The sequence below is a fragment of the Strigops habroptila genome, chromosome 4 (genome assembly GCF_004027225.2).
Source record: "Strigops habroptila isolate Jane chromosome 4, bStrHab1.2.pri, whole genome shotgun sequence".
Lineage (NCBI taxonomy): Eukaryota > Metazoa > Chordata > Aves > Psittaciformes > Psittacidae > Strigops > Strigops habroptila.
This window is the reverse complement of record NC_046358.1, coordinates 43,406,553-43,478,641: the sequence shown is the minus strand read 5'-3', so window position 1 is coordinate 43,478,641 and position 72,089 is coordinate 43,406,553. Positions and strand designations below refer to the sequence as shown.

Genomic DNA, 72,089 nt, shown 5'->3' with positions numbered 1-72,089 from the left:
ATCAAGAGTATCACTTAGAAAAAATTAACTGTATTTCAGTATAAAGCCAAATGGTTTCATTTGATATTTGAATTAATCCTTTCTCAAACATGTAAATTTTATAGCTTACCATTTTACTTCAAAGGATTCCACCTTTATGTGACTGACATTTGTCATGTAGATATAGTTTTATGGCCTTACTAAGCAAATCATATACCAGTACAGATTGAACTTAAGTGTCATTCAGAGCCAGTAGAAGTGGTCAGGTAGAATTCAAGTGGAATGACATACAGAAATGCAACTTGGGTCAGGAGGCAGTGTCCCTTTAGCAGCCTGGATCTAATTCATAAAACTAGGCTATATTCCTTCCTAGAGACAGTTTGTAAAGGAACACAGAAATGTTCTGTGGTGCTGTATGTGTTACTGCTGTGCCTGCTGATGGTCAAGAAAGCCTAGCTCGCAGTTAGATAGATACTGTGTGGTCTTCACACCGAATGGTTCAAACAAACAGCAGTTTGTGAACCCAAAAGAGTTGGATCAGGAAGGTGGTTCTATTCTTGAATCTCTGTTAGGATTAGAATCTTTTCCTCACCCAGGACACTTGTGTTGTTCATGGACAGATATGTCAAACCACCTACTTTGTGCAGTCTAATGTATGGTAGTGCTTTGTTTAATCAGGGAGTACTGTGCCTTCTAACTTGTTAGATGATCTTTTGGTATTACCCCAAAAATTCAATGAATCAGTCCAAAACTGCAGGGTAAAATATCCAGAAAGGACAATTGCTTTTAATTCATATATTAGGAGAAATTTTAAACATTTCACCCAGACAATAAATCCCACAGTAGCTTATTTTTCCAGAGAGTGATGCCTTATATACCACCTGTGTGGCCCGGAAAGGGAAAGGAAAGAAACTTTAGATTGCATTGTTTCCATACTTTCCTGATGAAAAATGGCTTTGAGTGAAATAAGGTTTTTAAAGGCCTCTGATGTGACTTAAAGTGGAAGGTATTCAGCTGTATAAAATATGAATAGGTGAACAATCCAACAAGCAATGACTCAGAGCATCAAGACCCTCACAAATCACAATTTCAAAAATATGTTGAAGCCTCCATTTAGCAATCAGAGGCATGTTCAACAACTCTTCTTGAGTAACCACAGCAAACAGAAATTATTTAATTTTATAACTGGAATATGGCAAATAAATAACACTTCTTCATTTTCCTATGCTGCAACAGGTTCAAAAGTTCAGCTTCAGTCAATACATAGACTCATGATAGTGTGCAGATTATTATACTACTGACAGATGATGTTAGATATAAAATACTTTTAATGCATTAGTAAGTACTACATAAAGAATCCTGTAAAGGAGAATCAAAGTGAATCCATATGGTATTGTTTCTTTTATATATGCAGTTAGTATATATAGTTATATATGTACTTGTAAATATATTTTTCAAAGTCCCTCACTGTTCCAATGAAAAAAATAATTTGCAGAGTTTGACTGAACATTGGTCATTTGTAGTTGAAATTAGAAAAGTGTACTTTAATAGCATAAGGCTGACTGTAGTGCTGAAAACAATGGCTAGATCAATTTGTACTATTTTACATAACTCAAACAATCCTCAAATGTGTGATTTGTTAACAGCTATTGTTATATAAAAGAGAAAGACCTCTGGATTAAACACCTGTCCCATGTTTCATTCTGTGTGACTCTATCACTGTGAATAGTAGTTATAAAAGTGTTAAAGTGAGTAGAAAACTTTAATTTGGTAGTATGTTACACTTGCACAGATGTTAACAAGTACAAAAGACGCAAGACATGAGGAGCCAGCCACAGATACTATATATCCAAAAAAATTATCCAATATATCCATTTCCATTACTCTTCATATCTTCTCTTTTTCTCAGTGGCTCACCAGACGGTGATGTTCCCAGATCAAATATTCTCTATAAATTGGGAGAACATTTAGCTGATTTATGAGGCTTTTAGCTATTACATACTTACCTACTCAATAAAAGTACTTACATCATATGATACACAAGCTGCCACCACAATCCAAGAATCATTCTTAAAATGACACATACATCAAATTGTAATGTGATTTCCTGTACCTAATATATCACTTAATGGGAAATAACAGGCATTCCATCGTAGATATTTTTTATTTCTTCATTAATTGTTCTTTGTATTCTCAGACAGCACTTTTTTACACTTGTGGCTTTCTCTTACACATAAATATGCTCTTTAGCATTAAAAAAAAAGAGACCTAGAAGGTGGAAAGGCAGACAGAGATGCGTTGTGGGAGTGAAAGGAACACAGAGAATGTAATTTTCTTAACATTGTATTTTGCTTTCAGGCTTGGAATTAAGTAGCAGTTGATGTGTAGTAAGAAGAAAATGGAGAATTTGAAATGGATTTTTATGAAAATGTGTCTTGCTTGCAGAATAGACTGGTATAACAGGACTACTAACCTTTGATTAACTGAGCATCAGAAGACAACCAGATATATTTGATTTATAATAACATTATTTCTGACCAACATTGTCCATTAAGTGCACATTTCATTGTATTAGAGGAAGATGTATTATTTAGGCTATTATTTTAGGATACAAATCCCGGTATAATTATAAGGTTCTGAAACAAAGAGGAAGTGGAGGGAAAGAAAGTAATGAGGAGAGGGGTAGATAAGATTGTGCTTATTTTTCATGAAAGCTTAGGTCTGAGCCTGAGATAGCAACTTCTGACCAACTTCTGAAAATATTATTAAGAATATAAATAGAGATTTTGACCATCCACTTCCTCAAAAACCATATTCTAGTCTGTAGACAACATTTCAGAAGATGTAATTTCTACCTCAATTCCACTCATAACTGAAATATTTAAATGCTAGCTCGTTCAGTAGATAGAGCTCACCTATTTTGAATATCTTTTCATTATCACATCTTTTTTTCTTTTATGACCACAGAACTTCCTTGTTCCAGGATCTCTCATCCTCACTAATACTCAGCTTGCATGTGACAAGGTCTCAGAAAATTCCTTAAGCAGCAAAAATTACATTATTTTCCAACTTTTACATAATTCATTTTTGTTAGATAGCTGAAAACTGGCCTACCTGTGCCCAAACAATGAAACTCAACATCTAATTGTTGTCCATAAAACAAAGAGAAAGTACTGCAGTATAAATAAACCTCATGCTCCTACACTCTCATAGTTTTCATAAAGTTTCTGAGCTGCTCATGTCCCTTCTTCTGCTTGCCTTCTTACTCACACCTGAAATCAGCAGTCTATTAGCTAACAGAAGTATAGTAGTTTGCAGAGCCAACTATGAATAAGGCACAGCAACTCTATAAATATTTGCAATGGATAAATGCTAGTGAATTTATAATACCAACTTTGGACAGAAAGTGGCTGAGCAGCAGATTCAGGCCTTGATTCAATCAGATCATATAGACACTGTAAGCATGCTGTAGAAAATCTAAGGGTATTTTGTGAATGAATGATGGCCAAAAGGGAAGGATTTCTATTATTAAGGCTTACATTTTAGCCTCTGCTGAAAATGAACAAATAAAGCTTTTGGATAGTAGTTAAATGGTAGTCTAAATTTCCTGTTGCAGCTGTAGATTGTTAATTACAGTATATGCTATAGAACCTCCACCAATGATAAAAACTTGATTTTAGTTCTCAGGGGAAAGTCCTAGAGAATATGAATCTCATATCTGTAAAGATGTATAAAGGCTATATAAAATTAAGTGTAAAAGCCTTCTATAGGAAAAGCTGACTTTTACCAGGTGTTTTATAACCTTTAAAAATGTAGGCTTCTGCATATCACTCTTAGGTTTTCTTTCAGTGTTGCATAGATCCAGTTGGATTTATTCTGAGATCAGAATAATTATATGTTTAACTTTGGTCCATAGCAGCAAGGATGTGTCAAAATTTAGTTTCTCTAGTATTGCACTAAGATATTTCTATGGTTAAGAAACTTGAAAGGCTGGAGAATAAACATACCTGAAATAATGTATTTTCTAGATATTGTAGTTGTAATGCTGGTAAACAAAGACTACACTCACCCATATGATGCAAATGCAGAAACTATGGCAGAGACATCTGCAAAATGTGTGAAAATGAAGGCTCATTAAACTGTGTTAGCATCCATAACCCTGACTTATGTCAGTCTGCCCAAACATGGATTTCAATTATGCATTGAACATCTTGGTTAGTTATTGTTTGCTCCTTTTTGAGAGTGAGTGTTTTCACTCGCTACTACCTAATCAGTCTTCTAACCAAATTCAGGTGGAATAAGCAGGCAAAATTTTCTGGATAATATAAAAGATATTTTCTTGATGTAAAAAAGAGCCCTGCACAAACCTTTTTCCTTTGAGTATGGCCTATTGAGATGGAGAAGGGGAGCTGCTTTTTTTTTCTGTCATTCTTCAGATTCTTCATAGCCTAGCTCCACCTTATCATCTCAAATTACTGTCAGTATGTTAACACCTGCTTCTAGCTAACCTCTTCAGGGCTTCATTTTTTTACTTAGTTAAATTTGAAGTAGAGACCTTATTTCTTTTCTTTTCACTACTCTCCTTGCTTGAGAACAATCTGTGAAACTATTTTTCTGTCTACTATCAACATGTGTTTTAATATCTTTTATTATGGTATCTAAAAATAAAATTAAGAAAGACTGTTGTTGGAATGATTAACTGTTAATCAATCAGTATTACTATTTGCTTGTACTCTACAAACTCTACTTACACTCATCCTTGGAGTGTAAGCTTTATGGGGCAGGAATCTTTTTGTTTGCTATGCTCCCTTACCTTACCTAGTATAGTGTGATACTGCATTTCGACTACAGTTCCCTTATCTTGGAGACAGTAGTCTTATCAACAAGTACTGAGAATCAGCCTGAGTTTGTTAGATGAAATATTGTCTATTGTGGTCTACACAGAAAAATGGCTGATGATAGCCTTATATACCATAGCTGCAAAAGGTCTAAGTAGTTGCACTGAGAGACAAGAAGGACCGACAAGTTTGCCATGACAAGTCTCCTCGCACTGGAGGCATGTATGGTGTTCTTCTTGAAATAGATCAGCAAGCCAAGAAACTAATAATTTTTCAGTAAGCAATTGATGATCTTGAAACTGAGCAAGTGCTTTTGAGCTCGGTAATCTGCCAAACAGATTTCACAAACTGTGACGGAAATGGTATGCACCAATTATTCTATTTTCTATTGAAGGAAAAACATTCTAGCATAATAAATGAATATCACACACTAAGTTTAGTTAAATCAAAAGAAATTAAGTGCATTTTCTTGTAACATGCTTCACTGTATGCAATCTATTTTTAGGAATTCCAACCTCTCTTAGAGATTATTTTACGCATCAGGTGTGTTCTCACTGAAGTTCATGAAAGCTGCATTAGTCTCAGTTGTGTGAAATATTAAGATAATTTTAAAGGTGACTTTCAAGGTCATATATCTTGACAAAATATTGTAGAAGTGACAAAAATATTTGGCAGTCTGTTCTGTAAAGTAGGACTTTATTAAGAACCCAATGGTTAATCATGAAGTTAACACATACAATGATTGCCTGCTCTGCCCTCACCTTGTTTCCTATTAATTCAACATCACACCATGACAGTAGAGCAGATTGTCATCACTTCATGGCATCATACATAAAATGTGTTGTTATAAACATTGCATCAAATCAAGATGTAGGATATAAAGCTAGGGTAACATGTTTGGTGAGAAGTGATACCTTATCTCTCTCTGAATTTTGCTCCTCAATTTAAACATCAGTGAAAAGATTTTTGCGAGATCTGTTTATCATTATTCAGTGCTGGGAAGGCGGCACATCAGAGAAACATAGCATTCTTACAAAATCAGGAAGCTACAGTGAGTGTCTTGGAAAGTCTCTGAATACAGTGAAGCAGAAAAAATAAATAAAATAATAATAATAATAAAAAGACACTACCTTGTAAAGTACAATAATCAAGAATGCTTCTGGAAATTCGAAGAGGAAATGTTTGTTTTTCTTCATGGGAAATTTTACAAGTTCAGGCCTTGTAAATTAGCCAGAATGTAAAGAAAAAAAAAATAAAGTATCTTTAAATCTAATTTCTGAGGAAAAATTGAATTTTAAATTTTCAAGATGAGATGTTCTGTTGAAATCTTCCTTCTCTACTGAGATGTATTGGAGTTTAAACTGGAAAAACTGTCTATAAAATGGAAATAATTTGAAACATGATATCAAATATTCCATTCCAACAAATGCAATCTTATCAAATGGTTCTTATCAAAAATACCTTTGAACTCATTCTTTTTTAAAATTAATAGTAAATACTTCTTATGTCCTTTCATTTTTCCAGAACAGAAATGTTCCAATAGAAAAAGTTGTGAAAAACTAATACCTGCAGGAGAAGTTAAAAACCAGAAAGTAAATAAGAATAAAGAAACTACTACACAAAGCTACTATAAAATAGCTGAATTTGCATGTCCCCATTATAACTTGGACGTCCAAAAGGATGTTTTGTAACACAAAGAAAAAAGGAATTAGAACTAAAAGATGGTCATACCTGCAGCACTCCAGTAAATCTTTCTATGCTTTTCTCAGGTTTGTTCTCAAAAGTCCCAGACTTTCTCCGTTTCCCATGAGAAACTATTTTATAGCCTATGGAAAGCTAAGCAAGTCTTTTCTGATATTCAGCAAAAATTTACCCTTACTAAAATTTGTCATCTTTTTCTCATACAGACTTTCAACCTCACAAAATTTTTCTTTTTCAACCCAAACAATCTTTAGAAATGGAAAGGTAGTTATCATGTTATCACTTCATCCTCACTTGAGGTAGTATATTTTTTCATCCAGCTTTTCTTAAATTGAGGTCACAGCTCTCAATATTACTTTTACTTCTTCAGCATCCACTGCAACTCTCATTTGTCTATGTTTTGGAGCACTGAAGTGATTAGAACAGAACCTAATGCACTAGGGACTGTCTTATCAAAGCTGTTTAGAGATATACTCTCATCTCTTTTCCTGATGATCTGATGCCTCTGCAAAATCTTCTTCCCTTAATCAAAAAAGGATCAATGTACAGCATTATGTTACATGAGCTATTTTTCCTGTTATCATAAAGAGTAAGGGCTGACTCATCATCCCCACTGATTACCAGATGTACATTGACTTCAGTGATTGTACAGGGGTGGATGGATTGAAAAGTGGTCTTACTGTGGGTTGATGCGAGCTATGTTTACCATGGCTATGCGATAGGCTCTGAGCTTCATGTTCTTCTCAGAAAATAGACTGACAGTACTGTGGGTTCAGTTTAATATTTGGAATTTACCAGTGCAAATACAAACTCCTTCAACCTTCAGCCATGAAAAGCAGTGAGTTAAACTGAAACTCTCTTCTAGAAAGATCTTAAAAGAGACAGTTTCATTGTACTCTTTGCAGTATGCACAGGAACAGCAGTTCCCTGTGGTACTTGATTCCCCTGCAGAACTGGCTGAACATGTGGTGGCTACCTAATCAACCAAAAAGTTGCACTGCTGGATATTTTGTTTGAGATTCCCCATAAATCTATCCTAAACCAAAAGATGTTTCTTAGATGGGGATAGGTGAACACTGTCCTAGTTAGTGAGTGCTGATCTTTTCTCAGCTCTCCCACTGCTCTATCCTATTGACCCAGATGCAAATGTTAGCAGCTTTAACAAATCTCATTCTTGCTCTGACCAGCAGCTAGTGCAATGACCTGGAACTTTACATGAGCATTGACTCTTGAATCTGAAATAGCTACAGCAGTTGGGGCAGAAACCCCTGCCACGGCCATTGAATTGTTCCTGGAAAGTAGATAGCTGTTCTGAGATGCAGACCAGCATTTTTCTCTCTCTCTCATGGGTTCTCATCGCTTATCAGGACTATGTCAGAGCTGCAGCAACAATTATTTTTCCTGCCTGATAGATTTTCCAGTTTAATGTGGTAAGTTAATGTTTCTGCTCAAGTGTACAGACAGCACTACCTGTGGCAGTTTTGCTAGGGAACTGGGATGCACAGCTCTTCTAGTTCTTTAGCACAGCATGGGCCTAAACACTTCCTCAGTATTTCTAGTATGCTTAGGAAGAAATCCTCTGCAGAGAATTAATATGGATACAGCAGATAAATCAGAGAAGAATTAATCCTAATGAAAATTATATAATTTTTTTTTTTTCATTTTTTTCATTGCTAAAGTGTTTTTATCATTCAACCTTCTGGGTTACAGAAACTGAAAAGCGAGAATCCAGGTGCAATGAAGACAAGAAGGAGTTCTTTAACTGTGCTGGCCAAATAACAGCTGTGTCTTGCTAAGGAGCACTGTAAATCTTAACTTGGATTAAACAATCTTGCAATATGTTGTTGCCCACATTATAAACAGCCTTGGTAAGGTCAGAGCTGAAATGCATTTTGAAATAAGGCAAGTGACTATAACTTCTGTGCGAAACATAGTTTAAATAACAACTGAAAATCTTAAGCAAAGGAGTTGGAAAAGTGATGTCTTCTATTTTAAGTATGGGCATATTTCATAATCCCGAACAACACAAAAGTATAGGCTACTTTTGTAAAGGTCTCTGCCTGTGAGAACAACTGAGAGATTGAGATTTTAAAAATCAGAGAGGAAATGTTGAGAAAATACCATGCACAAAAGGGGCTGTAGAATGCATCTGCAAAAAGATCTGAAATAGCAAAAAAAAAAAAAAAGAAAAAGCATCTTGGGATATAGTGCTGTAAGGAAAAATGGCTTTCTTGACATTTTTTTCCTCAGGCACTCAGGGAGCCAGAGATGTATATGTTCATTATCAGTAAACAGAATTATATCAAGGGTCTGAGGTTTTTTTCTGTTGATGAAAAAAACCCATGCAACTCTGTTTTTTTGTTGGCTATTCTGTTGCAAAAGCAGTAATGTCACCTAAACCAGCAGCTTGTCTGGAGTCCACACTTTCCCTATGGAGTCTATAAATGGTTACAGTGGGAAATTAAATGTTTCCAAGCTTATCACTTGTTTCTCGAATCTTGTAATTTTCTGGGTGATGTCCAGAAAGGTTATCAAAGAGACTTGGGTTATGTTAACATTCCCCCATGCATTCCTATGAGAAGTGGCCCTTCCAAGGCAGTTCAATAAACAGATAAATCAAGGGAAGACATTCATAGACATATCAACAGTGGGATATTTAATATAAGTTACAACTTCCTCTCTTCACACTAGCAAGCTGTTAATTGCATTCGATTCTTCTGCTGCAAAATTATACATTAATTTTTAAAGGATAGCTCTTCACAAGTGAAAAATTGGCAACATACCATTCCATGAATTTATTTTTAAATTGTTTTCCCAGTTGCAGGGCTGGCTGTTTCATATTTTAATAAATAGAAATTAGCAAAAGTCATATGAAACTAAATTAGGTTTTGAACAGGAGAATTCAAATGACAGAAATTGGCTAGGTTGCTGCTTGTTTTTTGTTCAGCTCACCTTTACAAAGTGACCATATGTTATATCTTCATTTCTTGGCAACTGTAGGAGTTGCATGCAGATACAGTCCTTCTGTTGATACTCTCTTTTCATTGTAGTGCTTCTGTCTAGAGGCGTCATTTTGTGAACAGCTGTAATGTTGTTATTAAAAGCAATACATATATTTTAAAACAAAATAGTAGACATATGTGCCTACTGTCAATGCAAGCAAGTCTATCTAAATGTCATGTCGAGTGTTGTAATGGCTGGAAAACAAAGCTGCTTTCTCCCATTTGCATTTCTAAAATCAATTTTGTGCAGGCTTACAATCTGTCTGCTTAAGAAAAACTATTCTAGGAGATGCTCAGGTATGAACTTGGCACAGACAACTAGAGACACAGAACTTGATTCTTCACTGCCTTGATCCCTTTATAACCATTTACCCCTGTGGAAAATAGGTAGAAAACACAACTGTTCATTTTCAGTAATATGGCACATTTATTTTTCATAAGTGATGACACAAGATACAACTGATTTAAGTAATGAAGAATGTTCTATTTGATATTTTTATTACAAGTGTTTGGCTATTCTAGCACTAGCTGTAAGTAAAACCCTCTGATACTATAACAGCATGATTTCTAGTAGCCAGGGTCAAGTACAATAAGGCTATGATCTTTTGAACTTCTTTTTAAAACCTGCAAAATGCTATTGGTTTTCAGATCAGGTTACAATTTCTCATATTCTTGTTTATGACTGCCTAAAAAATCTTTGATTAGAAGAATATTAATTTTCTAATCGTGTAGTAATATACCTGAATATAATCTTACGCTGCTGGAACAATAAAATATATGAAATTATTATAGATTTATGCTACAATATTTTTTAAATTTTATTTATTTTAAATTTTGTCCTGCCTATCAATCTAATAAATTCAAATGTTGGTTCCACATGCAAGTGCAAATTGTGGCTGTTGAAGTATAGTACAAACATCTGGACTGTAGATTCATAAATGCTGTACAGAAATTAAAATGTCATTTGGTAGACTATCAGATCACTATGAATCTAGTATCTCCAAAAGCAAATGGAAAAGGGAGTTGCACAACTGGTTTCAGAGTAATTCTGTGGTTTTTGCTATCATCAGACATAACTTGAGGATCACTAACAGAAATTTGCGTCCTAACAGAGGACCTGACAAAGCTAGTTTTGTGCATCTCCACAGAAGAGGCTGGTGTGTTCAAATGTGCAGCTGGAAGAGTTTGGCTTCTTTACAGGCAAACCTAAATAAAACCTTATGATGAGTGTTTCTAGACTAAATGGTCTTCCTCTGAGAATCCTCAAGAATACACTGGCTTCTGTGTTACAGTCCTTAGTAGTGGTTCCTTGACTTAAAGAAAACTATGGATAAAGATATTCATAAAAGAGGAAACTGGTGGAAAAAGATCCAAATACTTTTAGATAACATAACTGTTGTAGTTTTGTCCTTTTAAAATTATCAGACTTAAGTTTAATAGCTTTTTTTTTTTCCCTTTAGTGCATGTTAAGTTTATTAGATCACCTCCCATATATAAATCTGGCATATCAATCCACAATTTGCATTGTCAGCTCCTCTGAGTGAAATCTATTCCAGTTACAGAGCTGTCTTGCTTTTGCCTTTGTAGCAACTTTCAAACCACAATAACCATCATCAGTTTAAAGCAGGCAGATCCATTACATTTCCTCTGTTCCTACAACCCCACATTAAGCTAATATTATCTATTTCCCAAGTGAAAAAAAGCCCTTCCAGTCCTATCAATTATTAATTCCTTGCTTGCAGCTAATGTTTTGTTTGAATTATTTAAATGCATCTTCATTTATCAATAAACATAAAATGTTAAACAAAGAATACTGATGAAGGGCATTATTTAAGCCATAACATTTTATGAGATTATTTCAAGCGCCTTTTTTGATTTATTAGCACAATATGTTTTATAATTATTTTTCCATTTCTAAAACCAAAACAAAACAAGAAACACCATGTTTCAGAGTATCGTCAAGAGATTTGGAGGCTTACGGAGTGCTTTCAGGAATGTTACATTTTGGTCTGGTTTCTCAAAAAACTAAGGTAAATTCCCAATCCAATTGCTAAGAAAATTCATGACACAGTTAAGATATAAGATGCCTATGGTTTATTATGAGAATAACAGTTACTGAAGTTCACTTTAGCCTCCATTTCTTTTTTTTCAATTGCAGCCATTGTATCAGAAACAGACTGAAACCCATGCATATTGTTAAAAAACTTAAAATTAAAACAACTTGAGGCAAAAGAACAATAAGTGGTTCATTGTTTTTATTATCTTGATTTGCCTGTTATGGTTTTAAAAGAACAATGGGAATAGTGAGGTAAATGAAATCAAATCAACATCATAATACCGATGAATGAATTCAATCAATTGAATTCTGTCAATTTAAATAACCCCTTCTTAATATGGAACATTTTTAAAAATACTCTTGTCTGGTTTTTTTTTTTTTAATCCTCGTTTGTAATAGCATAAATTAAAATAATTTTAAATTAATATCCCACACATATTAAAGTCATATTTCTTGAACTTAAAAGAATACTGTAGTCTATAGCCACATCCATTCTGTCTCTTTACCTTCAGGTGTATCATTTTCAATGTCGCTACAAAACCATTCAAAAGCTTGGAGAAAATAGCAGTTCAGTCATGATCTTCAGACAAATTCATTTGTGACCACATACCAAAGATTTTTAACAAAAATACCTTCAAAAGACTTCTTTCCTGTAATAGAGAATATTGTGTATTTCTTTGGTGATCCAGATTATACAATGAATAGGTTATATCTATCATTGTGGTTTTACCACAAGTGTTAATCTTTCCAGTTTATAAGAACTCTCATCCACTGAAAAATTCCCTTCAAATAATAGCTTATGACCATTTGATATGATCCCAGTAAAGGTTTCAACAATGATCTAGGTCCTATTATATTATGCACTTATAAGAAGTGTGCTTTCCCTGTGGGTTACAGTCACCTAGTAAGACAGACGAAAAATCAGTCACGATGTGTTAACTACCCCAGTTTTATGATAAGCAGCTAAAGTACAGAAGTTCTGTACACACTGAATAATTTTTCTGATTAAAAGTATGGTATGAAGAACTTCCCATGGTAATAGTCTACAGTATTGGATACAAATATTGTTGCTGCTTGTGGAACTGTTGTTTCCCCCTTGCATTCCCACCATAGGCTAAAGAATTTTTTGATATTCTATATAATTGGATTTTAAAGGATAGAAGAAATCTGGAGGTCTGAAAAATGATCCTGAGGTACAGATGGCAGAGAAAATTTCTAAAAGATTTTTAAAAATGTCATCATTTTTGCTTCCAGCTACCCAAGCAGACCGAACTGCATTGCTGCTGCATTAAATGAAGCAACAATTTGTCAGAAGCAAAGTTTGAAAGTTCGTACTAAATATACTTTATATTAGTTTGCTGTGAAAATATTTCAGATTAAAGTCTACGACTGTCTTTGCTGTAGACAACAAATATTAATATTGATATTGATATTAATATTAATATTGATATTAATATCTTACAGAAAAACAGGTTCAACATTGATGCTCTGTGTATGTAAGGTGTCTACAAATACGAACCAAGAATCCAGAACTGCAGAACCAGTGATACAGTGTATGCTGCTAAACTACAGGTTCATTACCACATTGAAAATTGTTCATTCAAAGGAAGCATAAGTACAGGATATTTAGAAACTAAGTAACTTACTTGTTTTGAGCTTCCAAGTATAGTTACAGAAAAAACTTAATTTCTAATGTTGAAATGCTTTGATAATGTATATCTCTGGAAGATTAAACTTATTAAACCCACTCATTAAAATAAAGATTTTTGGGTTTTTTTTTTTTAGTGAAACTTACAGCATTTTCAGCATAACAGTAGTATTTATTGCTTGGAAAAATACTAACTATACCCTAAATACATTTATTATGTCTGCTTATGTGCAGGTAATACTTCAGGGAAAAAATAAAGTAGATATTATACTAGAAAATTATGTCTTTTTCCTACTGGCAATTTGAATCATATATTCATGGAAATGTTGATTGGAAAAAACTAGTGGAGGTTTATTCCAATTTATTGTACAAAGTGGGATTATCATCATCATTTTAGAGTTTTACAACTTTCTGTGGAATATAAATATTAGGTGAGATTAGGGATGCAGTGGATATACACAGTGCTTTAACCAGAAACGTGGATTACCATTTTTGATTCATTGTTTTTTCTTACACACTCTCATATTTTAATTTTCCTTTTCCTCCGTTTGACTGCTCTCCATTAAGATCTTGTCCTCGGCACTGATGACAGCGTTAGCTGACGGCTGCAATACCTCAAATGCTGTGTTGAGTGGGAAATACATTGTAAGAAGAAGGTCCTTTTCTTTTGTCTAATAATGCAGTTCCCCATTCAATATCATCTGCATTCAAGAACTGGTCACGTAGGATGTGCCTGCTTTGAATTATTGCCCATAACATGAGAATATGGCAGAAGTCAGTTTTGAAGATTCTATGGGAGGCATATCTGTGAAGCAGTCCTCTCCCTCTGTGTGCACGGGTGTTCAGAACACATGTTCTAGTCATTGCACACATGACTAGACACCAGCGAGCATCATCACTGCTTCAATTCCATTCGCAGAACTGCTAATCTCCCACATCAATGTTTCCTGGAACAGAAGTGAAATGTTGAAAAGCTGACTGGCTGTTGCTGTAAGTAGTAACTCATGCATAGTGTTAGCCTACTTGCAAGTGTGGGCATGGGAATGGGATGTGGGCATCCTCCCGTCTCTACCAGGAGGTAGTATGTCAGTAGATTCATGCCTGCTCCTATTTAAAAAGCTTTTCAGTGTTATTTATCAATTTACGTCACACTCTAAAACCATGGTACATTAGTTAATTCCTATATTACAGTGAAATTCCTATGGAAGTACATATTACAGCCACATTAATATCACATTAGCCCATCATGATTAATGTTATTGAAATCAATGAATTAATAATGATTTGCCTCTTTACCAAGTTTTGGTTTTTTTTTTGCACCTTGACATGAAGAGGATCCATGGTATTGATTATCACAAATATAATGGATTGATTCATCATTTATGGGAAAAGAGGCTGCTCTTCCGATAAAGCTTGTTCTTTTATTGCCTTTTTTCTCCCTCCCTCCTTTCCTAGTAGATGTATTATCTTTGGCAGGAATTCAAACCGTCTATAGATCATTCATAGGAGTCAACTCAGCTTCAAGTACTGTGACTTGAATGCTAGCTGTGAGAGAATGAATGGAACTCAGGTGAATGACTTGTCACATGTAAACTCTGTCAGGAAAGGAGACAGTTATGCTGGATGATGAAAGTGAGGCATTAATGGCTGCCCTTTGTACAGTGAGATTAGGTGCTTTGCAGCAAGTGAGTAAAGGTGATCTACCAGCATATGTTGTGACATCTATGTATGCAAAAGCAGCATGATATCAAATGCTGCTGCTTTTGCTCAGCTGAAGGGCAGGGTTTATGTCTTCACTGAAATGGGAAGTTATTGAAATCAATATTTTGATTGGTATTGTGCTATTATGGGTGGTCAGTATATGTACACTGTGTACATGATTATATACTTACAGGTTCCTTTGTTAGTAAGCAGTTGGGCTTACTTTTTGTCACAATATTTTGTGATTATCTTGAAATTGATAGTTTTGCCACAATTTATTTCTGCTGTTAATTTAACACTAAAAAATAGAAGAGATTGAAAAGTACTTTTGTTTTCTTTTCCTGTCTATTTTTTCAGGGACTTGATGGCTAAATCAAAGTTGCAAGAGTACAATGGAGCACAAACCAATGAAGGACTAATTCCTTCTATAAAATAATACACCTTTCCAAGCATTGCCCGTGTGATGCAAATAAGGTCATTCACTCTACCACATATAGTCTTTTCTAAATTGGAAAAGCAACTGCTTTGCTCTCAGAGATCATGCCAACAGATGCAGTTTGGAGCCTCCAGATTTGGAAAAGATAGAAATTTAGGGAAAGTCTTCACAGTGGCATCCAACTGATCACTCCAGTAACACCTGCTGTTATGTCCTACTTTTGCAAGTGTGTATGACAGAGGGGAAAATTTTTAATGCTGATGTCAGTTGTGACATTACAATTTTATCGACAGTATGCTTAAGACACACATTTAGTTGATTAGCATGTTTAAAATTTTTGCTGTTCTCACTTGAGTGATTTACATTTTACTTCTTCCTTTAACTGCTGGTGAAAATGTAATGTTTTAAAAACAGACAACACATTCATTGGAAAAAGATATCTGAAAAAAATATTGTAAATATACCAAGATTTACATATGAAATGTAAATTAAACAAAAATAATACATCCTTCTGAATTATTGCCTTTGGATGATATCATGTTATTTTGCTGTTTCTTAAGATTTTATTTTTGGATGTCTACCACATTCTGATAAAAGTTCTTAATATGATCTATTAGTAGATGCTGTATACCATGATGTTGTACTTTGCATATAAAACCTGATTTTCCCCATCGTTCTTATTCTTCCTGATTTATACAAGGACCCTTTTAAAATACTTTGCAGATACACAAAAAAAAAAAAAAATATATATATATAGGCTGCCTCATAAATTCAAAAGGGGACTGCCTGTGAGATTTCCACATCTCCAAAGTTGAAAAATTAAAATAAAATATGACTAGAGAAAGTTTTGTTTTCCATATTGTTTCCAAAAGTCAGAAAACCATATGTTTCACTGCACTGCAAATGAACAGTTTTCTGGTGGAGAGGGTCATGTAAAGGGCACTTCCACCTCGAACTGAGGGTTTAGGAATTCATTGAAAAACTATATATTAATAGTAAAACAAACCATGTGAATTTTCTTTGAAGGTTCAGTTTGACCTTCAAGCTCTGAATCTAGGGCTTGTTTGAAATTACATTCTCCACTATTCAAAATTAGTCATCTAGTACCTATATATGAAAATTCAATGTGGTTCTTTGATGACTGTTTAAAAATTAATTTCAGAAAAACTTTTCAGTATAAAATCATGCATTATTTCACTCTGCAGGTGAATTCTTTTAATAGTGTTCACACTGTTCCCAAGTGTTTCTTTAAGAAAGTTCTCAAATTTAATCAAGTTCTCAGAAAGGGGATCATATAACACTCTCAGATAATTCCATTAAGTAAATCCAGATTGAAATCTCTGAAGATACTTATTGTTGTGGATGCACATTGATATTAATGAGAAGGCATCAGGGACTTCTCTTCTACTAATTGCTCACCCTCTCTTAACCTCTTCTTGTCCACAATCATTATACAAGTCTCTAGGTTCACTTAATCGTTAATATGTGGACTCTTCAGAAAAAATACCCCAATGGATCAAACACATGTATAGTGGTAGGAAGGAGAAACATTTAAACTTTATAGCTCACCTCCCCCTCAGGTCTTATATTGCACAAATGATTGAAATCCAGTTTCCTCTAATTAAACTTGTAGTTGTTTTCCAAGGTCTTGTATTTAAAAAGGAAGGTAAAATGGTAGAAACATACTAGTCTCTTTGAGTGAGATTTATTGGCCTTATTTCTGATGAAGAGGTTTAGACTAGCCCCATAGAGATCTCAAGGTAGACTCTAAAGCAGTGATCTCCATTCTTCCTTGGCCTCTAAGCAACACTGCTTGAAAAAGAGTATACTGTGAAAACCACTTAGCTTTTACTTGTCAAGCTGAAACAGAGTGGCAGTGACTTAACGGGACTGTTAAGCCCTCAAGGCAGTGAGAAGAGGATGCAGCAAGCTCACTGCCCTGAGCTGCAAGACAGCAGACTTTGGCCTCTTCAGGAACCTGCTCAGTAGGTTCTATGGGATAAAGCCGTAGAGAGCAGGGGAGCCCAAGACTGGTGGGTGATATTCAAGGATCACCTGCTCCAAGCTCAGGAGTGTTGCGTCCCAATTAGAAGGAAGTGCGGCAGGAGGGCCAGGAGACCTCCATGGATGGATGAGCTGCTTCTGAGAAAACTTAGAAGGAAAAAAGAAGCTTATAGAAGGTGGAAGTGAGGACAGGCAGCCTGGGAAGAATACAGGGACGTCGTCCAGGAGGCTAGGCATCAGGTCAGGAAAGCTAAGGCCCAGTTAGAATTGAGTCTGGCCAAGGCTGTCGAAGATAACACGAGAGGCTTCTATAGCTATGTAGCAAATGAAAGACAGACTAGGGGTAATGTGGGCCCCCGCCAGAGGCTAACAGGAGAACTGGCTACTCTGGATTTGGAGAAGGCTGAGGTTCTCAATGACTTCTTTGCCTAGATCTTCACTGGCAAATGCTCTGACCACACCACCCAAGTCTTGGAAGGCAGATGCAGGGCTATGAGAATGAAGACCTTAAGTCCACTGTAGGAGAGGATCAGGTTCAAGATCATCTTAAGAACCTGAACATGCACAGGTCCATGGGACTGATGAAATCCATCCGTGGGTCCTGAAGGAGCTGGCAAATGAAGTTGCTAAGCCACTGTCCATCATATTTGAAAACTCATGGCAGTCAGGTGAAGTTCCTGATGACTGGAAAAGAGAAATATAACCCCCATTTTCAAGAAGGGGAATATGAAAGATCTGGGAATCTACAGACCAGCCAGTCTCACCTCTGTACCTGGCAGGATCATGGAGCAGATTCTCCTGGAAAGCATGCTAAGGCACATGAAAAACAACGAGGTGGTTGGTGACAGCCAACATGGCTTCACTAAGGGCAAACATGTCCATGTTGGTGACATGGACAGTGGGACTGAGTGTGCCCTCAGCAAGTTTGATACTAAGTTAAGTGATCTGGTTGATACACTGGAGGGAAAGGATGCCATCCAGAGGGACCTTGACACTCTTGAGAGTCAGGCCAATGCCAACCTCGTGAAGTTCAACCAAGCCAAGTGCGAGGTCCTACACCTGGATCGGGGCAATCCCAGGCACAGCTACAGGTTGGGCAGAGAAGTGATTCAGAGCAGCCCTGCGGAGAAGGACTTGGGGGTCTTGGGTGATGAGAAACTGAACATGAGCAGGCTTCTGTGTGCACTCGCAGCCCAGAAAGGCAGCTGTATCCTAGGCTGCACCAAAAGAAGTGTGACCAGCAGGTTGAAGGAGGTGATCCCGCCCCTCTACTCTGCTCTTGTGAGATCCCACTTGGAGTATTGTGTGCAGTTCTGGTGTCCTCAACATAAGAAGGACATGGAGCTGTTGGAGTAAGTCCAGAAGAGGGCCACGAGGATGATAAGGGGGCTGGAGCACCTCCTGTATGAAGACAGGCTGAGAAAGTTGGGGCTGTTCAGCCTGGAGAAGAGAAGGCTGCGTGGAGACCTCATAGCAGCCTTCCAATAGCTGAAGGGGGCCTACAAGGGTGCCAGAGAGGGACTCTTCATCAGGGACTGAAGTGATAGGACAACAAGTAATGGGTTTAAAATTAGACAGGGGAAGTTCAAATTAGATATAAGGAGGAAGTTCTTTACTGAGAGGGTGGTGAGGCACCGGAACGGGTTGCCCGAAGAAGTGGAGGACGCTCCATAACTGGCAGTGTTCAAGGCCAGGTAGGACAGATCCTCGGGTGACATGTTCTAGTGTGAGGCGTCCCTGCCCATGGCAGTGGGGTTGGAACTAGATGATCTTAAGGTCCTTTCCAATCCTAACTATTCTATGATTCTAAGATTCTATGACTGTTGGCAACATCAGAGAATGGTGATTTGTTCTTATTTTCTGTATGAACTTTGGGTTTTGAACACCATTTTATTAAAAAGATACTTGTCCATTAACTATGCTTTTTTTTTTTAAGAGCCAAACATTATTTCTCCTTGCCCAAAATGTCATCAAACTTCAGAATCAATTAAACTAACTAAAACATCTTAAGCTTTTCCCTTAATTTGGCATTATTGTAATTACTGCTCTATTCTATAAACAGTTGGATAGTTTAATATCCCTGGCTGAAAGAATGAAGGAAAACCATCTCTTCTGCATCTGTTCTGTCTTACAGCAAACCCAGACAGCAACTAGGCTTTACATTTAGGATTACAGTTAACACTGGCAGATATTCACATTGCTCTTTCAGCACAAATATCTTGGAGCAAATTCTGACCTCTGTTTGGGACAATATAAGGGAAAATAAATGACTGCACAATCCAGGGAAGAACCCACAGCTAAGAAAGAATACATGGCTGGGGTATCCTTGGAGTAGGATATCTGGAGTGCAGCACTGCAACAGAACATAATGTGAAGCTACAAGGACAGTGATATAAAAAGGCCAGTATCTACTGAGGCATGGAATTTGAGCGACTCTTTTGTATATCATCATCTTGTTCTGTTGATACCCTGTAACCTGATTGCTCATGAAATGTAATGTGAGCCCATGATACCTGAATTGTCTGTTTTTTTATGGGAATACTCAAATGAAGACTCCTCTATAGAACAAAAGAAAAATTTACAAGCCATAGCCTAGGACATAACCTTCCTAGGACATAACCTTTCCTGACAGAAGAGTTTATTGAAATACTATGTTGTCTCAAAACTAGGCAAAAATACAAATGCCAAAGGCAAATAGGAATATTCTTATGTTACTTTGTCTTGATTCCTCTAAGACATTATTCAATCTCAATACTTTTTTATGTGATTCTTTTCAGACTTGCTCTTTTATTTTACACACCAGTTCCTTCCTTGAATGTAATAGATATTTTATGTTATATATAAACCATACTTTTCTATTTTTTGATTGAGGGATTTCTTAATTTTTCAGGATGAGAATTTAAAAAAAAAAAAATCCTTTATCTTTGATTTTATCTATTATACAAGCCTGACAACCTATTTTTGAAAATTCCAACAAATCTGGATTTTTGAATCATATTCTTCCACATATGGTATTAATTTATCTTTGTCTTGCCTTCATGCAACACAGCAACAGATGTTGAAAGTTTCTCCTTTTTTAGAGGCCTCTGATCTTATGAAGATCCTTTTCAGGATAGGCAGAAATATGGTTTTAAGCTACAGATCATTTACAAGATTCTCTCTGATGAAGTTTGTTTTGCTAACAAAATGGATTTCATCCCTTTTTTAGATATTTTGATTTCACATGAGCTTTACAGTGGATTTTCACCAGAAAAAAAAATGTAATATTTAAAAGTTGTCCTTTTTTTAAGATCAGATTAAACTAGACATGGGATTAGAGTGCTGACCTATATTCATGAGTTTAATTGCTGCAGTGTACTTTAACTTCTTACAGAGGTACTATTGAAATGGTTAACCTTTACTGGCTATCTTCGCTAATATGACCTTATCTCTTCAGATTCTGATTTTTAAGGTGGATGGTTAAAATATTGTTGAAAGTTTAGATTTTCTTATGCATTTTGGGTAATTTCTGAGGAGGTATTGGCTAAGTCTCATCGATATATGTGGATCAATTTGTGTGGTGTCATCAAGCCAAAATAGCTGTAAATCCATCTGAATAAGACAGATGAGACTTGCATACAGATAGTTTATATTGGATGGAACAGTACAAAACAGCTGGAATTTATTGGTGAATCTGACCTACTACTTAGTAGTAATTTTAGTGCAAGGCATGTGTTATATGCGTGTGTATCAGCAGGTAGATACATATGCACAAACTTGCACACAGGTGCTATACAGATCATTTGTAATGTGGACAAAGAAATAACAGATGCACTGTGTGCTTCTCAATTAACTTGAATTAAGAATTAACTTAATATCGGGCAAGAGGGCCTAACAACTTAATTGCACACCTTTTCTCATGTGTAATCTACAAGACTTAAGATGGGAAATGGTAGTTCTGCACCCACATAAGCAGATTTTGTGTGTCATGCAAACATTTTACAAACAAATACAGCTAAAGCTAGAGTAGGTTTTGCTCTGGATTTTTTTTCCCACATATATACATGCAAAGTGCTTATAGAAATCCACATCAAGAAGACTCTGTTCACTGGAGACAGAAAATTTTTTTCATGTAATTATTAACCATTATCAAACCATGCTCTTCTACTAGCCGAGCTTTAAAATGTAAGATACTAATTGGAGACCTTGAAGCAGATTCTCCAGTTCTTTATGTCTTCTATGGTCATTTATGTCCCTGGATGGGACTCAGGAATAGGCGTAAATGGTCCTAACCAGGCCAAGAGAAAAAGCTCCAGAAAGTGCTAAAAAAACATTTGCTGTAATCTATTGGACTGTTTTAAATTTCAGAGTTAAAATTTTTTTTGAACTGGAAAACTAAAATTAAGTGTTTCAAAGTGTTAAAGTATGGCATTTCAGAGCTTTTTCATGCTTTCAAGAGTTAGTTAGTGAATTCAGTGTTAATGAATTTCTCTTTCAATTTCAATATGAAGTTTATTTTTTTAATTGAAACATATATTGCTAATAATTATTAATTAGTATATTATTATTTCTTAGGAACAAGTATACAAAATAAAGAGGAAGGAAAATAAACATAAAACCAACCAAAAATTGAATCCTCATTCTAAAATTTTAGGACCTTCCCACAACCAAAAATTCAAAGAATTTCCCATGAAAAATTTACACCTCTTATTGAGTACATATATAGCTTCTAAAAGCATACTCATAGATTAGTTTTTCCATTCTACATTGTGGCTTTTCTCTGAACTCTAAGAATAATCCAAATTATATTTGGTAATCTATTTCCACTGTTGTCAAGGATTACATGGATTCTATATTAGTGACACCTCTTTATAAGACATGGTAGAAGTTGTTTGAATAAGGTTGAAGGAGAGGAACTGAATATTGCTAACATTCACCTTATGTTTCCACCTTAAGAGTGTTTGCAGCTATGCTACTTGGAGAGCCTGTAGGTAAGCAAATGCGTCGACCCTAAAACGCAACTAAGTTTGATGCCTAGTATTCAACTTTTAGGGTTATCAAGACTCAAGAGCTTATATTTAAAGCCTATACTATATACTTTAAGCTACATAAGATCTGGACAGTGGGATTAGTAGTATTTGTTTTCTCTTCATACTGACTAGTTTTCAAAAAGTTAAATTTAAAATGTTAAAAAAGATCATTACAAGGAAGAATTAAGTTTCTGATGTTCATAAAGATTTTCAATACTACTATAGGATGGTCAGGGTTTCTAGAGGATAAATTTTGAGATGTAGTGTCTTCTACTTCCCAGCACACTGTAGGTAGGTGTGCAGGCCTACAATGAGTTTGCAAAGTATTGGGGTTAGTGGATGGAAATACAATTCCCTCCAAACCAAACTTTTTCTTTAATATTTTATAAACTAACCAAAAGTATAAAGGGACTCAATCGGCACACAGTGGACTGAAAGTTTATAGTATTTTTTCTATCTAGTGTTTTTTCCATTAGTCCAGAATGGGAATGCTGTCTGGGTTCTGAAAGTCTGCTCTATTAATTTATGGTACAAACTGGCAATATTGCCTCTCCATAAAACAAAGCAGGCAAAACCCCAAACAAAGATACCCACAAACCAATTTTCAAGTCTAATGTAAATCTGATGTTAGAAAGAAACACTTTTTGCCATTGGGCATTTTGAACAGCTCCTGAGCATTATATTGCTGTTTTACACAGAGCTGTTAAAAAGTTATGTCAGAAGAGAAGCCAGACTTTAGAAAGAATGAGTACATGCAGAATAAATATTTTTAATCTGTACCTTTTTTTACAAAATGCTTAATGAGATGTTAGCTAGCTTGCAATTGATGTGTCAGTTTATGAAATTTCTATACAAAATGTCACAGAAGAGTTAAACAAGATGACAGTATCTTACAAACATGCATCTCATGCACCAACTGTTCAGTTGCTCTCTGTTCACCTAATGCAAGATACAGGTGCAGCCACATCAGTTCTGTTTCTTTTTGTGTGCAAATCCATTAAACTTTTTTTGGTGCAGTGGTGAATATAAACTCAGTAAAAATGATCACCCATGTAGAAACCAAAATCTAGTTTTCAGTTGTTCCTGCTCTCATTTAATTTTCAGATTAAATAAAATATTTTCTCTTTAACTGTACTAAAAATGAGATGCTTTAAAAGTTGATTAACATTTCAATTACAGAGGTTCATTGTTGGTGTAGTTTTCAAGGCTCCAAATAGATCTGCCTCCTATCATATTAAGAGAATAACATTATTACATGAACTGGAGTTTTACAACTTTGGTTCTTTCATTTATGGTTAAACTAATTATTTCTTTTTTCTTCTCCCCCCAGCCTCCTCTAGAAAGGTCATAGTGAAGAGATAAAGTACGAGAAAGAAAAAGAAATAAAATTTGACAATTCTCCTGTTGGTGTAACAAAAAAAAAAAAAAAAAAAAAAAAAAGAATATTTTAAAATTGCAGGACTTTGATCTATATTAATTTTCAAATATTTTTTCACAAAGTTTTATGAATCAGGTTTTTCTAATTGGAAAATGCTATTGAAAAGGTAAAGTGAGTACCACTGTTTCTCTTAGGCTTCCTAGCAATGAAGAAAAGACACCTTCAGAAAATAGTCTGAAAAGCAGAGTCTGGATGACCTTCCAGGGTTGAATAGGATCTTTTTTATTTAAACTTTGTGAAAAGAATCCTTTTTTATCTCACTGGGCAATAAATCCAAATCTGAAAGGACAGAGTAAACCTTACTGCTGCTTCCAGATGCACAGTGAATCTTCCATTGAGTAGCAGCATTCAGAACTCAGAAACTACATTCTCTAACTACAGGAAGACTAAGACTGTGTTTAACAAAAGTCTGTCAGGGCTGCAGGGAATCACAGCTTAACCAGGATACAGCTAAGTTATTAAGAGCCCATGGCCTAACTCCTAGGCTTCCCATTATTATAAAGTCTTAACAATGAATTAAACAACAATTCCAGGGTGATAATTTTAACAGTCTACTTTACCTGCTGAAAAAGGCAATAAAAGAGAATACACACTTTGGAAGTTTACATGTTGGTGTATGAAATCCTATTTGCCTTTATTAACAAATGCTTAAGGCTAATTTCTCAGCAGATATCATAATTTTATCCATTCTTTATGCTGTGCTTTCTTCAGGGTTGCATTTAGAGGCTGGAAATCCTCATCTATGGAAGGGTGGCTGCTTTGATTGTTTTTGATAGAATGTTTTAATTAGGTCACCCAAAAAAGTATGTTTTAATAACCTGTGTGATTACTGAACCAGGGGGATTTAAATACTAGAAAGAGGCTTCTACAGCACCAGACATCTGTTCAAAAACTTACTGTGGCAATATAATCACTGGATTGTATGCACAAATTTGATTAGCTGGAACTTCCAGAAATGATTTCCAGCTGATTAACCCAGGGACCTTATCTTCAACTATTGGTGCTGTATAGGTTGACCAAAATCCTAGCTAATGTCAGATATTAAAGCCTATAATCACAGTTTAAGTGGAAGATGAAGGAACCTAACAACAAATAGAAGACAGTATTTCTGGTATTGTGTTCGTAACCGATCATTTAATTCATGTTGTGATGTCAACAGCAAAGAAGTCTGAATTTCTACAGCTTCCTCTCCATAAACTTCTACCCAGCAACACTTCTGCTCTGCATTTTATTAGCTTTGTGAGGCTTTTATTCTGTTTCTTAAAATGAAAAAATGACCTTAGTAAAATCCCTGTTAATGGTATGGTGTGGTGATGATTGTGTTTGTTTTTTGTTTTTTGTCTTTTTAATTGCCAAGGAAACATAAATAGCAAAGTATGTGGTATTTTAATACATCCCTTTGCAATCCAGAACAGTAAGGCCTTAATGCTGCATACAAATTTAAAGTGAGATTGCTGGGTAAGGGGGTACATATGGTGATCCTAAAATAAAAGGTTACTATGGAGAATAATTAAAAAGACCTTTTAAAAATTATTTTTTGCTGCTTAGGTATTAGTTTTAGATGCAAAGAGGGATTTACTTTTCCTTACCAGATGTACTGTCATTTTAGATTCTGCAAATTTGCAGTTTGGGAAGCTATAACTAAAATATGTCTTGACTTCAGAGTGGAAGCCTCAGCTTTGTTAGGACTGTCCCATCCATACCCATACCTTTTTCCTCCATTTGAGTGATCTGTGGAAGCAAAAAGAAGTCAATTAGAACTGACTGGAAGTCAGTTCTTAGATTAGCTGCATATCTTCTGTAGTACTTTGAGAATTATAGTGAAGTGACTTAATCTTTGGTGCCCAATTTCATCCTGCCTAACTCTTGAAGAACCTAACTGCAGTTCAGATCAGTTCAGGACTGAATAACCTTCTGGAACAAACCAATTTTCCACTGTCTGTAACAGATACCTGTGTTTTTAACTTAAATGATTGCATTGACATTTAAAAGGGGTGAATCTAGGCCTCGCTGCTTCAAGTTTTTCATCTGGTAGTGATGGCCTCAGGTACAGAGGTGTCTGATGCTTAGTTAATGCATAGAATGTATGGGAATCTCCACTGGAAAGTGCTAAAAGTTGTCACTCGTAATTAAGGTTACTGAGGCAACCTCTGATATCACACTGCACAACATGAAAAGTGTTTTATTCTGGACAACATTCTTACTGCTAAAAATTATCTGGAATTGCAAGGATTCAAACAATGGAAATTACCTTTTCAACGCAGACTAGGATAAACTTCCAGGACCCAGAACTTCAACATGTCAAGTGCGCTTTCAGGGGCACTTGAATCACATGAGTCACATGAAAAATCCTAGCTCGCAGAAATTAAAACCATGAACTCTTAGTTTCTCTCTTAAACTTTTGTTATTTGTCTGTTCATGATGAACAACAGGTTCAGACTAGGCAAGGGAGCTAACCTGTGGCACACAGGAAGCTGAACAGGTCCATGCTGAGATGGTATGGTGTTGCTTGCTAGCACTGGAGAATGACTGAACAGAGAACAAGTGGATAGCTGCATCTTTTTTGGAGTCTTGAGACAATGGTGAGGAAATTCATTATTTCTTTTCCCAAGTAGGAGGCTATGTCCTACATATTATTAGGAAGATGATAGTGGAGGAAGTTTAAGTGATTTATCTTTCCTATATTCAGTGAAAGGTGACAGAGGTCTAGTACATTCAGACCAAGATTGAATGGTCCTTGATTTTCAGTCAGATAGAACTAAGCTTTTCTTACAAAGACATATAAACTAAAAAAACCCCCACCCAGTTATACTGTCCTCTCCCTTAAATCTATTCTAAAGAGAGTAGTGAACATTTCACTCCTTTTAACAATAAAGAAATGGAAGCCTGAATGAGGAGAACTCATCTTCATTTGGTTTTGAAAGTGTCAAAGAAAGAAACCTTAGAAATATCTGCATGCCACAAGCAGTTGCAAAAGGATCTATATCTACTAGTAGAATCCTTATTTCCAAAATTGTTCTGAATTCTTCCCCCAAAATGCATATTTTTACAACAGAAATGACTCAGGGACAGTCTGGTTTTATTCTGGGGCAAAGCTAGACTGTCAGATCCAAATTCCCTTCTTAGTTACCGAAGTCAATAGATATATCATAGATGAATTTGTAATGTGATGTTTAAATGAGACTATGTTCCTAACTTTCTTTCTAGTGTGAATCCATGAGCTCTTTATAAGAGGTGTGAAAAACAAAGAACTCCACCAGCATGGATCTGGCCCTGTGAAACAGCTGTGTTTTAATTAAATTTACACAACTTTACGATACAGTGGGTAGCCTCTAATACCATCCAAAGAATCCTTAGGCCATCAAAAGTATTTCACAAGTAATTAATCTCTAATGTTCAGTTTTTTAACATAAATAACAATGCCTCACGAAATAAAAAAGAGCTTCATAGAAAAGATGAACAGAACGTTTGTTGGAATTGGTTTCAAAGCCATTTTCTGTCATAATCTTTATAAAAATGGGGAGGAAAATCTCACATTAAGTAAAAACAATTGAGATTTTCAGTCCTTCTGGTTTTCATTTTTCCTCCTTTCTCAATTTTGGGGTTTTTTTTTTTTATTGATATTAAAAATTACTTTTTCTTCATAAAGAGTGCAATATTTAATTTATTATCCTTTTGGTTTAGTTCTTTTCAGAAATTGTCATCATATTTGTGAGTTTAAGAGGACACCAGTCGTACTTAATATCCGATCATAAACTCACTTCCTAAAATAAATATTACTGATGTATTATTACACATTATATTTTTGTGCTGGTTTTGGATGAGACAGAGTTAATTTTCTCCATAGTAGCTAGTATTGGTCTGCGTTTTTGATTTTGCTGAAAATGGTGTTGATATTTCAGGGATATTTCAAAATATATTTGTAATATAGATATTACAAAAAGTAACACTTTTTGTTTCTGCTGAGCAGTGCTTACACAGGGTCAAAGCCTTTTCGGCCTCTCACCCCACCCCACCACTGAATAAGCTGGGGGTGCACAAGATGTTGGGAGGGGACACAGCTGGGACAGGTGACCCCAACTGCCCAAAGGGATATTCCATACCATATGGTGTCCTGATTAGCATATAAATCTGGGGGAAAAAGAAGGAAGGGGGTGATATTTGGTGTTGTGGTGTTTGTCTTTCCAAAAAAATGTTACAGGTGATGAAGCTCTGCTTTCCTGGAGATGGCTGAACACCCACCTGCCGATGGAAAGTGGTAAATGAATTCCTTGTTTTGCTTTGCTTGCATGCACAGCTTTTGCTTTACCTATTACACTGTCTTTTTCTCAGCCCAACAGTTTTCTCACTTACTCTTCCAAGTCTCTCCCTCATCCCACTGGGGGGAGTGAGGGAATGAATGGCTGTGTGGGCTTAGTTGCAAGCTGGGGTTAAACCATGACAATTCTCTACAGCTGTTAGCTGGCCAAGAATTTTTACAGCTGCATTATCTGTCTGGTAAAGAAACAGAACTTGTATTTAATTTTTCTATTTGAGTCCTGCTGCACCATTCCCTTTATCTAGGTAAGAGTGATGATGACTATCTTGAAGGTGTCTTTTGCTTCATTTACATGAATCCAAAATTCTATCAATCATGTGGGTTCAAGTGAGATATATAAAGCCCATTCTCTCTAGCCAATGAAACATAGGTCGCACATACTGCACCATACACACTCAAAATATTGTCATGATTGCCTTAATTGTGAAGTAAAATAATTTCAAAATTTTCAAAACCTCTACATGAAATATCACAATGTTGAAAGATTGCTTCAAGGAGAATCAGCCTTTTAAATCAAACACTTTAAAAAGGTCACATATTTGTTGTTTTGTGCTTATAAACATTGTGAGATGAGCACATGATGGTGAAAAGGTCTAGAAAGAAGTTGCTTTTTGCATGATTTCCAATGAATGTCTTTCAACTAGAACATATTATAATATATCCTTTGGATAGGACTGTAACATAAAGTATATTTACTAGTCCCAACGGCAAGTAAAGAGCAAGCGTGTAAGCCTTGTTTAGTCATGTCACCCCAGCAGTACATCTGTTCTCTTTTACATTGACTTTCAACAATGAAATTGTTGTGTTTCATACTTGGTAGGTTGGCTTGAATTAATTTATTACATGTATGCATTCATGTGTTTGGGGTTTTTTTGTTTATTTTGATTTGCCTGAATTGTTTATTTAGATCTGGGTAAAGACAAGAACAATAAGTTGTAAATGCTGATCTTAAGATTGGCTTAACACTGCTTCTTTGAAATGAGAAGTCATTTTTCACATATAGATACTTTTTTATATAAGTAGCTAAATGGCTTTCAAAACTTTCCAATTTATGTCAGTGACCTAAAAAACCAGAAAATCAGAATATTTTTTTTTTCCTACACTTCTTTGATAAATAAATACCTTTAGGCCTTTCTATCAGTCCTAAGATACATGAAACTTTATTATCTGCATAAAAAATAAGAAAAGTGAGTAATTATGTAGACTTTATCTATATTCACAATAAAAAGTTTCTTCTACATTCACTAACCTGAAGAAAGCAGTATTTTAGAACAAGGCCCCAAATAGCTTAGAGTTAATGTGAATAAAAGATCCTTTCATAGATGAAAATAAAATAAGTTCCCTAAAAAATAAGACTGAGACTCAGAGGCTGCTGGAAGCAGATAGCTACTCAGTGGGAGATTCATCATAAATTTAAGAGAGTTCAATTGAGGTAAACCTGGAGAGATTGTTAGATGCTAATACATTATCCTCAGAAATCATATGGGTAAGAGAAGACAGTTAAAGATTTGTGCTCACTAATACAAGCAGTCCAGAATAATCTGAAAATAAAGTTTTTAAAGTTCCTAAAATTTCATTATGATGGCTAGGTGAATGTGTTTCACTTGCTCATCAAGTTCATTTTGATTACTGTGCTTACCGATTGTTAATCATGAGAAACTTTTAAAAACTCATAATGTAACTATCTGAAAATATTTATAAGACAGCTGAGAAAGAATTGGATGCACAGGCTAACCATGACAAGGAAATTTGGGAACACTTCACAGTTCCAGAGACCAGATGAATGCTCTCACTGAATTTAAATCAAGGAAACACATAAGTGTGTACTACATCCTGCTTTTACACTGAAAAGAAACAGAGTTACTTACTGCAGGGACAGTAAATCTAGAAGAGCCATAAGCAACCAAGTATGGATAAGAACAAGTTATGCAGGTTTTGTGCTGTGGCTGTAGAAGTGTTAGCTATACATGACTGTGAAACAGAAGGCATGTAAATCACAGTACCGTGCACATAATTTATTTGAGACTATAAGTAGCTATATTTTCTGACTGTGATATTCCTGCTTTCAGTGACTAGTATGATATTCCTTTACTTCAGTGACTTTAATGTGACTTGATGAAGTCTCTGTGAAGATAATGAATACAATCTTGTACTAGATAGTAGGTGAAAAAACTACACGAAGTCAGGCAATGATTGAATAAAAGTTGCCTAAGTAATGTCTTACTAAATCGTAACACAACCCCTTAAACATATAAGCAGCATTCCACAACCCAGTGGAAGGAGTAAACAATTTTTCAACTTCTTATTATTCTATGCAGAATGATATTTCTCAATGATGAGAAAGGTTGTGTTTCCAGGATGCACTAGTTAAATGATGTAGCACAACGATGCAGAATTCTGCAGCAGTGGTCAAGCATCTATGTGACATGCAACTCTCAAAAACGTTCTCTATTCCTTAGGGTGATACTGCAAGTCATAAAAGAACAGAATAAAAATATCATAAAATTGAATTTTTTTTTTTTTATATAAACCAGGCAGATCAGGATTATTTAGTTTGTCCAATTACAATAATGTAGTCCAGAGATTAGCAGAAAAACTGGAAGCAGAAAGCTGGTTACGTGTCCTGAATGATTATTACACAAGGTGATATGTAGCAAAGACTGAATATATGATAGAAGCAAAAGACTGAAATGCCAGACAAATATATTTTGCAGTACTTGGATCATTATTGGGAAAAATAAAAAAATAAAAAAATTGCTTTTGGTGTTTTCTGAGCAGAACAAGGAAATACAGACACAATGGCTTTATCAATGGCTCGCATTCAGACTGTTTTGGGAGTTTCCTGCGTTGGCCTGGAGCCACTGCATAGTATATAAATATAAAACATACGTAAGATCTGGATGTCTGTAAACTGTATATATATAGTATGCTTTAGGGCAATTCCAAGACACAATCCCTGTATTATATGCTGAAAGCTAAGCCTGCATCACCTAATTTGCATGCATAACTTTTTAACCAATAAACCGTATTTTTAGTACCACGGTCTGTATGAAAAGCTGCATATGCCTGTTTATAGATGCCCTGAGAAAAGAGCTATCTGTTCAGGGCCTTTTTTCTTCTTATTATTTTCTTTTTCTAAAGACAAACTTTGACTTGAATGCAATTGAAACCCACAACACATGTTATTCAGTTATTCATCCCATCAAAATTTAATGTCAATTAAGCTTAAAAGACTTGTGCAACTATTCCTCTTACGTGTATGGTATTTCCTTTTCTCTGTTTGGCATAGCCCACACCTGAGCTCAGATGGAGGCCATGGGCTGGGCTCTGGGTGAGGCTTGTCAGGATCATTAATACCCATTAACACACTCAGAGCTCTTCCAGTCACCTTCTTTTCTTCTTTTTCACAATTATGCCTCAAGCTGCAAAAGATAAAGTAAGAAAAAAAATTACTGACAAGTGTATTTCATTTAAAGAAAGAAAATTATTAAGGAAAAATATTATCTTGGCTTACTGTGCAGCAGACACACGGACAAAATCCAACAAGTAATGACTGACCATATAATTTCTTTCTCATATGGGAATACTGGTCTGGTTAAGGGAGCTTCATCTAAAATGCAGCAGAATGGAGGCAAAAATCTGATCTGTAGAAAAGCATTATGCTGATTTTTGTCTGTCTTTTTCCTGGAAATGAATAAGTGATTGCGAGGAATCAGGTGCTCCTTATTTTGCTGTGTTTTTTAAAAGTAATAAAATAATTCAATATCCCTTTTTTTCCTCAGAAAGTAAATGTATTGATGAATCACTTCAAACAATGCTAATCAACAGTGTGAGAATTCTGCAAGAAAGGACATTGACAGGCGAGGTGCTATTACTAATTTATTTGTCTTTTTATGGTTCAGTTAGAGGAATATCTTAGGGAGTACAGCACATGTCAGTGTTGTCAAATGTTACATGGTAGCTGTCAGAGTTTTGACTGATGTACAAACACTACCTGTTCATGTTTGCCCTTCCTTTCTGTCGAGTGCATACAGGTAAGACAGCTTGTTGGTAATTTTTATTTAATGTTTTCAGTATCTGCAGGTGCTCTTTTATTGAAAGTTATGACAACGAGAAATTCCACCCACCGAGATTTCCAAGATTTCCATGGTAAGGGTTTCATCACTTAAACAAGGTTTTCCTCTGGGATTAGAACAGGGCTAGTATTCTTTTTCTGATGTCTAGTGATCTTGGTAATAACTGTTTACATTTGAATTTATTAAACTCTTCTGTAAAACTCATGTTAAAGAAATGAAATCACAGAAATTAAGAATGCAAATGGCTTTTCACTGCTCAAAAGAAGGTATTTTTCCTTTCAGCAGGTTTTTTTTCTGGAATAGACATGTCTTAAATCTTATTTCACCCAGAAAAACACTTCCCGTTTTAAAGACGTCTATGCAGAAAATACCTGCAACTATGTGTCTGGGGAGGTGTGACTATCACACAGACTGTAATCCTCTCTCAGCCACATGATTTGAAATCATACATCAACAATTGCTAGCTAAAACCAGAGGCATTACTTTTTAGCATGCAAAATCAGATGAAACCTTCTAACATAAATTATAAAATGGCACATTCTATTTCTTAATGTAATATAGCAAGAAGCAAGAGCACGAGCATTTTTGAAGGAGAGGGGTCAGAAATAGTTTTATGCTGGGAAGTCCAACTAGGTTTATGACTGACCAGTTCAAATTGTGGTGTATTTATTTAATGGAGGGAAAGGATGTTGGTCCTAGATGCTGAAGTGAAACATTTTCAATGTTTAGAAAGTCATTCCAGGCACCAAATACTACAGAAAAATTTCAGCATACTATCTTACAGCTATTTCTCCGGTATTGTTAGCCTGGTGAATCCTAGGTCTTAATGGAAATGTCCATATATTGAAAAAGGGTTTTAAACATTTTTCTCAAACCATGGAGTTTAATTTGGAACAGAAATACTCTTTGGCTAGCTTTTGTTTGTTTGTTTGTTTGTTTGGGTTTTTTGGGTTTTTTTTTTTTTGCATGCTTTTGTAGATGTTCTCATTCTGTGTCTTCAACTGAGCACCTGGTTCCACTCTGGTTAACAAAGGACAGTTGAACAGAGAGCAGATGGGCAGCAATGCCATGCACATTTCTCTTTGACCACTCATGTACTTATCAGAAAGTTAGAAATGGCAATGTTGTGCAGAATAAATTTTATTTCTTTTTCTCCCAAGTGCTGTGAAAATCAGTATCTAATATAACTTTCAGAAGCCTCTGCTGTAGTGGTTTTGTTGTTTTGGGTTTTTTACTGCAGTGTTGGTTTTGTTATTTTGGAACAATATTTGTCTCACCAGGAGTCACTTTTCACTCAAAGGAATGTGATTCTGCTGCATCTCTTAGAGGAATCATAGCAGCCCTGTGGTTTCTATGAATTCCAATGTTTTCAGGATATCTGCTGTGAAAATTATGCATTCAGAGAAATTGAAACTTTCTGGCAATCCCTGGAAGTAAGGGAGTCTGCATTTTGAAGCATTGGTAGGAATAGTGATGGAAAATGAGGGTATTTGTGTACCATGCATATGCAATTCTATGGAAAAATTTATCCTGTCTCTGGGTTGTTTCTAATAGCAAAGTAGGATGAAAATGTGAATGGAAGCATTCATAACAAATATCAGTAAAAAAATAAATTAAAGTCCTGAATATTTAGAATACTGGCAGAATTGGGAACCACACAAATACAAAAGACCAACTTTCACCCAGAGTTATAGCTCTTGCAGCGCAGAGTGGAATTTTCTAATGCTAGCTCCGTAACCTTAATTTAATCTTAATTTATTAGTATTTACTTAGCAGTCTGAATTTTCTCCCTTAGGGTATAAAAAGCAAAGTATTGGTGTTACAATGTCCAGCATAGAATTTGGTATTAAGGTCTGTAATTCCTTTCAGTAGCAATGTTGTCTTTCATCTCTTAAAACCTAATTAAGGCCCTGATTTTAATTTCTCATTGTGGCCAGCAGTACATTCACCTGATCTTTGTTCCACAACAGTACCTCAGCAGGTGCTTATATTTCACTGACGGAAATGCAGCATAATGATATGTTTAAAGTACAAAGTTGAATATATTTGGGAAGGAATGAATTTACATATATGCTGAAGTGCTTTGCTGAAATAAGGCCAACATAGTAAATACATGTAAAGGTATATAAGAGAAAATCCTGGCTGTACTGAACCTGAAGCAATATTCCTGAGAGGAGTATAGTTTTAATGCAGGACTCAAGGGTGAAAATCCATACTTGGCAAATCTGAGTGAGGTTTATGTAAGTGTATCTCTTTTTTTGTCTTTACCTTTGTAAGCTGCTAAGCATATATCTGTGTTCCGCAGAGTCGAAATTCTGAGTTTCATATTTTGAAAGACTATAGTAAAAATTCCATGGTCTTTAAAAATGGTCTTTTAAAATAGTCTTTTATTAACAATGATAACTGCAACATTTTAAGATTAAAACCTCAGATACTTCAAAATCAATTTTTCACTTTGAAGAGAAGATAGATAGTAAAACTTACCCTCAAGCCATTGCTATTACTCTCATTAAATATATTTTTTTGTAATATTCATAGGAGATGCTGATTGTGAATATTCTTAAACTGAAGTAGTATGACAGCAACACAAATGTGCTGTTACCATATCTCAAATTTCCTAAATCTATCTGGTATACGCTTGAGATTTTACAGGAGAAGCACCCATTTGTTTTAAAGTTTAGTCAGAAAAAGCATAATTGTGTTCTGTGGCACTGAAGCTTTTGGGTCTATACATTTTGCCAGTATTCCTACTGAGGCATATCATCTCAGCATTTTAGATGGATATTTTGAAGTTTATAGGGTGAAAAATATTCTAGTTGCCTCAACTTAAAGAGATCCTAGTTTTAAAATTATATTCACAGATGGAATCTGGCTAGAATGTAATTCAATTTTCATTTCTATGGGGAACTTATGCACACAGAAGGTTACTTGATGATGACTAGAAATGCAAGCCTTCAAATATAATATCTGTTATATTATTTGCATACAGTTTAATGTGCTTTTTCAAGTCTTTATCATAATCCATCAGAACCTTTATCTTGCTTTCCACAGCTGTCAGTATCAGATTTAGACAGTAATCAGAATTTTCTTTGACCTTTGATAATGAGGTCTTGATCATCAACACTGGTTGATCAGTGTAAATGGGGAACTGGGATTTCAGGTATGAAAAGACTTTATTAGTAGTCAGGAAGACGGTAAATTCTCATTAAGCATGCAAATCCTACCAGTTAAAATTGTTATGAGATAGATCTTATTGTCTTGACAATTTCACATTATTCCCTGAAGACAGCTACTTTCTTTAGTCTGGTTTATGGCTTGAGAGATCTGATCTTCTACCATGTCCTGGCTTTTCAATGAACAAGAGATTCTGAATAACAGAAAAATTGAACCAATATACTACATTTCCAAGAAACAATGTCCAGAAAAAAAAATCAAAAAAAACTCAAAAAACCAACAAAACCACAGAGAATTTAATAAAAAGCCCATAAAGATTTCTTATGACAAAAAGTTAACAAATGCAAGCAAGATGATGCCAAACTGAGAGGTGCTGTTGATTTCTTTGAGGGACAAGAGGCCTTTGCAGAGGAATCTAGATAGACTGGAACATTGGGCAATCATCAGTGATGGGGAAATTTAACAGGTCCAAATGCTGGATTCTGCATCTGGGATAGAGTAATGCCAGGCCCAAGTATAAACTGAGAGAGTGGCTGGAGACCATCCTTCCTGAAAGGGATCTGGGGGTGCTGGTGGACAGCAGGCTCAATGTGAGTCAACAATGTGCCATAGCAGCCAAGAGGGCAAACTGCATCCTGGGGAGTTTCAAACATAGTATAACCAGCTGGTCAAAAGAGGTGATTATCCTGCGGCAGCAATGGAGAGGCCTCACCTGAGTACTGTGTGCAGTCTGGGCCCCACAGTTTAAGAAGGACATGAAGGACCTTGGATGTGTCCAGAGGAAGGCAACAAAGATGATGAAGGGGCTGGAAGGAATGTCCTGTGAGGAGCAGCTAAGGACTTTGGGCCTGTCTAGCTTGGAGAAAAGGAAGCTGAGGGGCAACCTCATTGCTGTCTACAGGTTCCTGAGAGGGAAAGTGGAGAGGGAGGTGCTGATCTCTTCTCCCTGGTATCCAGTGATAGGGCACATGGGAATGGTTCAAAGCTGTGACAGGGGAGGTTTAGACTGGACATTAGAAAGCATTTCTTTACCAAGAGGGTGGTCAAACACTGGGGCAGGCTTCCTAAAGAGGTGGTTGATGCTCCAAGCCTGTCAGTGTTTAAAAGGCATTTGAACAATGCCCTTAATAACGTGTTTTAACAAATTTAAGTCAGCTCTGAACTGGTCAGGCAGTTGGGCTAGATGATTGTTGTAGGTCGCTTCCAACTGAAATAGTCTATCCTATCATATTCCATTCTATTTCAATTGCTAGTTGAAAAAAATGCTTAAAACTTAGACTGCCAAAATAATAATCACTGTAAAACATCTATAAAGATATAAGGATACTTTTAAAAAAAATTTGTGAGTCCCAAATAAAGAAAAAAGAAAACTACATGAGTTTTATTTTGTAAAAATAAACAAGAAATGGCTTTCTTCCACTCTGGAACAGACTGAAAAGTCCCAAATATCAGTCCAAAATTGACCTGAAGTCTTTAGACAATTCAATTCACTAGGTCTTCTAGGTTCCACCCTCCTATAGCCTGAACATTCTTAAAAGTGACTACAGTTCTCCTTTCAGAATTATGGAAATGAGAATGAGATGGGATCTCTGGAGGTCGCCCAGAAGACCTCCTACTCAAAGTGGACCTGTTTCTATCTGCAGCCTGGGTAAAGTCTTGTCTGCCTCTTGTCTTACATTTGTTTATGACTCTAGCCAGAGTGCTGGCTCAATAGACCAGGGGTCATTTGTGCACATCAGCAGCAGTGAAGTCAGCATAAAAGACTGTAGCTGTTTTCACCCAAATACTCAGAGTGCACTTAACAAGGAAATATAAGATCTTTTAGCTGTCTGAACTTGTGGAATACAAAATAATATTTATTACCTAATAATAAGTGGTTTTTTAATGCAAAACTCATAAAGAAACAAAGAACTGGTCCAGAATCCACCATGCTTTCTTTGAGCTTTTAGTGTGAAAGAATATTTAGTCTTTGGTTTAATCCAGCATAAAGCAAAAATGAATTGTTTGATCACAGAGACATAATATATAGTATTACCCTTTATACATCCATTACTCTGCTGAATTAAAAAAGACCACAGACAATGTCATGTGTCAAAACAGAACTTCTCCATTAGAAATTATTATAAGTGACTTCATAACACCATATGTTTCTCCAAAAAACATAGGTGAGGAATAGTCATGTTAGATCTTTGTTGACGTTGAAATAAAATTAGAAGAGCTGTACATGCATTATAATGTTCTTTGAAGTAAAATATTTCTTATCCAAAATGTATTTTCCTAATACAAATGATAAAGTCTTAATGATAAACACTTTCTCTGGAACTTGGTGGTCTATTTTCATTTAGCTGTATTTAAATGTTAGCTAACAGCTAACAATACTACCAGCAGGAGGAAGGTTGTTTCTGTGGAAGAGGAGTAGTCCTGCAGTCTATTGATAAGGTGTGGTTTAAGGTAAAGGCTAGCAAAATTCTCCAGGAAAGCTGATACAACAGATCAGCTCTCAAAACTCACTGTAGTAACTGAAGTCCAATTCTTCACATTTGCCAATTAATCAAGAGGATTTTAGGTAGATTTCCTCCAATCTTCTAGTCTGCAAAGCACTTTGTCTGGTTATCCAGAGAAATTTCTGTAACTGCTGGCATATCGATGTCGAATTTGAAGAGTAAGATTAATTTTAATTGCATAAATAATAAAAAAGGAGAGAATTTAAAACAAGGATAGCATGATGGACTATTCTTTACTTCTAAACGTCTTTCTAGCTATCCTTTATGAAGGACATCTTCACAGTAGCACATTCACATCAGTGCAAGGATTTGTTAATAATAATAAGTATATTGTGGTCACTGTAGGGGAAAATCCTGCTAATTTCAGTGCATGTAGTTCTCTCTCTGATCCTTTTCCTGCCTCACACAATTTTATAGGTCATCTGCTATAAAGATAAAGAAATTGTGAGCTCTGATCTTTGTTCTGTAACAACAGTTGATGTGATTTGTGTGGGGTATGCATATCAGCATCATCCTGTATTGGTGGTCTTTTTTAATAATTCTTTTGGTGTATGTTGATTGAGAATATGCCCCTTGATTCCTTTCCAAGAATGTACAGTGGCAAGTGCTGCCAAGAATGCCACAGGCAAGACAGAAGCAGAGCTAGCAACTTCTGAGGAGAACCGTATTAAGGCAATTCCCTTCCACTGGCACCATGAAACTAGAATTCAGAGAACACCATCTAAAATAATCAAAGGATTGAGAAATGAGATCTGTAAGCAATGCTAAGAGAGATAAACATGCATGCTTTTCAGAAGAGCTGGTTGAGTGGAAGGACAGGGAACATGAAAGCATTTGGCATAGAAACAGCTTGTATAAATAGATATTCTAAGAGGAAAAATCTTGATTTCATTAACTACAGCTCATAACAAAGGAAATAAGAGTCCAAAGCCTGCAGATCTACTCAGGTGATGCTATTAAAAGTAGAATTTTGTTCAATGTAAATGGTATGGAAAAGAATTATATGCTATAAGGCACAAGATGAAAAACACACATACATAGACATAAAACAGACACACAAAACCACATAAGATAGATACATAAAATCTTACATTTTGAATACCCAGGTTTGCATTTTTTATTGTGTTTAGCATTGTACTAAATGTATTTCTCTCAAAAATACTTTACTGTTCATCTTCCCTTATTTTTGTTTACATAAAAATTGTTTCGTATTTACTTGGCATTACTGAATATTCTATAGGTTTCTTTTTTATTTTCTGTTAGTATTACCTATGGAAAAAAAAATAACACAAACCACCCACTTTTAAATTAGTTAAACCTCATGCAATGCTTTAATATGTGAATATTCACATAATTAATAAGTGAATATATGCATAATAATCATTCAGTAATTTATGAAATCTGTAAAGTGTGAAGTCTGGGATTGACCTATTGTTATGCCTTTTGATAACATTTTCTCCACTGCATTTGATGCAGTCAATGTCATCTTAATATGTCAGATCATAATTTGACCAGTAACCAATTTTCAATCTTTACAACTTTTTTTCCTCTTTTTAAAAGAGGAAAAGACAATTCTTACACATACTATTTTGATGTGTTAGGTTAGCTTTTACAGTGTTTATAATGTTCAAAATTTAAATTTCAGAATAAGTCTGTCAGTTAAAAATTGAAACTAATTTCTTTAGTTCATTTATTTTCAATGGATTGTGATCAGTTGTGATTTTTATGACAGTGATTCAACTGAGGAATTATTGGACATTGTCTGTAAGTATTTCGTATCTTAAATTTCAACATCAGTGGAAAATAAGTATTATAACTTCTGTTTGTTACATGATGCGATGAAAAAAGTTACATAGGCTTAAGAGACAGTGAGAATCTTTGCTGTCTCTGAATATCTCCTGATGTTATCTGAAATGTAGCTATTACTTCCTATATACACATCAACAAAAAATTTATATCCTCAAATAAATATCAGATGAGTGATCCTCTGATATAAAAAATGGAATCCTTTCAAGGTCCATAAGCAACAGTCCGCAAACTACGTTCTGCTTATTAGAATTAGAAACATAAAGACATGTAAATACATAAGAAAGAAGTTTGGCATTTTATGTAAGTAAAACCATATAAATCACTGTAAGAATATACATGGAATTTATTTAGATATTTACTTGGCCTGCTTCCAATATTTGAGCTGATGTTGCCTAAAAGGGTCTGAACTGGTTTAGAAAGAAATATCCAAAGTTAGCTCTTTATGTAAATTTCTGAGTGGAAGAGAGTACAAAGTAGTGACAGAATTGTTTGTCAATGTCCTCCAGTGATTGTTAGCAATGCATTCTTGCACATATTGTTTCAGACAAAAAATTAGTATTTTGCATTAGCAGAGGATAATTAGGCAATAAGATACAAAAGAGTAGGGTTATCATGAGATAAACACCCACATGGGGTGTTATGAGGCACAGCCAAGTATCTGCAATCCCTCTAGGGTATGATTATCTCGTGATAACTGTACACCCTGGAGTTACCTTATTGCTATTATAAAATATCTTTATTATAGGAAGAAATGCACATTTTTATGCTGAAAGAAGACGAAGGTGGCAATTTAGAATGCTGAACAGCAGTTTCAGCTGAGCTGTGTGGTTTACATAGATTAATCTATCCCTCTGGAATGTTTCCTCATCCAAAAAAATGTTCCCTAAATCCAAGCAGTCATAATCTGTAGTGATGTGCAGCTATTTGGAGTATTTGACAAATTCCCTCCTTGGTTCTTATGCTGTTCGTTTAACTGCAAGGTATGCACATAGCAATATGAAGAGGTGGAGGAGTGTTAACAGGATGGTGAACATTTTGAATATTTGATGATATTTCTAAAATCTGGTTTCTTTCATTTTACTTCTACCCAAAATCTGTGTAAACTCTGGAAAGCCTCAGAGAGTTGAATAATGCTTCTAAAGCTAATTGAAAACTATTGGGATAAAGAATTTATGAAGTACAAACAATGTCAGTAGAGCTTTACAAGCTGGGAAACTGATGAGTCAGGGAGAAACAAAAAGTCTCTTCCAGGCGGCATGGTTGCTTTTCTACTAGGCACAGAGAGGTGACGCAGTAAGAGGTAAAGACAGCTGGATAAATACAGACTCACCCCTGTACAAAACGGGAGCTTTGCCACCATCTTCGGAGGACCAAGACTCTAACCAAGAGAATACTTAGCATCAGTCCTACACATACACATATAATAACTTTATCCATGCAAATGGCCCCTCTGAGTTGACAGTCTTGCTGCCTCATTTTGTAGGCACCACTTGCGAATGAAAACAACTTGGTGAGGCTCATGGTAGATGTTGATATTTTTTAGTAACGTGCACGAAGGAAATAAATCTTATCCTTTTATCTGCATTTTGACAAGTAGTATATTAGTCATACAACCTTTTAGTCATAAATTCTTCATCAACAAATATGCCTAAGGATCTATTTTTACTCTGTCATTCCACTGTTAATGAAAACTATTATCATATTCCACTGTGACAGAAGGAAATGAAGAAAGCATTCTGTTTCTGTAAGTTTGTATTATTACTGGAGAATTTTTAGGAAGAAATAAACATTGAAGTAGTTTATAAATAGTGTGTTAAAATGTAATCAATATTTGTAGTCATGTTTAGGCATAAAAACACACAAAGAAAGCCTTGTAGAATTTATTTCTGCTTAGAAACTTGTACTGTGGCCTTCAAACTGTGTCAGTTTTAATTTAAGATTGGTGTTTAATATGGAATATGGGGATCAATGCAAGTGATTTGATTGAATAAAAAAGTCCTTGTAAGGATATATGGTGCACATTTTTAAATGCAACAAGACCAATAATTGGTTTAAATGTAAAAATAAATTGTGTCTAGAGATATCTATTGCAGCCAGGGGTGATGCTTTATTGGTTTTTGCATTTCACTAACTGATGTGCTTTCATGTAAAATCAATATTGTGCAGTCAAATATATTTTGCTTTGTTGTGCCATAGGTTCAGTTGGCTAAAATACAGTTTTAAACATAGGATAAGTAACCTTTATTTTACAGAAAACCTTTTGTGGAGAAATAAAGGGAAAAATTAAAGAAACACTTTCAGCTTCCTAAATATTCTAGAGTCCCTTGCATAATGTATAGATTTCTCATGTGCTTCTCCAGCATTTTAGTTTTCTAACTCTCAGCCTTTTATTAAGTCCCTAGCCATTCCTCTGAAAGTAATTGCCATCTGTGGAATAATAGACACCATTTTGAGTGATGCATACATACCTGCTTTGCAGACCTGTGTAAAAACTAGACATCATACTTTCTACCCGTACTGCAACTGAAAATGCATTTACCTTTAATTTTTTTTTAATCTATCATAAAGAGAAAATCTATTTTCTGTTTAGTCAATTTTGACACTTTTAATACAACTGAAAGGTAGCTTTTTTTAGAAAAATCCCACAACTCCACAACTCATATAACTTCATATTTTTTATTTTTTTCTTTAATTATTATTAGTTTAGTATTATTATGTTTGCCTCACGATCAGGGAGAGCTGAGGTCAAAAAGGATATCTGACATATCTCACTTGATCTTACTTTAATAGTTACCTAAATGATCAGGGAAACCCACTGCCACTACAGAAAATTTCAGCAAAGACGAAATGTTAGACAAGAGAATTCTAATGGATACAATTCATCAGTTCAACAGGGTGCAGTCAATACAATTAGTTTAAGATGGCAATAAACATCTGCTGGTTTTCTTAAAGTTTGTACTTCTCTCATCATTAAGAAAAACAGATTATTTGAAAAAGCTGTTAACATCCAAAGGGGAAATGTTATTTCAAAGATTTATTTCAATGTGCTTTCATGATGTACAGATTGAAGAAGCCCATGAAGGAAAGGTATTTTTGCATGTGCTATTCTAGGGAAATGGACTTTTAATGTTCTTTTGTCCTCAAAACTCCGAATTACAGTGCTCTGTTCAGTATTTGTCTTCCCTACTGTAGGGTGCTAAATACAGAGATAAGGTGTGGTTTTTTCCCTTTCTTTTTCCTTCTCTCAGTGGTCTGGAAGAGGTAGGTACAATTCTGTGGTCTGCTTTGCAAAGCTGTATTTATTGTAGAGATCCACATTTTCACATTTGAAAAAAAAAAAGTATATTCTATGCTTTAAATTTTACATATAGAAAGTTGGTATTTCTGAATAAGTACTTCTTCCAACCCTACAATTCTGAAATACTCAAAAGGTTAAAAAAAAAAAGTAATAGACAAAGAAAGTGAACATACACACTGCTTATTGAATTCAACAGAGCAGAGAATTTTTCTGGACTAGTGATTTTATAGACCAGTTTTACACTTTTTAGTCATGCCTTAAAACAATTGAGCACATGCTATAAACATCGAGTAGCTGGAAAATGAAGGCTGGTGAACCATTCAGAACCCAACTGAACTAATATGTCAGAATGTTATAGCTTCAGAATGTGTGTAGTGAATCCTAAACCTGCTTGCAAGCCATTTAGGTCTAGCAGTTTTTGAAAGATATTTGCATAAAGTCATACATTCTTTCAAACAAAAAAATTACCAGGACATGGAATGCTGGTTTTAGAGAGACATCACTAATGAAGGAGAAATAGATTTGAATCTGTTTAAATCAAATCTTTAGCAATATTTAGGACTATTTGGATAGGGATGCATTATTTAGCTACTTACGTAATTCAGCATGGTTGAGATTTTACATCTCTGTTACTATCATCATAGTAAAAAAATTATTTTCCCTCTTGGCTATTAAGTAACAAACACAGAAGCAAAGTAGAAAACCTAGATTGATGAAGACAGTGGTAACTAGAGAGAAAAATATCTGCATAGATATTGAGAAAAAGAAAGCATTGAATATTACAAGACTCGTTTTTAAAAAGAACCTTTTTCAAAGTGTTACAGAATAGCATTCAAAAGGAAGATTTCCCCAGAGAATTAAGACTCCTGGAGCAAGTTCTTAAAACTAGCAAAGGCAATGAAATTTGTAAGAGTCTTTGGAGAAGCTAATCACTAGGAGGAAGAACAATGAACCAATGAGGGATTTTTAAATGTAACCTTTTGGTTTGGGTTGGGTTTTGTTTTCCTTCATTCAACTGACTCCCCTTTGTCCATTAAGTCACATGTTTATAAGTGCCTGTTGTAACGGGGTCTTATTTGGGGTAGGAGGCGAGACTTAAATCCAAAGTGTAGTACAATTAATAACAATATTAGTAGATTTCAGTTAGAGGTAAGTATTCAGATACTTACACTGGATGTTGGGTTTTTTTGGGGGGGGAGGGAGGGATAATGGCTAGAAAGAAGAGCATTGAATTATAATTAGAAGTATCTAGAAAAGTTTCCAAAGTATGTGTGTGTGAAGAAATAATTCCAATTGCAGTTAAAAAATATGTAAGACACATTTGAAAGTGTGGTTCTCAACTTTAACAGGATTTCTTGCTGTCATGGTTTAAACTCAGCTGGCAACTAAGTACCAGGCAGCTGCTCACCTGCTCTCCTACTCTGCCCAGTGGGATGGGGAGGAGAATAGAAAAAGGTAAGACCTGTGGATTGAGTTACTGAGAGTTTAACAATTAAAATAAAGTACAATATACTACTACCAACACTTATAATAATAATAATAATGTAAACGGAAATAACAAAAGAGAGAGGGAGATAAAGTTAAAAACTCCTCAAAGAAACATAACAACAAAAATCTCCAACAAACAACAATGATGCACAATACAATTGCTCACCACCGCTGACTGATACCCAGCCCAATACAAGCAGCGACAGGTCCCTTCTGGGTAACTCCCCCCAGTTTACATACTGAGCATGATATGCTGTAGTATGGAATACCCCTTTGGCTAGTTTGGGCCAGGAGTTCTGTCTGTGCTCCCTCCCAGCTTCTTGTGCCCCTCTCCCCTGGCAGAGCATGAGAGACTGAAAAGTCCTTGATCAGGGTAAGTGTTACTGAGCAACTAAAACATTGGTGTGTTACCAGTATTGTTCTCAGACTAAAGCCTAAACACAGCACTGCACCAGCTACTGCACCAGTTAAGAAAATTAACTCTATCCCAGCTGAAGCCAGCTCCCTTCAGAAATTTAACAACTTTCCTAGTAAGGTAGTCTCCCATGTTTTCCCATTGGAATATGGTCCTAGAATTTCATTGTTCTGACAGCTGAAAACCTTATTCTGTTTTCTACTCAATGGATTTTAGCATCAGTGCTTGTTCTGTAAATGCATTGTATCTGTAAATGGTTCTCCCTCATTCTCATGTACACCCTGATATAATTGTAGACAGCAATCATATTTTCTCTCAAAGTTCATGCTCAAAAGGCTGCACTCATAAGACAGACTTTCCATTTCCTTTGTAATCTTTGTATCTTCTTCAATTTGACAGATGTATTGCAATGTAGGATTTTCTGGTAAGTTTTAATGAAGATGAGCTCTACTGCATTTCTTTTGTCTATCAAGTAGGTTACCTTTTTAGGTTATTCTGTCAGGATACAGCTTTGGTAAATCTACGCTGCATTTTAACGTGCTACACTGTTTCTAGATTTTTAGCTTTTCCTTTGTAATCTTTCATAAAGTCTTCCTTTCACCATTTCCAATCAAATAGTATTACATTTGTTAGTTTTCTTCTAAAAGTATCATACTTAGTAATTTCATGCACACCTCTTTCAGAAATCTGAGGGAGATGATCTGGTTCTCACCAACCAAACACATTGGGTTCCAGTGAGAGAAGCTTGTAAGTTCATGAGGGCAATGATGATCTTTTTCAGTGCCAACCTACAGCAGACTGAGAAAGTTTGACTCAGTCAGGATATGGCCTCTGATCAATCATACAGTATTAACATTAAGAGGTTTTTTTTTTTCCACATCGGTTACGTCAGAGTTTGATGCTTACGTTGGTATATGTTAAAGAGAAGGCATAATGACAGAAATGAGTATTTTGTGATATGTGGGGCTGAACTGCAGACCTGATACCCAAAAATGCAAGCCATGCCCCTTACTATAATGATTGTTCAGATGTCCAATAATTTAGGAAGTTTTCAGAAATAATTTAGTTCTGTTTATACTGAAAGGGTTTTGTGATGTGATAAATGTAAGGTAATGGTTAATTTTCAGAACAAACCACCATCCACCATCCACTTTTAACTGTAATGTTCTCACTTGTAATAGTGGAAAAAATGCAGGCAGACACTGATTGGACTGGAAGAATAAAATTCTAAACTGGTCATCTTGCTTCTCATATATTTTTGTATATTGATATTCTTGGATATACTTGTCCAGTGGATTTGCAGAATTCATTTTTTAAAAAAGAAATTGTTAAATCTGTAATGGCTAGTTGATCAAGCTGATTGAATGGATAGATTACTCAGTAGGAACTGCTGATCCAAGGATCAGAGTTTCCTTTTCTTCTGCATCTTTAACCAGAAAAAATCCCCTTGTGTATATTCAGATCTCAGTGGAAATATTGCTAAGAAACTTGAGAAAGACATGATAGTTGGTGAGTGAGGTCTTGAAAGGCAATGAGCTCTGTATATTCCTGGCAAACTTTCCGGATTTCACTGGTGGTGCATTAGGGAGAGATCTAGCACAGAAGGAGAAAGAAGTTGAAAACCAGTGATTTCATAACATCATTGAAAGACAGTCTGACTTAGTATAACAATGGAGGGTGTTTTATTCCAATCATACCAGTACTCTTGTCATATATTTTCTTTGAGAGAAATAAAATGTATTTTCTAAATTTAAGTGGCCTAATTTTGCATTTGCATGTAGTCCTTCTTTATTGTGGCCTATCCTGTTCTAAAGAAAGTGCTGCTTCACAACCTATGCAATTAGGTCTTTATCTTTTCATATCATCTACTTTCACAGCCCTTTAGTAATGATTTTTCCCAATACCTATAAGATGAAGAGATTTTCATGGACTTTGATGCCTTTACTGCAGTTTCTGCAGAGAACAATAGAGAAATACAGCTGCAATTCTTATTACTATGCAATTATAAGTCACATTTACTAGAAAACTCATTTTAAACAAGCCTTTGTTTAAAAAAGAAACTTTGCTGGCATATTGGCAAAAGAATTTATGTGGGAATGTTTTCTAATAGGTAAGATATTTTAAATTTATATATATATGGTTTTCAACAGTAACCATCTGTTTATGAGTTATGTAGTCAGTATTCAAAAATGATCATTTCAACTGTTTTGCTGTACATAACACACTAAATTCCCAATTAATAAATGTAATTGACAAAGTTAATAAACAAATGGCATAGATGACTTGGCTCAAAATAAAATTAGCTTTGATTATACAATATACTGCTTTTTTCTTTAAAATAACTGTCTTACATATGTAATAGCAGGAGAGTTGGAATTGGATGATCTTCAGTTCCTTTCCAACCGTAACCATTCTATGATTCTATAATAATAGTGTTTCTTTCATTTTTTATAAAGAATGGGTAGTACAGAAATGTGCAAGGGAGCTACTTCGGGCAAATGTATTTTTGACTATATAATGATGAAGTCATAATTAGGAAGGGGTTTTCCAGTTACAACAGACAGATGACAATGTTACACGGTGGTTGGCCATTTTTCATTTTGAAACTTCCCGTCTGCTCATCTGTACTGTGTCCTGATGAACATAGCTGAGCGAGTTGCTTCCTTGTGACAGTAATAAGGGGGGGGAAGAACCTTATTGCTGTCATCAAAGCAGCAAAATTAATGAATCAGCAGATAAAGAAAGATTTCCTCAGCACCTCTTCATATGTTCTTTAATAGGGATATTTGCAGTAACATTGGTTGTATGAAGAACAGTATTTTCTTGATTGGTGGTTTATAGGACTAGATATTGCTACACCTGGGAGTCCTGATTGATCTACATCTGAGTTAGATCAAGAAAATCCCCTGTGGTGCTTTGACTGGTCTTATTGCCTGTAGTGCTAGTGGGCCTGCCTTGCTCAGGGAAGAATTGTCTTTTTGATATGTGTTCTCTTCCCATCTGGATTATGTACTAAAAGTGGTCAAGAAAAGGTCCGCGTTTCAGCTCTAAACCTTTGCTGTTGTTGTCCCACCATTGTCTCCAAATTTAGTCATAGTTAATGGCTCTACCAGTCTAAATATTGTTGCTCTAGTAAGGAAGAGCCACACAGTACTGGTTCAACTCAGCTGTTGATTGGTCTGTCATAGAGTATTACCATTCCCTTACTAGGTGTGAAGATGCTGCTACAGAATGAGTGGTCTAATTTGCAATGAAGGTTACAATCAGAAGACAAAATGGAAATGACGATTTGGCACAGACAGATCCCCAAACTGCCATGAAGTGTGCAGAATTCCTACATGCTTCCCCTGTCCTTTCCTCAGCTGTCTCCTTTTTGTTACAAGGACAGACTTTAGTGTAGCCAGTCACTGTTATTTACAAATTACCTGTGGATGATACAGCCATAAGGCAGAAGGTGGCTGCTGCTCCCTGTTTGGTGTCTGAGTGATCATACCAACAAAAATGATGGTATTTGCATTCTGATGATGTTTGAATTACAATGATGATATTAATTTTTTAGACCGGAATAGACTAAAAAACAGAAATAAAATTTTAAAAGAACCCTGTTAATATTAGTTCAAATTTTAGAAGGCTAAATGAATACAATAATGCATTTTGGAGGGACCATTATAATCATGTTTTCTGACTTGCACAAAACAGATCAGAAATTTAACCCAGTTTTCCTGTAGCAAACAATAATCCATATTACAATATGGATTACATATAAAATCCATTACTGTAAGAGGCACATAGATAATCTTTTGGAAACTTCTCCATTTTGATTTAAAGTTTCCAAATGATTACAGAAATTATTGTATCTGTTGGAACACTGTTGCAGTAGTTAATTTTTCTCGTCGTCAAAAATTGCCTTGTATTTCCAGTTTGCGCTTTACTGACTTCCACCTTCAAACACTGGACATTATGCTTCTGTCTGCAAGATGAAAAAGTGCTCCAAAACAAGTCTTATTTAGATAATAACAGATCATAAACATGTCCTTTGTCTTCCTTTAAGTTAACTTTTGTGACTATTCCAATAAGTTAGTTTCCTAATAGAACGATCAAATGAACAGGTGAGTTTTGAGCAAATACAATGCAATTAATTGTATTTCAGATTGCTATTTTCAAATATGCTTACCAAAGAAACAGCTCAAAAGTCTAGGCCAACCAGCCAGCAGCTCTGATCTTACCTTGTGTTTCGGAGTAAATGATTTTTTTGAATGTCTTTTTGAATTATTTCCTTGAATACTATATGACCTTCATTTAACTATCTGTCTAAGGGTTGTTCCACTGCTCAGAACTCACGTGTGATTTACCATTATGTGCAGAAAAAAAGAGGCTTGAAATATTGTTTTTTTCTTTTAACTAGCAAATACTTACAAATTTGCAAATAGAGAATATGCATATAAACTAAATGTTTGCACTGGTTGACTTGATCGTTTCTAATTAAGTTTCTCATATTTCCAAACCAGAAAATCTTTGAATAAATTAGTATCCTGTTTTGTAATGGAGGGAGGCAAAAATCATAGTGCTGTTATCTTGTATACAGCAATTTCTTCAGAGGATGTCTGATCTAGGAGGCTTCCTAAACAATAAATCAAAAATGGTTTCCAAATGTGTTCTTTGCTTTTATCATGGCTTAAATCCTCCACAAAGAAAATCTAATTCCTTTGGTACAGTAAGAAGTAGTACCAGATGTAAAAGAATGTAAGTTAAAGTGTTTGAGACTAACTAAACCTTTTATTTTTCTACTGTAGAAGGTTTTAAACATGACAGGTTTCAGCAATATGATATTCAATTTCTTCACTTCTACTTTTAATAGACAGGATTGTTGAAGATTAATGTTTATTAGCTAATAAATTTGCAAGCATACGTCTGGCCTATCCCATAGTTGTAAAACTTATGTGCAATCATCAGCCCTGAGTCTTCTTGCCAGGTAACAAGATCTAACTTTGCATTCTAAAGATTTCCCCTTTCATACACTGTGAGGTTCACTACATTTTCTGCCTTTTATGTATTGTAGTGTCAGTACAAGTCAGCTCACCTTGCAGTTGATATTTATTACACTGAGTAATATGATGTCACTTAGCCCCTCCAAATAGCCTTTGCTATATCACAAAGAAAGTCAGCTCTGATAGAATCTGTATTACTATTTGTGTGTAAAAAGAAGTTCTGAGTTGCTGGATGGATAAGAAAGGGTTTGTGGAAGGAAGTAGAGTGTCCATATTGAGGATATATCTGTTGCCGATATGAGCATCAGCTACAATTGCATTAGAGAGCAAGATATATCCTAATATGAACCATAACCAAGTAACAAATTACGTATTAAGTAAGATTTTATTAGTGATGTAGCAAAGTGGTTTTTTTCAAATATCAATACATGAAAATAAATGAAATTTACCTTGCATCTTTTAATGTTTAATAAAAGCAATGAGAAGTTTTTTACAAAGATGGCAGAAGTTGGCCTGTAGCCATTATCCTAAAGATCATAGAATCATAGAACATTTTGGGTTGGAAGGGACCTTAAAACTCATCTAGTTCCAACCTCCCTGCCATGGGCCCAGACACCACAGACACCTTCCACTAGACCAGGTTGCTCAAAGCTCCATCCAACCTGGCCTTGAACACTTCCAAGGATGAGGCATTCACAACTTCTCTTGGTAATGTGTTCCAATGTCTTACCACCCTCACAGTGAATTTTTTCCTGATGTCTGATCATAATCTCCCCTCTGTCAGCTTAAAGCCATTCCTCCTTGTCCTGTCACCACAGGCCCTTGTAAAAAGTCCTTCTCCAAATTTCTTGTAGGCCCCCTTTAGGTACTGGAAGGCTGTTTTAAGGTCTCCCCACAGAAAATCTGGAATTTAATTTCCTTTTTGGTAGTGTATTTTTTAAACAACTAGGTGGCACACAGCAGTATCCAAATCTCTGATCAGACATGCTGCTGGTGACTGGACAAACATCTTATTTGAGAGTTGAAGAAGGATTTTGTCCTTTTTCAGAGCAGGGCAGGACTGTGAACCCTGTGATATGCTTAAGATTTTTACAGAGTAAAGTCCTTGAAAATAAGGGTAGTGCTTTTTAGGTCTAGATCTCTCTGTGAGTCTATGTTTAGGAGGTATTTTGCAGATTATGTGATCATAGTTCTGTTCTACACATTATGGTAGGGATCCCTTCTGCAATCTCCTTAGATGCAGTGTACCAGCTGCTGATGACTATTGCAAACAAGCTATTCCCATGTGCTTCCTCCTCCTGCTGAGCTATCAGCCTCCAGTCATGAAAGCAGATTCACTTCTTAGCAGATATATCACATTAACTTCTGTTGCTCAGTTGAATCATTATATAATGTAATTGTTGCTCTTTAATAAATCAGTTTCGTTTTTTCCATATATTTACTTTTTAACTCAATTCCCAGCAATGCCATCTAGAGTAATGCATTAAAAATACGCATTGAGCTAAAAAACTTAAAGCCACATGGTGTCTTACATTTAATAAATCAGGTGGAAACCTATCCATAGTAAAATAATTAGACAAGAACAATAGTACATGATACAAACTTTAAAAAAGGATGAGACTCTATTGAGTGTTTTCAGAAATAAGCATTATGTAACTGCACATTGAATATGTGAAAAATGTTTAATTTTAATGTACAGCTATCAAAATTGTATATACTCTTGCAATTTTATACATGCAAGAAGATTTATTACAAAGACATCGTTTACACATAAGTAAATGTATGTATCACAGTTGTGTTTTTTTGTGGTACAAATTATGCCAAATTGCAAGCAAGCATTATAGGCTTGAGAGAATAATTTAATGTGAGAGATCCCTACTTTGTGAATAAATCAAGGGCTTCAGATAGTAGAACTATTCATCCAGGCTTAAAGGAAAGAAGGCACAAGAGATAAATCCTGCAATATTCTGCAGTATCTCAGCCTCTCAAAAATTTCATGAATGGAAAACACTCAGTACTGCAATTGCCATTCAAAGTAATTCAACAGCATTCAGTGCTGAATTGCCACATAAAGTTGTATCTTGCATCATTTACCACCAGATGCCATTGTTCCCAAATGATGTCTTTCAAGAGACAATGTGTGATATTCTAGAACATGGTTGTCCCTATGTGTAGCAGAGTACAAGGCACAGAATCTTTTGGCTCTGTAAGAATAATTCTTTGTAACAATCAGGCAGAACCTTTAAAATTAGCTTCAGTGAAAAAAATTTGACTAAAAGGTCGCTGCTCAGCCCTCTGACTGGCAATTACAACTCTAAATTACAACTTTCATATCTGTTAGACTCAACGAGCATTTTACAACAATGGTTTGCTGTTAGAAAAATAAAACTTCAACAAAACAAAGACTTCCTTTGGGATTGTGACTATATTTCGTGTTTTTCAAAATATATATAAATATTCTTTTTTGAAATTATTTAAATGGCATGTATGATTTTTTTCCTTCTTCAAACATGAAGCTCAAAGCTTAAAGATGTCGGTTTCAGGAACACAAAAGTGTGAGAATAAACTTTAAAAAGATCTTTTACTTGGTACTTTTAGTGGAAAAAACAGACCATATAAAAATGCAGAATTAGGAGGGTTTCCAAATTTCTTCTGAAAAAGAACTCAGCATTTTAACACTTCTTGGTTATATGTTGAAGCCGTTAGAATTGTCCAGCAGGGCTTGCAATGAGTCAGTGGTGATTCTGAACGCTCCTCACATGTCTTCATTAATTGAATTATGAGCGTTTAAACAAAGGCCTGGGAACCTGAAGAGCAGTGGTTATGTTAACTTAGTAAGGCACTAGATAAACAAAAGGTAAAGGAAGTAAGGACATAAGTTTGCTAAATAAATGTTTTGGGCAGATATTCATCCTTCCTATTGGCTCTTGCATTGTTCTGGTTTTCATGTCCTGAACAAATTTTTTTGGGGGAAAAAAATCAGGATTAGGTTTCCTCCTCCCTTTCCAGCTTTTGTATCTCATCTTTTGACCCCAGTATTTATGCAACACACTCAATTCTTTCTTTTTTAAGATCAAATGCAATAGACAGATGAAGGAGAGACAATTCTGGAGTACAACTATGAAATCCAACATATTGATAATGTTCATGACCTAATGCAGGTTACTTTTATGAATAATCCTAATATGTCTGAAATTAATTTGTATAAAGTATTTTAAGGGATATTTTGGAACTTAGTTTTAGCATCTTCTCATTCTTATGCTTATGTACTATGCATTACATCTCTGTTTCCTTAAGTTCTTATAGACTTAATCTACAGGGGCTTGAAAGTGTAGCCAGAGGCTACTTTACTTTACTTTGATGTGGCTTTTATGTTTTCTGTGTAAATTCCAATACATTTCCAATTTTTCTGATGAGTAGTTTGCCAAAACCATTCCTGGAAAGCATTGTGGGCATTTGGCAGGAATCAATATATTTTTTGAGTTGTTATCAGAGATTAGATAGCCATGAAACACAGGTAAGTTTTATTATCTAGCTTATAAATTTCCCTCGGTTGAAGTTTCACTGCTTGCACATCCCTACTCCAAATGTTTATACAATATCATCTGAAATTATGGTTTCTGTTTACATTCAAGCTGCCAATCAAACATGATTCCACAGACAACACTAATTAGCTGTGTTACCCAATTAGAAAAGAGAGGAAAATATCTTGTTGGCACTCACAGTAATACTTGACAGGCAGCTTGAATATAACTTGCATTTAGAAGGGGTTTGTGTTGGGGGAAAAGAAAAAATCAGTAAATAATGAAGTACTGGAGAGAGATCCTTTTTTAAGGTTGAAAAGTTAGTAAAAAAGGATTTAAACTATTCATTAGCATTCATTTGATGCAGCCTGAATGCATAGACTATGTTCTTACCAGTATATTTGCATTCATCCTTCTGTACTTTACAGTACTGGATAACTCTCTCCATATCCCAGAAGAACCTTTTTGGGAAAAAAAAAAAAAAAAATTCTGTGACTTTTCAAATGTTACATGACTGTCAGAATATGATGGTATGAGATTTTGGGACAAGCTTGATTCAAATAAAAACAATGGGGCCAATTAATATGCTGACAGAAATTGCATGTACCAGAAATATGGGTAACTTTTTTTCATTTTAAAATTTTGGGCATAATACAGGAGCGGTCATATAAGATTATTGTAAATTAATTTAGGAGAAAAGTAATTTTTTAAGATTAAGGGAGCTGGATGTGTACTTACAGCTTTTTCTCTAATCCAAATATCTTCTGAGGAAATTTTTTTATTTTTTTTTTTTTTAAGATTTATTGTTCTGAGACTTGTAGCCACAAGGAATTTAAATATAAGCCATTTCTAAAATGAAATTATTAGTTCTCTTCTTGCTTTTGAAGCAAAACTTTAACCACAGTGAAAGAATCTTTGAAACTAAGACCAGAATTCTGAAAAAGTAAGAGGATTTTTACGTTTTTAAATGTCTGTCTTTCTTAACAATTTGGGGGAATTTGAGAGAGAGTAGGATTTTTTATGGTTTTTTTTTGCAGAATGTTTGGGACCAGTGATCTTGGTTTTCAGTGAATGTATTCACAAAGAACTGTAAAGCACTTTACATAATATGCTTTACTTTCACATCTTTCAGCTATTTTTGTTTAACTTTCCCAAGTTCCCCAGGTGAATATGCCCCAAATTCATGCATGTCTGTATAAGGTGTAAGCTTGTTGCTGGTTTTACAATGTGATTTGACAAACCATTAAGAGGGCAAATCTTCTTTAACAAATTCTCTAAAATTCCTATTTTAAAATCAGGTTCAAAGCAGGAATCCAAACCCAAGCAAGGCACTGGTACTTTGATTATCTTTTTTTTAGCTATTTCCTCATTAGAAGTAGCTTTATCCTTTGGCATAATTGTTATAATTAAGAGCAGGATTAAATATTTTTTTTTTTTCCAAATGAAAAACTACTGTAATGTTTTACCTGTTACCTGGACAATGCACTATTAATTCCAACAGATTCCTATTGATATTAAAATGGATTTCCACTGAGGGCCAAACACCACCTCCATATGCATCCAGACTGCATTGCAATCTAATCCATCACATTGTACATTTATACGTGTCTACCATTGCTAGATTGCTAAAACACTCAACCATAAAAAAAGAAAAAAATCCCAAAAAAAATCCCATAAAAAACCAACCCCCCCCCAAAAAAAACCCCAAAAACCAAAAAAAAAAATAAACAAACAAAACTAAAAAAGAGAAAAGTCCATATGAAAAGCTAGTTTAAATTTCATGCATTTTTACTTACAAAGTATCTGGTTAGATGAGCATAGGCTTCTGTGAAAGAAATCCTTTTGGAACATGAATACGTAAGAAGCTATGAAAATTACGTGAACGGCAGTTTCTCTGTTACCTTCTCTGTATTCTTTGCTGCTAGGTGAGTTTTAGACTTAAGTAATTTGCAAATACCATTAAAATTCTTTTCAAAGTTTTCTGGCTTTGCATATTATTTAATAAAAACACTACCTTACTTCTTCATGGAAAAACGTGTGCATAGCTGATTTCCCAGCTGAGGACAGTGATGACCCAGTGGGCAATAAAGCATCAGATGTGAACTTACTGTACATATGAAAATTATTCATCCTGGGGTATATTTTCAAAAGCAGTGTGAATGGATGCATAGCCACAGCCTCGGTTATTCATTAATTGGATTTCTATGAATGCCTTCCATTCATGCCTTAGAAAATTGCTCCCTAATTGTCGATCATAAAAATCTAATTGACTTCCTTATTTCTTTGTTTATTTCCTAATGTGAAAAGCAACAGCTTATATGTTGAAATACCTCCCACTGAGAGAAAATAATCCTGAACTAGGTTTCTCAGCCTTTGAAGCTGATTTTTGTAGTAATATTTTCTATTTGCAGTAACTAGAATTAGTATCAATAGCAAAATAAGAAGTAACTGAAAAAATAAGACCTTTTATGATGACAGAGGAAATATTATGTATAAAAGAGTTTTAAAAAATTTAATAATATTTATATAAGGTTGGGATTTTTAAAAAATATACCATGAAAAAAATATCCCATTACAGTATTAATGTGCTATAATGTGATATAGGGGTAAAAAATAATATATATCCTAGTCTTAAATGTTATACTTGTGAAAGATCATGCACATATACATGTCTTTCTTACAATACTAACCTGCCCCTAACAAGCCAACAGAAAAGTATATTGAATCACTGAATCACAGAATAGTTAGGGTTGGAAAGGACCTTAAGATCATCTAGTTCCAACCCCACTGCCATGGGCAGGGATGCCTCACACTAGAACATGTCACCCGAGGATCTGTCCTACCTGGCCTTGAACACTGCCAGTTATGGAGCGTCCTCCACTTCTTCGGGCAACCCGTTCCGGTGCCTCACCACCCTCTCAGTAAAGAACTTCCTCCTTATATCTAATTTGAACTTCCCCTGTCTAATTTTAAACCCATTACTTGTTGTCCTATCACTTCAGTCCCTGATGAAGAGTCCCTCTCTGGCACCCTTGTAGGCCCCCTTCAGCTATTGGAAGGCTGCTATGAGGTCTCCACGCAGCCTTCTCTTCTCCAGGCTGAACAGCCCCAACTTTCTCAGCCTGTCTTCATACAGGAGGTGCTCCAGCCCCCTTATCATCCTCGTGGCCCTCTTCTGGACTTACTCCAACAGCTCCATGTCCTTCTTATGTTGAGGACACCAGAACTGCACACAATACTCCAAGTGGGATCTCACAAGAGCAGAGTAGAGGGGCGGGATCACCTCCTTCAACCTGCTGGTCACACTTCTTTTGGTGCAGCCTAGGATACAGCTGCCTTTCTGGGCTGCGAGTGCACACAGAAGCCTGCTCATGTTCAGTTTCTCATCACCCAAGACCCCCAAGTCCTTCTCCGCAGGGCTGCTCTGAATCACTTCTCTGCCCAACCTGTAGCTGTGCCTGGGATTGCCCCGATCCAGGTGTAGGACCTCGCACTTGGCTTGGTTGAACTTCACGAGGTTGGCATTGGCCTGACTCTCAAGAGTGTCAAGGTCCCTCTGGATGGCATCCCTGCCCTCTAGTGTATCAGCTGAATCACACAGCTTGGTATTGTCAGCAAACTTGCCACAGGTGCACTCAATCCCTCTGTCCATGTTGCCGACAAAGATGTTGAGCAGGATCTGTCCCAGCACCAACCCCTGAGGGACACCACTCGTTACCCCTCTCCAGCTGGACATTGAGCCATTGACTGCAACTCTCTGCATGCAGCCATCCAACCAATTCTTTATCCACCGAGGGGTCCATCTATCAAATTGATGTCTCTCCAATTTAGAGACAAGGATGTTGTGCGGGACAGTGTCGAACGCTTTGCACAAGTCCGGGTAGATGATGTCAAATTCATCAGTTCTGTAGCCCCATCATAGAAGGCCACCAAATTGGTCAGACAGGATTTGCCCTTAGTGAAGCCATGTTGGCTGTCACCAACCACCTCGTTGTTTTTCGTGTGCCTTAGCATGCTTTCCAGGAGAATCTGCTCCAAGATTTTGCCAGGCACAGAGGTGAGACTGACTGGTCTGTAGCTCCCTGGGTCTTCCATATTCCCCTTCTTGAAAATGGGAGTTATATTACCCTTTTCCCAGTCATGGGGAACTTCACCTGACTGCCATGAGTTTTCAAATACGATGGACAGTGGCTTAGCAACTTCATTTGCCAGCTCCTTCAGGACCCACGGATGGATTTCATCAGTCCCATGGACCTGTGCATGTTCAGGTTCTTAAGATGATCTTGAACCTGATCCTCTCCTACAGTGGACTTAAGGTCTTCATTCTCATAGCCCTGCATCTGCCTTCCAAGACTTGGGTGGTGTGGTCAGAGCATTTGCCAGTGAAGATCTAGGCAAAGAAGTCATTGAGAACCTCAGCCTTCTCCAAATCCAGAGTAGCCAGTTCTCCTGTTAGCCTCTGGAGGGGGCCCGCATTACCCCTAGTCTGTCTTTCATTTGCTACATAGCTATAGAAGCCTCTCGTGTTATCTTCGACAGCCTTGGCCAGACTCAATTCTAACTGGGCCTTAGCTTTCCTGACCTGATGCCTAGCCTCCTGGACGACGTCCCTGTATTCTTCCCAGGCTGCCTGTCCTCACTTCCACCTTCTATAAGCTTCTTTTTTCCTTCTAAGTTTTCTTAGCATTTCCTTATCCATCAATTATTATTTATTCTGGACCAATTGGTATATTGTGAAGTTTCACTATGTGTATTTTATTGAAGTCAAATATTCATGCTGCTGTTTGTCAATGATAGAAAATATCTTTTTTTTTTGATCTTTGGGATTCTATACGGGCATTATTTCTTAATGGGATTAAAAAAAATGCAGATTTTTTGCACAACATGGACAACATTCCTAATGCTGAGATAATTCACAGAAAAAGGCAAGCCCTGAGATAATTCACAGAGAAATGCAAGCCACAGAAAAATGCCTAAGAATATTTCCACTGGGGAGAAGTTATTTTCTTTTTAATACTGATCTCCCTTTCTTTTTTTCCTCCTCAAAAAGACAAGGGATTTAGATCACAAAGCCAGCTGTAATCTATAACCATATAGAGGTGTGCACAGAAAGTTCCTGTGCTGACAAGCTGCCTCTATGTTTTTTAGCTTGCCAGCCTCTCAGCTTCAATGCATTAACACCACAACTGATATGATAAGGAAATCCAGGCAAGATAAAAATGTAGATGGATTAACTCTTTGCCCAATCCTGGTTTTGTGGGACAGAATTATGGAAGAGTTTATCCAGTGGTCCCATCAATCTTCTCTCCCTCTTCCCCAAACCTTGCTCTCTGAGGAGTGGGAAGTCCATGGAGCTGGCACCTCTCATTGCAGACACAGCTTTAATCCTTTATGCGTAATCACTGTGGGAAAGGGTATCGAGCATCACAGTGAATAAATTCCAAACAATTGAATTGCTAATTACAAACTAATGGTAAAGGCATAATAAGGAAGAAAGTTAAAAGTCAGGACACTGGTAATTCATTCATATTATAGCCAGCAGTTTACACCTTCTGAATGCTATATATTCAGCCTTTGGGTTTCCAGATCTCTCTAATGTTTCTAAGGTATCAGAGACTCATCAGATGCCTGACATTTTAATCATTAGATTTTGGGACTATATTTTATATTATTCAGGACATTTAAAACCATATTTTGACGTGGTCTAGAAGCTATTCACTTTGACTGGGTAGAGCAAGTTTTCTGCACAACAATGAAATCCAGACCTCAGACATCTCTTAGACTCCTTTATCAGCTTTTGGGGGATCTTTTTACAGGTATTTGAGGACAATGTGTTTGAACATTTGGAAAAACCCACAATAAGATATGGGTTGGAAAAACTTAGTCAGAAACAGACACTTAAAAGATGCAGAAATATCAGCTGCTTGCTTTAAAACCTTTTTTTTTTTTTTTTAAATCTAGCGAAAATGAGGATGAAAGCTTCATATTTTTCAGAATAGTATTATTTTCCACAGAGAGATCTAATGATGTGGAAATGCTGAGCTCATCTTACCTGTCTCTGTAGCATTTAATACTCGAGAGCCAGAATTTTACAGTAGAAGATGCATCTGGCATCCTCTAGGCCCATTGTTGCCAGAACAAAATGAGTAGCACAGCTTCCATTTAGTTTATTAGAGTATGTCTGTGCCCACACTTTGTATTTACTGGCACAAATGTTGTGCAGCTGGAGAAGCAGGTGTGGCTTTTCCAGATGGGAAAGAGGGAGAGTTAAGAGGACTTTCCTTTTTCCTTTAGTTCCTGTCTTTGACCTTCCCATACTTTCTCTTCTATCCCTTCCAGCATTTTCAAGCTCCATACTTGCTGTGTAGACTAAAGACTCCTCTCAATCTTCGCCACACCACAGGCCTGTCTCTGCAATTTGATGTGACATGAGAAGGCATGAAGCTCACCATGCCCTTCCCAATGGACAATCAGAGTTAGTGCTGAAGTGCTGAAGAAGTACATTTTCACAACTACACATTTTGGTGATTTCACATAGGAACACACAAAGGGGTCTGGAAAATCCAGATGTTACCATATGGGTTACATCAATATTACGTGTTGCTTTAATTTGGTATAGCTGTTGTGGTGGAAATTGCCAATACAAATAATTAAAGCTATTGTTTGTAAGAAGAAGGTACATATTTTCCACTGAGATTTCCCAAATGCAAATTCTTTGTGATAAGAATATATTCCTGTGCCATCATGAGCTGAAGGCTAAAATAAGGATTAGTATATTTTTAGTTTGCTTAGTTCTTATTACCTCTGTAAAGACAGAGGTAGAAACTGTCTCAGTTTCTCTTGAGAGTCAATGTTTCTTCTGGTTTAGCTGAAACCCCCAAATTTAGCTCCATGAAAACCCCACTCTAATAATTGCTAGATGATCACTTTTTTGCAGGAATTGCCATTCAGCACAGTGAAGCACATCAAGGGAAGACAAAATAGAGACTGTGGAATATGTAATATAATGTTCTTTGAAAATCACAAGGAGAAAACCTGTGAAACATGATTGTTCTGGGCCACAGAAAATGTAACTGGGAAAAACTAACATGGGAACAAAAAAATCAAAATCTACTTTTTGTGTCTGTTTTGAACAAAAATTATAAAACATACAGTGACTGAAGTAACAAAGTATGTTACAATGTATATTTTGCTAAATTGCCAAAAAGTGTTGAAAGATTTTCTGTAACCAAAGAACCAATGTCCTCCAGTGTGTATTTGTGTTTATCATGCCATGTAACCCTGCATAACCTGATGGTAGGTTTTTGTTTTTAAACTACTTCTGAGAAGGTAGCAGCAGTAAGAAAGAGTAAACAGCTATATAACTTGGTATATGACATTACTGAGGAGGTAACAGGGAACGAATTTTCAGGGATGGTAGACGTGCAGCTTCAAATGTACATCTTGGAGCATACTAAAAGGTACAAACTTGTACAAAGCACAAGGAATTCTGTTCAGCTCAGCCAGCCAAAATACAACAGACTGAACAGGAAAGCACTGAGATTTTTTAGATGCATAATGTTCTTACAAACGGCCCATGCTGTGCTAATAAAACTATTGTGACTGGGAGCTTTTGCAGTGGGAACTGACAGATGAAGCAGAGTTAAGTACTTTTTCAGACAAGCTACTACAGTAAATCATTAAAGCACATAAACAATCATCCTTCATCAGTCTGCGATTTGTTTTATAGCAATTGCAAATCGAAAACAATGTAAACAAACAAATCGACAACTAATGAACATTCCCCCACTGCTCACTGTAAATAGATCTACAACTTTAGAAGAACACTTTATCCAACACATTGTCAACTCATTGTAAACACATCTACAACTCATAAACAACTCATTACCCAGTATGTTGTCACCTCATTGCAATTAAAGTTGAATGCTAACTGTACTGCATATCCCTGAACTGAATCACTTCAGAAGCCCGGCAGAAAATGTCTGGAAGTATTAGTCCAATAAGTTTCACAATTTTTGCAAATACCTTCATAATGTAATTGGAGTTTCTCTTGCAGTTTTTAATGGAAAAATTGAACAAAATTGTATTACTTCTTATTCTAGCTCATATCTAGGTTTATTAGACTTCCCATTTACATATTACTGTTTCTATGGAAATTTTTAAAATGAGAAAAAAAGTCCCCCAAAGGTTGTAAAACTCACAAGTTTCCTTGAAATAGTTTTGCGTGAACTATATTCAACAGTCCCACCTTTATTTATTTATTTTCTTGTGTCCTATGTCACTTGAAATTTCTACCTGCTTTTTAAAGTAGGTATTAATTATAACGGACGCAGTTGCTTATGAATGAACTTCAACTCCTTTTAAAAATAGGTCTGGTATTGAAAAATATATTTACCTTGGGAAAAAAAAAAAAGAAAGAAATAACCTTTATGCATGGTGGGTATAAACTGAAGATTAGTCCTGCGACAAATTCTGAGTTTGAGAGAAAATTTCATATGCATTAGACTGCTCTTTGAGGCACAGCTTATGAGAACTGGAAGTATTATTATTATAATTGCACTTTAAGAACATACTTTTGAGTTTCTCATATGCGAGATTTCTACTGAGCTTCTAAATTTGTTTTAGAATCACTCTTTTTGGTTACATGATGGAGTGTAGTGTTAAGATTCAAGAGCTTGGTTTCCAGTGCTATTGCATGCAGGATCACAAGCTTAATCTTCATCGTTTCACAAATAAGGTTTTTATAAATGTCGTTTTGCAGAATGGAAGTTATTGTTATCTATCTTCTATGTTAAACTGCTCAGGATCTCTCTTTTATATGTATTGCTCTCACATGTTATATTGGCATCCAAATTGCTTGCAATACATAAATCGTTTGACAAGTGTAGGATGCCAGAAACAAATTAAACTGTGAAGAAAAGGCACTCCACATACAGAATATGGTATTTCTCACTGTCCTTATTTCAGCAGTGTCGTTTTTAGACTGTAAGAGAAGCTTCAGTCACTTTTGGAGTTATGCACAACCCATGGCTTTCTTGCCAAAGAAAAGCTATCATCAATGGTTGCAATAGTTACTAATAGCATTTGCTTATGGCAAGGCAGGCAGTTGTCTTGCAGTTTTTAATGCTGAGGTTTTCTTCTCAAACCTCACTTGTGTCTGGCAATATACTTAAATAATGGTGTCTCAAAGGTCCTCACTTTTGGGTAAAAAGGTCAGCTTGAGTAGTAAACAAGTAGAAGCACTTTGTATGTTCGGATTTCAATTACTTCCATGTAGTCAGGTCTTAGAAGGCAAGTATTATGCTGATGTGGTGGATTTCTGGTGAGAGAAAACGATCAGTACTTAACAATTATGTTTGTAGAGCTGTCATTGATTAGAAAGTACAGTCTTTCTACAATTAAGAAAGTTTAAAAGGACTCAGAATTTGATTGCTTTGTTTGTGCCTAAATGAGATATGAATGAATGTAGGGTGGCTGAAATAAAATCCAACGAAGTTAATGATAATTTGCGGTGGTCAAAGGATAATTTATTATCTATATTAACCAAAATGAGTCCATTCTGTTTTTTTCAGGGTAGCACTGAGAGCTGAAAAGGCCTTTCTCATCACTTTTTGACTTTTTTTCCCCACTCAGATGTGAACTATGGAAACGTAAACGTGTAATTTTTCCTTCCTAATTAGGCTTAATGCAGACCTTAGGAACTTCATTTGAAAGTTATTTATTAAATATAAATAGTCAATCTGATAAAATATGCAACTCTGAAATAGAAAAAAAGGACAAAGTATTCAATAAATATATCAGTTTGCATTTGGAAAGATGCTTCATGTCATATTGGCATCTCATTAAGCTAAGTACTTTCTAGTCCAAAGCTTATGAGACAGAACCCTGTGTCTTTTAAGACATCTCCTGACTACAGTTTTCTGGCAAAATATAAAGAAATAGAAACTTGCTTTTGCAGTGAAAAACTGTACGTAATGTATGATTTTTAAATAAAATATGTCATAAAACATTTAAACTGTTTATGTAAGGATGTATGTTATCTCCAAGGCATAACCCTAAGAACAGGGTTATATTTCTGTTTAAAGTGTAGTTTAACTCAATAAGAAATTATCATGTGGCTGAGGGAATTCCATAATTTTTTTTTTCCAAAGGAGATAAGGCTAGATTTTCAGTGGTTAATTCTGAGTCTGATTAATAGTATAGGTCATATTATACTTCAAAAACACCAAGAAACTTAGGGTTGAATATATGTAACAGTTTACGAAATAAAATTTAAAACAAAACAAAGGTTGTTTTACTCAGGTTATATTAAATCCAGAAGCAGTGCTTTGCAAATCAAGAGTTTTCTTCTAACAAATATAAACTATTCACTATATCTTTTCATTTATTCATATGTTTACTTATGTGTCATTGGGTGTAGGTATTCCGTGCCACTGAAAATTATCTCCACCAAAATGCCATAACCTATCCTCTGGGTTGTACCTTCTAAAATTGCCTGACAAAGGAGGGAAAAGAAACCAGAATTATAATGTACCTTTCTAAACGTGAAAGGTTTAATAAGCCCAAGGCAGTGAACTTTGTATTTTTCTCAGAGAGAATTCTTTCTCAAGAATGTTGTTATCTTTTCTCAGTAGGGCTGAGCAACATACTGGAAGGAAATTAGTACCTCATTTTAAAATTGCTCAAGTCTTCAAATCCATTTCTGTTTTTACTCTGTCAATTCTATAAACTGTGGAAAAAAAAAGAAAGGAATTTTTTTTTAAGATATTATTTATTTTGTGGAGTTTGTCAAAATTAAGAGAAACATTATTCAACCACCAAAATATTGAGACATCTACACCAAACTCACATTAATGGAAAGATACCATTTCCCTTCAGAAAGCTTCTGATCCAGTCCCTAATATTTATCAAATTTTACTATGACCCTAAAGGACTCTTTCTTGTTGCTTAAAACTATTTTTAAGTTTGCCACAGGCTTTTTCTCAAACATTTTAACAAAGGAAAAAAAAATGTTCTTGGATTAAAACCTGGTTCGTTCACAAGTTTTGTCGAATCTGTTCACTGTAACCATATTTCCTTTTCCTAACAAAACAGGAGGTCTAGAACAAACTCAGAAACCTTTAGGACAAGTGATCTCTATTTTCCTTAACATGTCTCTAAATTGCCTCTGTTGTATTGGACAAAATATTTACATTTGGTTCCTCTGTAGGCTTGATACCATAGGAGACACTGATTTATTTTGGATGTGGTGTCTAAATTCTATTTTGCCCCAGAATTCCAAGATTATAGTAGTATTGAGCAAATAGATACCTCCTTTCCTTCCACTCACTTATGTGAACTGGAAGACAAATGTAGATACAGGTTTTCATACTATTTAATGGATTTAACAATTTGAAGTCACTGATATGTTGTAGAAAAAAATATATTGACAATTTCATAAAGAACTAAGTCTGTGCAGGATTGTGTCAACAGATACAGATCTGTTGAAGGTAAAATAAATCTCCAGTAATAACAGTGAGTACTTTACTGAGGTGGATTCTCAGTGATGCACATGATGTGCAGCTTTTATGTCAGGGTTGAATAACTTCCTAAAAGATTTCAAAAGAAATGTTAGGCTTGATGCAGAAATTACGGTGTGTCATGTGAGAGATATTGTTTTAGATGAGAAATTAGAGCAGAAGATCTAAATGTGCCTTCTGATTAAAATCTTTGAGAATAAGCAATTTTCACTTCCCCATGCATCAGCAACAATACTGAATGCTATTGACAAAGAAGGATGTACAAGGGAGTTGAGAGTTTAGATATTCCTTAGTCAACCAGCTGTACTCAGCTTTTTCAGGATCTTGAACGGATATTGAAGATGGCCTCGTTATTGAAACGTGTAAGGAAAAGCCAAGTGACAGGAATCACTACATAACATGATAATTCAGATTTGCTACCCAAGAAAAAAAACAAAACAAACCAAAACAGGCCTGAAGATCAGCTTTATTGCAGCTCCAATATATTTCAGTCCACATGTATTGTCCATGTATCCACATTCTGAATTGTCTTTTATTTTCATCTGAAGTAAACACTAAGGAAGGAAAACAAGATCGTCTTAAGAGCAGAGCATGTTGTTGTTCCTGCTAGTTTGTATCACCTTTGTCTTACAATCATAGTCAGTGTTGTGAGTGAAGATAGAATGTATAGAAAAATATAATACTTAAAAGGGTTCACATTTATAGTTTATCACCCATTTTGATCCAAATTGTGTGCCACAGATTAGGCCCTGCCATTGAAAAGTCCCTATTACAGGACTGCCTGTGGATTGTAAATAAAAACAACCCAGCTCTGTTGGGAACATTTTTATCATTCCTGCCAGTGAAAATGAATGGATGGCAGCTTTGCATAAACTGCTTAGCCACCTCAAAAAAGAGAAAGAGCTGAGGAGGATATTCCATTATTTCATTACCTCCGTTTCCCAGGAAATGTTTACTTACGTTTTTTTGGTTTGTTGCTTGGTTTGGATTCCCCCCCCCCAAAAAAAAATTTCAATGTTTTCCCCTCCTCCTAATTTTTTGGAGCTCAAATTACCGTGTCTCAATTCTTGCCATTTGATAACTTGTACAGTGCATGTGGGGAGCAGTTTCCTCAGCTCAATGTTCCCGAGCCTGGAAATCTTCAACAGTCAATTGCTTCTGTTTACACAGGATACTAGAGGCAGAAAGGTAAAGTGTGCAGTCCTTGTTGGAGAGTTAAGTTCTTCAACATCTACATCACCTATGCCTTTTCCCTCCCAAAGACTGAAAAAAAAAAAAAAAAAAAAAAAATTTTGAACATTAAAATGTAATTCTGAAAATTATGAAAGAAATTCTATTGCAATATACTGCAAACTTATAAAGTTGTTAGGGATAAAGCTGACTACCAAAACCTCTTATTTCCTTCTGATGGCAGTGCCTTACTCAGAGTCAGAGAAAGAAACAAAAAACAATTTCAAAAAATTTCCTCAAATGGAATTTCCCTGAAACAAAACAACAGGATCCAATCCCCCCAAAACACTGCAATTTGGAATCCAAACCTGGCTTCAAACTTTCATTATAGTGTCCATTAGAAAAGGCATTCCTAAGTGTCACCAATGTTTGATCATATTACAATATGAATCTCAGGTTTTTTATCATCTTGCTTGTCTGCGCTATTCACACCTTGATATCTTTCCTTTTCAGCATTGTCTGTCATGTCAGCATTTCGTATGTCAAATGGACAATGCAGATCCATCAAATTCCAATTAATTGTAGTGTGAGCAGCACAACACTTTAAAAAGGAATAGAAAGGATTCCACCCCTAGTCTCCTGCAGACAAAGGTAGCCTTGGAGGGGGTGAGGCAGGGAAAGTGGTCATGAACACATTATTTGCAGACAGTTAACAGCTGAGCAAGTGTATAGATAAGGGTTAGATAAGGATAAGCATGTAGGTAAGGATTCCATTCATTGGAATGAACAAAATGTTTGAACTAATCACGCAGACAACACCAGCACTGTGGTATGTGGTCCCATAGCCAATGAAATAGACATGGCTTCCTCATTTAATCTAGGAATGTCAAATTAGGGATGCATCAATGCTGATAGCAAGCACTGGAAGATTCAAGATAAGCCAGTGACTGGAGAAGGAACTAGTAAAGATGGACCTAATAAAGAATGAAGAGATAATTTAGGTTTTCTTGCTACCAGAAAACCTTGAAAATTTCATTGCTTATAAATAAAAGTAATACTGCAGAAAGACATTACATTTTGTGAGAGAATCCTAATTCCAGGATTCCAGATACTGTGGAACTGCAGGCTCTGACTGTAAGATGTTAGTCATACCACTGCTCTTTCCTTAAAAAAAAACCAACCAAAACAAACAAAAAAACCCCTATCTCTTAGTTTTATTTTTTGACCTTTCACATTTTCATGCATGACCTGGTTTTGCTGTTACTATAATCATGTATATTATATATCTGTTATTATAATTTCACCACATTTATCCTTGAAGATATGTAACTTCCATTTCATCAATTTTTATTACAAATGCTCATACCATCTGCCAGAAGGCAGTGAGGTTTTCTTTCAGCTGGGCTTTGTTTTACCTTTACTATTTTGCCTGCTATGTCCTCTTGAGCATATATTTGGCATTGTTCTGTACTTTAACCTGTTCTAAATACTTATCTTCATTCATCACTGGTATAATAATCCAGCCAAGGATCTATCTATTTGCCATAGGAGATATTGTTTGGATTTTTATATTTTGTAAGCAGTTCCCTGGGATAAGAATTTGTGTTCTCTCTGATTAAAGCTGAAATAAATAAATGCAATGTACCTAAGTGCATTGGTTTGAACAATAGATATATAGCCCAACTCATACATATTTTTTACCCTCTCAAAAGCTGCTTGAGCCTTCTATCTATTCCAGGCTTGCCAAATATTTGGCCTTTCAAATACTCTGAGTGAAACCCTGACCCATTGAAACTAATGGCTTAATTCCCAGAATTAGAATTTCAAAAGTGTTTGCTTTATTTTATTTCACAGTAAGAGGTTTTAAGCAATCTAAATTATGTCATAACATTGACTTTGTGGCATCAGTATTAAATTCCTTATTAGGATATATGCTTTATTCGCTTGCCACACTAAGCAGAATTTAGTTCTGTTTCATACAGCTAGTGTAATTTAGGTACTATGAGCTTTAAGGTTTGCAGCAACCAGGAGAGATACACAGGTCAACAGATTAGAAGAGATGATTCAGGGAATAGAATTACCTAAATGCTAAAATTCCTCTCAGGGCAGGTGGAAGAGAGCAGGGAGCAGGATTATTTAACACTAATCATTTTACCTATTTGTGAATAGCTCTACAATAACAAGACCTCTCTGAAAAGGTGTCTTCAATATATTTTAACGGAAGTTTGGGGTCAAATCACAAAAGGTGCATTCAGTGCTTGTATTTTCTGATTTCCATGTTACCTGCTCAGAGTGAATTGTATATGTATGATGGTGTTCCTTGTTCCTTCTGTCTGAAGATTCAATATAAAAAAAGAAATAAACTCTGTGCTTTGAAATTTTGGTTCAAGCAACTGAAACAAAAGGCAGAAATTTGTAGCACTATGTGTAATAACTAAACCTCTTGTTATATGCTGCTGTATTAAATATAAAACATTTTCATTTCTTTTGTATAGGAAATTCAATAGGACCTGAAAAAGGGGTCAACCAAGTACTGTGACTCCCACTATAAAACATGAGTGGTGCTAATATTCCTTTTTCAACTCTCATGTGACTGCAAAGAACCAAACAGATAAAATATAGCTTTCATAAAACTGGAGGTTTGGTGGAGAATTAGCATGAGTTGTGCAGGCAACTTGCAAACGGAAGGCTGGTCAAGAGCTCAGATTTATGCTATGAAATTTAAATGGTTTTCTCCTGAGGTTTTCTTGAAAATATCACTGCATGTGGTCATGTTGGTTTACTGGCATATTTTCCTGAGATTGTTTTCAAAGTGAAGGGGGAGGAGGAGGAGAAAGAAGCCTGTTCCTTTAAAAGACACATGACTATCAGAGCATTAAGAAAACATACAAAAATGTATATTATAAATAGCACAAATGGGAATTTTGAACATTCAGGCATATCTAAATTTGGACTAAGGAATAGTTAAGAAAATATAGGAAACATTATCAGACCAGGATTGAAAATTTTATTTTATTTTCAATGGAGTATTTGTAGTGTCACATATTTTATTTCTATAGATTTCAGCTGTCACTCACCAACACTAGAAAATTCTAAGGACCAAAATTTCAATTCAAATGTAAGTTTACAGAGATTTTTCTTGCCTACCTATCTGAGCTTCAGACTGAATTTAGACATAGGTATTTTAGTAGTCAAACTACATTATTCCTGGTATACTCAGTACAATTTGAGTAACTCAGAAGCAAGAGATCACAGACTGAAGTTAAAGAGGAAGCTTATAAGCAATACAAGCCTATAAGCAATTCTAGCAGAATTTAATTACACAAAGGGTAGCTGAATTATGGTACACATTGCTGAAGGCAGCAATAGATGCAAGAATATTATAAATCAGTTCAAGAAAGAGCTCAGAGAAAGGAAATCAAAAAGTACAAATCAACCCTTTTAAAAACATCCCAGGGTTAAATGGGGCAGGCCACAGTGGACTCAACAGTCAAGCCCTTTTCCTTTAAATGTTCCTGTGTTTCCTAAGGAAGAAACTAAATAGTCCCTCCATTGATTTCCATAATGGCTGTAGTTCAGCACCAGAAGTACATGAGTGTGTCTTTTGTGCTTTACCTGTACTTACAGAATTTTGTTGCATTTCCTTTTATTTCAAACTTCATTTACACTTGCACTGTTTTACATGACTCTGGCAGTATAAAGCAGCCATGAAGTAAGTGTAAATATGATTTATGCTCCCTTTACACTAACAAAGTGATGTATAGTGTCCTCAGGGAATGTAAGAATCATGCCCAGTGCGTGTGAAAGACATATAAACTCTGTTTAATTTTATTTAACAAGCACATTTCTATGTAATGTTTTTTTTTTGTATCATTTTAAGACCATATTCATTTCTTCTCCTTAAAGTGAATTGACAGAATTGAATTCAGTGTTCTCAATGTGTTAATATTTCATTAATCCTATATATATTATATATATATGTATGTATATGAAATGATGGTTTATACCTAAGCATCTAAACAAGTCACTATTAATGAATCTCTGTTAATTTTTCTCATCTGTGTATTTGCAGTCTTAGGAATATTAAACGTAGAAAGATGTAAGTAATGATTACTCAGGATGATTACAGTAGCATCATTTTGATATCAAAATGAGCATTTCGAGGATGATTACTGCATAATTGATCATGTACCCCACCAAATCCTTCATGTAATTGCACTGTTGATCTTACAGTTGATTAAACAGAAACAAAGAAATAAAATTCGACCTTACATGTAAGGAAATTAACAAAACAGTCTTCTGGAAAATCTGCGTTTGCCTAATTTGAACATACACTTACAATAATTTCATGGAAGAAAGGCGAAAAATTAGGTGCATGTATTTTTCTGCAGGTATATTCACACTTTTATGAATGCTGTCTGTGGGAGACATTGTGGCTGAAGCCAATGTTAATTGATGCTCTGGGCCTTAGTAACACGTATTGTTCAGTTGTTTGAATGTCAGCATGGAAAAAAGCCTTTGTCCGTGGTTGCAGTGATACTGCCTCATGTCCCTTTTTAAATGCATTACACTTTGATGCGTGAACTCTGATGGTTCAGGTTATCGAAAAATTAAAACTTAAGGGTTTTTTTCCCAATTATTTACAATTACTTTAAAAAAAAAAATTTAAAATGCTGGCACTACAATCACTATTTATTGGTATTTAATATTTAGTTTTAATTTAATTGCACTGAAAAAAATGAAGAGTGTGTTTTTATTTATTGAAAATTTTTTTTGTATATGGCAGTTGTTGACTCCAAAATGGAAACTAATTAAAATAAATAAAAACTTCATTTGTATTAAAGTTAGAATAGAAGACCAGATTTAAAGTGGATGTGCATTATAGCCATATTTTGCTTTATGCCTATGAATTTTATTTTTTCTTCACAGTAAAAAGAGTTAAAGGATTAAGAAAAACCCAGAAGAATAAATAAAAGTGAAGAAACTGCTGATGCAGTCATACATGAGAAATAGCATTACTTTTAGGCTTATGCATGGGAGAAAAAGAAATCTATACAAGCTCCTGCCTGTATCTTCCCTCCCAGCACTTATGTAAGAAAAAAAAAGAAAATTAAATGTAATTGCTTTAACATTATTTTACACAAACACTTTTTCATTCTCCTCTATTGATTTACACCTTCTCACTTTTCTCACCCTTGTCAAAACTTTATGCATGCCTCCTAAGCACAGGAGGAGAAAATCAGCATTGGCTTGTTTTGACTGCCATTGCTTTGCGATCTTAAATGGTCCCCCAACCTTTCTGTCAATATTTATTGATGGGATCCATAGGCGCTCTGAGTGATCCCACTCTTGAGGGGCATAAACCAGTGGCAAACTGAGAAGGGAGGGAAAGGGGGGCCTGCTCCAGGCAAGAACTGGTTAGGAAATATCAGAAAGCTCAGGAGCCATTGACAAAATGTCAAAAATTTCAAATCTTTGATTGTTTCTCTGGCTAATGATGTACTAAACAGAGCCATTAATCTGCCCCTAAAGCTCACATGGATGCATATACATATATGCACAACACATGAGTGTACACCATGCTACATACACACATACACAAATTGTCTACAGGGAAATTGAGCAACGCCAATGAAGCCATGTAGAGAAAAAGTTCTTGGATAAATTAACAGTGCAATTACATTACATGACATGCCACAAGATGGATGAGGAAAACTTGGCTGATATTATGTTCTGTTTTCAAACAGCAATTTATTTGAGGGTTTTAATGGATGCCTTATTAAAACATCTCAGCATTGGTCAGGTTTCAGCATATGTCAGAGTAGTCCATGATTGATGACACCCTCTGCTGCTTCCTTTGCACATTTGTAGGGAATTTAAGCAAAGAGGGAATGAGCAGAGCCTCAGATTCGTATTGATCGTGTGAAGGTGCACTGCCTGAGAGCACAGTCTAATAACATTCTCTTAGCTGAACTGCCTCACATGAAGGCATTT

General features: G+C 35.6%; 1 long non-coding RNA gene across 1 annotated transcript; it reads right to left on the bottom strand.

The window, feature by feature from the left end:
* Window positions 1–31,315: 31,315 nt before the first annotated feature.
* On the bottom strand, window positions 31,316–55,450 carry LOC115607036. The gene is made up of 3 exons (XR_003991065.1): window positions 55,203–55,450; window positions 53,800–53,867; window positions 31,316–31,552 (listed from the first exon to the last, which is right to left on the bottom strand). It is a non-coding gene; the product is annotated as an uncharacterized LOC115607036 (long non-coding RNA).
* Between the last annotated feature and the right edge of the window lie 16,639 nt (window positions 55,451–72,089).